Consider the following 71,681-nt stretch of genomic DNA (forward strand, 5'->3'; position numbering starts at 1 on the left):
TATTTTATTTTATAAAACTTGATCTTTTTTTTCAATATAGAATTTTTAAAAAGAGGCTTGCATTGGTAGACTAATAATAAGAACATGGGGAAAGTTGGAAGGTAATTGTACTTATACAAGATCATATAAACCAATCATATTCTATCAACAACCTCAATTGAAAAAAAAAAAAATTGATCACCATAACCATATTCATTCCAAAAGAAAACAAATAGATAAGCTCTTCCAAGTTCCAAAGGTTTTCAAAACTTTCTTTATAACCAATGGAATATCCTCCCTAATTGAACCAAGTATGCTCCTTGAAAAAGCCCTAAGCATAGTTTCAAACTTGGTAACAAAGTTTCATAAAGGAAACACCATGGGCATACATTCATAAAGTGTAAAGGAATTCGGTTTGGTTCAATTTCCGAACCTTCAAAACTGAAACCAAACCAATAAGTTGGGTTCCGTTTTTCCTTTTTCGGTTTTCGACTTTTCGGTATTTGGTCCGCTTTTTTCAGTTTTTTGAGCCCACCCCTGACAATAAGTATAAGCTGCTGCAAAACTTGGACTTTGAAGCTTTACGGGTTGGCACTGGCAATCACAGCTCGGCCAAGACGTGAGTGCATTTTTGCTCACCACCATTTAGTGTGGTGAGCATACACTACACTAAATGGTGGTGAGCAAAAATGCTCTCTCAAGACGCGTTATTGGTACTTATGCGTGCATTCCAACAAAGTTTTGTGTCTTCCACTTCGTATTATATAATTGATTAATTAAATTCTTTAATAATTTCGAATTGAAAGTTTTTTTTTTTTTTTTTTTTTTTTTTTTTTGTAGTACATTGATATTTTTATAGTGAGGATAGGGAGAGTTCGGTAAAGCTATACAATAATTTGGTATCGAATTCGTCATTCACAAAATTCAAACCTAAGACATCTCACTTCCAAGTACTAAGTGACTAGATATATCATATAATTCAAACAAAAGAATTTAAGCGTGTGGTTAGATATATCATATTTCTATATTTGTATGGATCGCAAAGGCATCTCTAACTAATTAATCATTAGCTTCCTATTTAATAAACTATATGTATTAAAAGGAGTAGGATTCTCTCCCTTCTTTTTTTCACTCACATTCCCTTCCCTCCTATTTGAATGGTCACAGTTAAGTCACTTCAACATCTTATTTTAATTTTTTATAGAAAGAGAAAAATAAAATAGAGAATGTGAGAAGAGATGATGGAAAATGATGAAAAGAGGAAGAGAGAGAATCATAATCCCTATTAAAAGGCATTTCTGACTTTTTATGTGTAAGAATATGTTGAATCAAACTTAATAATAATAAAAAAGGGTAGCTTAATTTAACTAATTAATTAATTAATTTTTGCCGAAAGGTCCCCCCCGTAAAGTTGTGGACTTCCCTTCTTCTCTCGTTTTGCAGCTACCAACTTAATTTTACATGCCTATTATTTTTTTATTTTTTTTCTGGCTATTTCAGTGTTTATCTAGGTGGACCTTTATAATTGGTTAGTTACAACTTACAAGGGTGTATTTAACTTATTGATTGTATTGAAATTGACTTCCGAATTCCAATGGAAAAAACCTTAATTCACATTTTAATTCTCAAACTTTTCTATTTTATATATAGCACAACTAGTATGAAATACTTTTGTGAGTCTTCTTAATCTTCGAAATGACTGGATGACCGTGACTTGCCATCAGTTGTTTTTTTTTTTTGAAGAAGAAAAGGAGGATATAGCACCACTAGTATTTAATTAATTATCGCCAAGTCACGTAATTCCTCTCCACTTCAACTTACAAGAAAATTTGGTACGCATCTTGCGTCGACGGGCTCTAACACACAAAGCAATGAAGTATATTAAAATAAATCTCCAACCTGTACAAAGAAGAAAATAATTTTAAAAAGTTTCACACCCATTTTTGAAAGAGTGTGCCGGCTGTATAAAAAAATTTGTAATATCGTTTGTCTTAATACGTAAAGATTAGTGAGAGTTTATAGACAAAAGGACATCACTAGCTATCCAAGCTAGCTCTGAATAAATTTTTTATACCAGTAATATAATATATTTTCGACGTGATACTTGTAGGGTTCGGAAACTTAATTTCATCAAGTAATTGACGTAGTATTTTCAAAACAAAACACATAGGATTAGTAAGGATTTGTTGTCTTTTGAATTTAAGATATGAGAAAAGTATATGTATGAAACGAGAAATGAAGAAAGGTGATGGGATATATGAGAATAAATAAAGAAGAATGAAATAAAACAAAATCCTTCAACAGAAAACAACTTAAAGTACATTTAATTTTTAAATTTGTAGTTTTCATTCTATGTGTCTTTCCTTGTACATTTCTCGCACCATCATCCTTCATTCACTCTTATTCATGTTCATTTTTTCATGCAATTCCACTATACCACTAGCTAACACAAAAAAAAACAAAATGGGTATCAAACGCGACTTAAAATTATTGTATTGTAACATTGTTGGTGATATTATAAAAGAAAAATACATTTTAGTACACACAAGCTATTGTAAATCTCATATTGAAGATTTGAAAAAACAAATTACGATTTATATACAAATGGTTCCATTCTTTATTATATTGAGGCACTTTAAGATAAAATCTCACACCTCTTGCACTACATGTGGTTAAGTTAGGGACAATATCGGTGTTGGACCATTTAACCCCTCTCTTTGAAACTTTGACATGGTACTAGAGCGGGTTTGTTTGGGCCTGAATACTGGGTCTGTACTCTTTTTGGACCCCACTACTGGGTCTGTTCCAAAGTGCGTAATATTCACGTGTGGATCACTAAAGATATGGTCCCACGTAAGGGGGCGTGTTAGAAATCTATCTAGTAGATTTGACAAAACAAATTACAATTTATATACAAATGGTTCTATTCATATAATTACACCGATGTCTTTTAGGATAAAATCCCACACCTCTTGGGTTACAGGTGGTTAAGCTATGGACAACATCGGTGTTAGACCATTCAACCTTCTTTCTAAAACTTTAATTTAGGCCTTGCTTAACAGAGAGAATTGGCTTGAGTAGGACTACTCAAGATATTGAAGGCATTTTTAAAGAAGAAATTGATGACAATTTTCTTATTTTGTCCAAGTTGAAAATTACTTATGGACAAAATAAATCGCAATTAATCCCCACAAAAAATGATAGTATTAAAATTGACAACTATTCTTTATGAGTAACCATCAACTTAAACAAAATAAACTTATCATTCATTTATTCTTTTTAAATACGTTTAATATAGTAAATAGTTTTATCTAAGCCATTCTCTCTACCAAACGAGAGGCCAGAAGGAATTGGAGGCGGCCACTATGTTTCTGTTCCTTACCAATTGTAAATCTCACTCCTTTTTTTAACGGTCTTCAAAAGTACTCCTGTGAAGGACCCATGAGCATTGAAATTGATGGGTCATTGTGTTGAGTTTTTGGCTTAAAATTAGGATCATGCAATAAATTAGGTTTGTGTTACATATTTGGTTTTGGTGTTCTATTTGGGTTTGGTTTTGACTTCTTAGTTAGTTTCCTTGGTGGAGAGATTTTGTTAATTACCTATTTGATTAGGATTTGGATTTATTTCCTATTAGGATTCCTATTGTAACCTAAGTCCTATGCACTATAAATAGGACCTTAGGGTTTGTGTATTTTGTGTGGCTCATTCGTGTGGCAATTTGGTGAGAGTCAATTTGTGAGTTAGAGAGCAATTTGGGAGAATCTTCTCCATTTGTTTGAGTTCTCTACTCGTTTGGTTTAGGGTTTGTAATTTGTGGGATTTGGGTTGTGAGAGTTTAAACACTCTTTTGTAATCTCCATTTGTTTAGTGAAATTTCTCGCCGTGCTTCGTCCATGGAGTAGGCTTTACGCCGAACCACGTAAATATCTTGTGTCAGTTTGAGATTGTTTGTTTTAGCTTTCACCTACGACGTTAATATTTGATACTTTGTTATAATTCGCTTCCGTTTGCGCATAAAAGTACAACACATTGTTGTGACATAAAAATACGAACCACACACCGTTGTTTCTCTTTTGCACAAGTAATTTGAAATTAATCACATTGTTCACAAATTGTGATAAAAGGAACAATCTCATTTTTTTCCCAAATGTCACAAAGTTGTTAGTTAATTAACTAGGACATAGTTCTTATCCAAATAAGGATAGTGTCATCTACACATTTATTTTTACCTCTTACACACTTATCTCAATTTCCAGTCTTCGAATCGAATAAATAAAAAATCAATGGACAAAAAGTGTGAGATAAAAAAAAATGTGAATAGCACTACCTTAAATAATGCCTCAGATACTACCTAATTTGTGTGGGACATGAAAATAATGTATGTACTCTATATTTCGTTATAACGTTGACATTATTTTGGACATAGACGAATACCATATGTGCTACATATGTACCACATTATCGCATTTTTCATATGGCTTGAATATTCTACTTTTTTCACATAAATATTGGATTTCGATCCATATTCATATTTAATCAGTATAATGGGTAGTTTTTTTTTTTTTTTTTGCAAACGATAAATTTTGTTAGATTAGATGTTAGGTTAGCCATCGATGAGGTACATATGTACCACATTATCACATTTCTCATATGGCTTGAATATTCTACTTTCACACATAAATACTGGATTTTGATACGTATTCATATTTAATCAGTATAATGGATAGTTTTTTTTTTTCAAACAATAGATTTTATTAGATTAGATGTTAGGTTAGCCTCCGACGGGGTTTGAACCCACACCGTCATGCAAGAACTCAACTCCTTTCCACCAGTGTGGTAAAGGGCCACTTGCAGTATAATGGGTAGTTAACAAGTAGGGGTGTGATATCCACACACCCTTCTAATTTTCGGCATTCGGATCGGATGAATTGAAGAAGATAAAAATTAACAAAGGGTGTGTGGATAGCACACCCCAACAAGTATATTACTCTAAGTTACATTTTGAAAAATGTGAGGGTTCGAATCTGAGACGCAATGAGTTAAAAAATCATACCATATTAATCAAGGCAATCTACCACTTAAATTGAATAAAAATTACTTATGAAAAGATCAATCCATGAGAAATAAACATTACAATTATATATATATATATATATATATATTTAGAATGAACAAAGAAGAATTACAGAACTGACGAACTTTCCCACCAGCCCAGATGTGAAATATTGGGTTAATTATCCTCAACCGTGCAATCAAATCACACTCAAATTTTTTCCCTCAGTAGATGATCTATTGACAATGTACGACTTTCTATACCGTGCAGATGACCACACAGAATCACCCCCACCACTCTCTCATTATTTTCCTCAATAACCTACTCGCACCATGCACATACATACAAGGCATTACTAAATATTTCCCTCAGCAGGCATAGAACTCGACTAACTCATTCAAGGACTCGGGCTGTGGATCGGCATTGTCGAGCATCCACAACAAGTGCTCGAACAGCACGACCTCGCATGCGACGTTGATCGTGTCGTCATCTGACCTGTCGGCCAGCTCCTTGAAAAGCGGGTGGTCTACGATGTTCGAGGCCACAAGGTAACGTCTTCGGGACTTACCCACGTAGACAGGGCGTAGGTCTCCTGAGATTACGTCCGTGGAGTAATCGTCATCGGCGGCGGAGACAACAGAATTGAGGCTGCGGCGGCTGTTCTGCTTGCTGAAGGAGTTCCACTTCTTCAGTACTGACTTGAGCTTTGTTAGCTTCCCACCTTTGGCCATTTGATATGAATAATGGTTTTTTTCACAGAGAGAGAGAGAGAGAGAGAGAGAGAGAGAGAGAGTTGAGTAGCGCTGTGTTGCTTTGGGGGGATTTGGAAAGGGGAAGGAAGGTTCATATTTAAAGGGAACTTAGGTAAGGAAAAGGGGTGTAGTTGTAATATCCTTATATTATTGGGCCTAATTGCATGAGGAAATTTAAAGGGATTATTATGTGTTCTGTGACATATTTTCTTTTTAGAAATTATAAAAGAAATAGATGGGCACTTGCGGCGCAAACAATCAACTTCGCAATGTATATGTAATCGGTTGTATAATTCAAGTGATTAAGAATATTTTCTTTTACGTATTTTGATTTTAATTTGATTCAGAGTTTAGTATCGTAGATGTAATAATGTGCTTTCATTTTTCTCAATTACGCACATTTATTCTAATTTTATTCAAAATTTGGTAACATAGATGTGAGACCGTACTTCCATTTTTCTTAGTTAATATAAAAACAATATGACGGAAAATGTTTATTTTTATTTATCAATCTAATACATATGAGAGTTTTCTTCATCATTTAGCTACACTTTTTTAGAATACATATATATATATAGAGAAATTAGGTTCACATCCTTCTTTTGCTACTCCATTGATTAAAATCCTATTCATTTTCAATTTTTTATCAAGGTCCTTGGGTATTAATAACATCATTAATTATTTGAATAATAAAATATTTTTATTTTTAAATATATTCCTTTAGTGTTAAAAATGTTAAAATTAGTATATTTATATTTATGGCTAAATTTTTTATCATATATTTTTATTTTTAGTTTGTACCTATGTCACATCCCGGCCCGGGTCCACCACATCCCGGGCCCGTTCCACCACCGTAGCACAATATTGTCTGCTTTGGGCTTACCATTCCCTCACGGTTTTGTTTTTGGGAACTCACGAGCAACTTCCCAGTTGGTCACCCATCCTGGGAGTGCTCTGGCCTCATTCTCGCTTAACTTCGGAGTTCATACGGAACCTAAAGCCAGTGAGCTCCCAAAAGGCCTCGTGCTAGGTAGGGATGAGAATATACATTTAAGGATCACTTCCCTGGGCGATATGGGATGTCACAATCCACCCCCCTTAGTGGCCCGACATTCTCGTCGGCACACTTCTTTTTGGGAACTCACGAGCAACTTCCCAGTGGGTCACCCATCCTGGGAGTGCTCTGGCCTCCTTCTCGCTTAACTTCGGAGTTCCGACGGAACCCGAAGCCACTGAACTCCCAAAAGGCCTCATACTAGGTAGGGATGAGAATATACATTTAAGGATCACTCCCCTGGGCGATGTGGGATATCACAACCTATTTTTAATTTGTACCAATTTTCTTTTCATTTTTATTTGTACCCATATATTAGTTTCTTTTTGTGCCCATATTTTTTAAAGTTTTATTTGTGTTTGTATCCATGTGTATACCGTCACATGACATTATATATTTAATCCATGATAGAAAAATTGCATATGGTATATTTATGTTTTATGCCTAAACTTTGTATCATATATTTATATTTTGAGTTTGTACCCACTTTTAATTTGCAACATTCTTTTAAATTTGTAGTATTTTCTTTTTAGTTTTATTTTGTACCCATGTATTAATTTCTTTTAGCACCTATATTTTTTAAAAATTCATTTGTACTCATAATTTTTTAATCTTTTATATGTACCCTAATTTATTTATAATGTACCCATTCTTCTTTATTAATGTACCACCTTGTTATATGTGAAATGTACCAATTTTTTGTAAAATGTACCAATTTTTTTAACACTATGGATACATTCTTTTGCCATTTCTTATTTCTTATTTTTACATAGTTTTTATCCATTTATTCAATCAAAATGTTTGAATTTTTTGTATTATAACCGTTTCTAATAGTATTATAATGAGGGATTTTAAATTTATAGGATTATAAATCTCATAAAATATCAAACAATTAATGTCAAAACTATAAAAATATAAATATTAATTGTAATATAATGAGGTGTACAAAGTCAAGGGACTTTGATCAAACTTTGAATATCATTAAGGTTTTAGTCAAATAATGTTAAGGATTAGGTACCGCATCCAAAGTATCCATATATATATATATATATATATATATATATATATATATATATATTATGAACGATATATTTGTGAATATATCATCGGTAAACTTAACTACACTTTTAAAAAAATTGTGCAGTTAACCATGCACACTGAAGAGCTGGCCCGACCTAGGCCCAGTGCGGGCAGGGCGACCGTTCGGGGCCCAAAAAAATTAGGGGAATCAAAATTATTGGGGTGGTATATTTATATATGTTTTTATAAAAGTATAAATTTATAAAATTTGGTTTAGTGACAAAAAAATTTAACTAGAACTAGTGGTTTTGTTGTTTAATATTAATGAGGATGAGATCTTAGGTTGAAAACACCATGTGTGTTTATTTACATTCCAATTTTTACAAATTTCTTTTTGTAACAGTATATAATTATAAAATTTGGCTAAATGATCAAGAAGTTTAATTAGAAGCAATAGTTTTTGTTGTTTAAAATTAACGAGAGGTCCTACGTTCGAAATGCTATGTGCATGTTTATTTTTTTCAATTTTTACAAATTTTTGTTTGGTTGTTAATTTATTTACTAGCTAGTAGCTATGTGGGTTGCTATTTACTAGCTAGGCTAAATTTTTAGACCAAATTTGCAAATAATATTACGTGTCATCAAAATGTTTAATTTAATATTCATTCATTACTTATACATATCCTTAAAAGACTCGAAAACATTATGATTTTTTTGGTCTTATGTTGACGAGGTTAGTAAATAAGAAAAAATACCTCACGATTTATACCAAAACACTTTAAAAGTTCAGATGGAAAACAAAACTCATAATATATCTACTTGTAAGCCCGAAATTTTTTTGTTTCTTTCTCTCGATACAAAATAAATTAGTTATTCCGTGTTTCTAAATTATTGAATTTGAAGTATTTTTCTAAATATAATTTTATCGGTGTCTTACGTGTGAAAACAAATAATTTTTTTTTTTATATGAAATGAGAGTACATTTTTTGGCATAGTCCCGAGCCTCAAAAATCTCTGGACCGGCCCTGCTGAAGAGTAATTACACTTATTTAAAATAATCAATTAAATTCAGTCTTATGACATAAACATATAAAGTTGTTTAGTAAGCAAACATTACTTATGTTGGCTTTTGGCACATAGTGCCTTCAAAATTTGGTTGTTGCATGACGCTGACTAGAAGGTTGTTGGTCTCCATGTTGGGAATGCATGTATATTGATTCCTTTTATAAAAACAAAACTGATTTAATTCTAATATTTTCCATTTCAATTTTAAATTACAAAAGTATTGTCAGTGAAAGAGACAGACATGTGCAGATGGTGTTACCAAGAACGTCTTCGTCAAATCGATCATCCATAATTTATTTGTTTGTATGAACTTGTTTATTGTTTTATTTCTTCTGGTAAACGGTTTGAGAAGGTGAATTTTAAAATTATTGAGAATTAAGAAGATAATCGTTGCCTCCATCTTCCAGAATATGGGCGCCAACAGCTGGTAAGTGGTAACAACTAACAACCTTCATTTTCAATATTATCAAAAAAAGACAAGTGAATTAATTAATACACTGTATACAGGTTGAAATTGTCATATGTATTCAACTATTATATATATATATTCAAATGAAAAAAGATTAGACGAGATTAGTCATTCGGCTATGATCGCATGCGAGGCATCTTTTCTCCCTCAAAGGGTTGAGAACCATTACCCTTAAAACCCACCCGCCTGTCCATTATCCGCCATTTTTTTATAATAAATGATAGTAAACAAAAAAGATACATGCAGAGGAACTATGCCAAGACTCGCAATGACAAAAACGATTAACAAAAATGGTAAAAAAATGTCACGAGCATGAGCAGAGGCTACAAAATCTGAAATTGTGGACCACCAGTATAAGCATAACTATTTGTCCTAAAAGAAGCTAAAACATCTACAACCTAATTTCCTTCTCTATAAATATGTGTACACATAAATCACTTTTGACGAAGTCTCCGAAGACAATTCTTCCAATCCACCATAAGTAACCACAAGACTCCATTAGGTGCCCTAAAAAGATTGTAAATACACATATGAAGTTTGTTTTAATCCATAAATGAAGGCAAAATATGATGCTTTTAACTCCTTGCACTTTCTTTTAGAATAGTCATTAAAGAAGGAAATTCGAACTTGAGAATTTAGTGAATCAAGGTCATTTAACACTCAAACAAAGTTGTATTTTTATGATGAGGTTAATTACAACTAGGTATCAAACTATTACAAGTAAATATTTTTGTCAGGTTCACGCGAGTAGAGTTCAAACCTCCTTCAACAAAGTAACGACAACAACAGCTAATTAGTACGTTAGAGCATCCCAGTGAGGGGTTCTATATGAGGTTGGAAAAGTGATGGATATAACCCATTTTAGAGCTCTGAGGAATCTTTGGAGTTTTATAAAATAAAATAAAAAATCTCCCAGTGAGGGGCTATTTCTTTCAGGCTCTACGTGGGGTTGTATATATTTATTTATGTAATAATTTGATTATGCGATTTTTTTTTCTGTGTTAACTTTTCTTAAGTTGATTTTTAGACGTGTTATCTTAAATTTTTTTTTAATAAACCTTTCAACTTAAAAAAGTTCAAATTGTGACAAAATTAGATTTCATCACTTATAATATCTCAATCTTAGCCGTTGAATGATACAAACCCCCAACTTTGCCCTATGAAATAATTTGATTTTCATGTACAACACAACAATTTACCTAGCACCAATTGGTAAGTTAGTATCATACAATTTTTGAAAAAAAATTATTTGAAAATTTCACCCACCAATGCCCATGAACGTTAAATCAATTTGAAATTTTAATTCTTATGGAATTTAAAACAATCATTAATTAGCAAAATTCCAATAAATTACAAACAAACACAACCAAATGTTTCATCACAAAATAAGGGGCATTTTAGCACTATAAAATTTGTAATCTGAGTTGTAAAGCAAATTTAATGAATTTTTTTTGTTAAAACCCAGTAAACGAGAAGTCAGGAAAAAATATATAGGATGTGTTAAAGTTTTAAGAGAGAAATCTAAATTTTTAGATTAATAAAAGTGAGCCTTTTTAGTAGAATAGTTTATCTCATTTTATGTCTTGAGCATTAAACATACAAACAAAATGTAGGAAGATCCTTGGAACAAAAATATATAAGAAAAAAAAATTAAAAAAGGAATAAAAGGAGAGTATAAGTGTATTCACAAGTGGAGGGAGAGTGATAGAATTTGACTCACATAAGTTGCTACTTTTCTCGTGAAACCCACTGTTTTTTGGGGTTTGATGTAGCCCAATTTTATGTTATCCAATAAACGAAGTTGCTAGCCAAAGTGGTGGATCTAGCCCAATTTGTCGGCTCATTGGAAATGAAATTTCTCAATAAGACTTCAAATTTAGTAACTCATGAAGGATAAAGCCCCCATTAAGGATGTCCTTATGTTCATTTTTTTTTTTTTTTTAAAACGAGCCTAAAAAGTTTCGGGTTGAAATTAAATAAAGGAAAATGATATAAGTTTGGGCACCATCGACATTAAAATTAGTGGTCACTTAACCATGATATAATTTGGCATTTTATGACAAAGAGATATTATATTCACACACCTCAAATTACTTCTCCCACACCTTTTTAATTTTTTAATATTTTCTACACAACACTAACACTTGATAGAAAAATATTAAAAAATTAAAAAGGTGTGAGAGAAGTAATTTAGGATGTGTAAATATAATCTCCCTATGACAAATCTTGATAAAGATACATGACGGCCGCTGGTGAGCAAAATCATGTGAACAACACATGGACTTGGCTTGTCCTAGAATATTTTAGTCATGTCTACATACTAGTAACATATGTCAGGCCATACCTCCCCCACGTGGATTTGTGCAACTAAGTATAACTAGAGTGTTAATGGACTCATAATCTTGTCAAATTATTTCGAATATTGTGTCCAATAATGGTTAATCCTAACCTGATATTTAACTAATTGCATTTTGATGGATTATCTATAAAATATTACTGTACTAGATAATCCTAGATGTTTTAATCATGTCATGTTCTCCATAAATCAGTTTAAACAAATTCGTCGTTTATGTCTTTTCTTACAAGAAAATTAAACTTAAAAACCTCTTCTAACATTAAGAAAATAAGGAGCATGCATTACACTAATAACTAGTTGACACTCGTATTATGTATGAGTTTCTATCAAAACTCTATCTTACAAACTTTGTATTAAAGGAAAACTAATGAAAAGAGTTTGAAAAGTTTGAGTTTTAACGATAAGAACAAAATAAAGGGTAAAGTGAATAGTACCAGGATTGACTTTTTAGTGAAAAAAATATGGTTTTTCGTTAATGTGAACAATATTGAGAGCTTTTCGTTAAAGTGAAAAATACTGAGAGCTTTTCGTTAAAGTTCCTTGTATTAATTGGTTATGTTAGTATCTTAATCATGAATTCAGATCTTCTTTGAATCTCATAGTCTGAAGCCAACGGACCAAAAAATCTAAACCACTTATTTTAAATTATACTCCATTAGCTCATTTCACCGACCCACCTCACACAAACTAATGGTCTAAACATCTCTCTCCCTCTCTTGAACGGTCCAGATTACTCCATTCGTCGACTCTGGATTGTGAGATCCGGGAAGGACCTGATTTCCAATTGTAAACAATACCACAAAGGCACAAAGTAAATAAGATACTCAAAATCGAAAAAAGAAAGTAAATGATTTAGGAATTTAGATCATTTCCAAATCTTATGGTCTGAAGCTGACGGATCAAAAAATCCTGGCTACTCATTTTAAATCCTTCAACAAATTAAAGAAACATATTAGTGGAACCACAGTTGATTTGAGAAGCTAGTAAGCTACGAATTGAAGAGAACATTTGTAATGATTGAAGCACATACAAGCAACGAGAAACATGGACGCCGAACATAGTCATGTCATGTTGTATCCAATGATTTAGTTCGTAATTAATTAGTGATAACATCATGACCGATGCATAGTATATTATCGGACTTGGTAGATCAATTTCTTAATCATTCATTCATTAGCTCTGCAGATAATACATGTCTACTTAAGCACTAATAAGACGAACCTAATCTCCAGAAGGGAACAAAGATTAATGGATTAAACACAGCAAAAACGTGATACGTGGTTGAGAGTAATTGGGAGAGAAGGTGTTCAAGATTCTTTGTGTCCTCCTATATATTCATACGTCAGTTTATATTTAGTTGTTTCTATACAACGTTATATTTACATCAGGTAGGTGGGGTGACATCGGTTAATTAACGACACAATGATTAGTTATAATGATATGATATCAAACTTGTTGTATGATAAAAACAAATCAAACTAGAACATTTCACTTACAAACAACAAATACTACTAATCCGTAATGCTAAATAATAATTTCCTTTTGTTCGTCAATTCGAAAGCAATGTTTCATGATGGGCCAAGTAAGTTTGGTCATAATCAAAGAGCAGAAAATGATGTGATTAGACTGATTAGTAGAGATATGCAATCTGATTCTCTGTTGGAGACACAATCTCATATTCTGCAGGTGGGTATGTATGTGACAAAGAGCATATGAACAAATCTATGCCACATTTCGTGAACAATATAATTATTTGCTCTTTCCTATCAAGCAAAATAAAATAAAAATTATTATATATATATACAAGAAAATTTTCGAAATTGATTCCTACTGATTGGATAAAATAAATTGGGACAAAATATTAAAAGATATTGATTGGATTGAACATAACTAAGTAGATACACGACCTCAAAATGATCTCTCTATTTCTGTAGCAATGGGCAATAATATATATAGGTTCCAAATCATGTGCTTAGGAAAATCTGGTCGACCTCATGTAAACATTTATGCAATTATCTTATCATATATGAATCTGGCTATGTTATTAGTTTTGTCTTGCTGCCTTCTGATGCTCATATTTATCTGTTATCATGGGCGTGAAAAATCAAGGCATAAGATAAAATATTTACTGACATTGTGTTTGATCATGCATCAAGCTCAATACTATAATATGTTGTGCAAATTTTTTTTGTAAAGTAAATGGAAAACACTATAAGATGATGTAGTAGATGTTATTTTCTATGTAAAAGTGGTATTCTAGAGCAAATTCATCTAAACTACGGCGAGAGAGATTTGAACTCAAGTGCATAAGAGAGAGAACATTGTTTTAGTATGATGTAATAGATGTTATTTGATTGAATTGTTACACTTCCTTTCTCCAACTCGGGTTATGTCCCACTTAGATTTCTCGAGGTAAGGTTCTAATGATGTAAAGGATTGTAGAAAATTTAGCTTCTTCCGAACAAATTAGACTTTGCCATAATGTAAAGGAGAAACATTTTTCTTTTTGTAGTTTTAATATGATGATTTTGTATGTGTGTTAAATTGATGTTTGCAGTTAAATGAATAACTTCTTACATGTAAACGGGCAAACAATGTTGGCCTTCCCCCTTGAACTAAAAACCTAAACCTCCCCACCGTGCTGTTGGAATCGAAGGATTTGAAGTTCATGATGAAATTGATTTCTGGAGAATGATGGTGGGCCTGCCTAAAGGGTTTCATTAAGAAAAAGTATCCATGAGTGGACTATGCCAACCCTAACAAGAGGCTTGGACTCTTGGTAGGTCCGTTTGAGACTAAAATGTGGGCTGGCTACAATAATAAGCCCGTTCAAATCGAAGAGTACACTTGGGCCACGTAAGAAAAAATAAAAACCCGTATCATTCAATGCTACGAAAATATATAGAAGAAAAATTACATAACTAATGAGAAAAAGAAAAGAGGGATTCTACTTTGCGGGCATATCACAAATGATCATAACGTTATGTTATTAAATCAAAACGTCACTTTAATCGTGTACCCCGTACACTGAGTCCTCCTAGCACGTGGAGCATCCAGGGCGCACTTTATAGCTGGAAAGCGAGACTTGTACCACAAGGAACGGCCTCCCGCAAATATATGGACCGTCCAAGTTTCTGCATTGGTTGCTCTCGTAAAATTCCTCTTAAAATATTAATTGAAAATATGGACCGTTGAAGCTCCTTTCTTTCGCTCCCGCCTCTTCTTCTTTTCTGACCAATCAGGTCGGATCCCTCCAACCTACTTTCCATCCACCGTCTTCTTCTCCACCGTCCACGTCTCTCTGTGTCTCTCTCTCTCTCTCACTTCTTCCTCACCAGAAAAAAAAAATCAAAGTTTTCGAAAACCCAAAAACGATGAGCAATCTGAGCTCGAATCTCACCCACCAGTCTGCCTTCACTCCCCGTTTCTCGCCCAGGCACGCTTTCCAGATCCACGAGTTCCGCGTCTTCCGCCGCCGCAGACTCAAACCCGTCCCGCGAAGCCAACTCGGAATCGGAATCCCATTCCACGAATTCATTTCCCGATTCCCGTCCCCCAATTCCCTCGAATTCATCGCTCCGGCTCTCGGATTCGTCTCCCGCGCCGCCCTCTTCCTCTCCAACAATCCGAACTCGAACTCGAACCCGAACTCGGTCGGGCGGAAATTCGACTCGGATATCGGGGAGTGGGTTCTGTTCACCAGTCCGACGCCGTTTAACCGGTTCGTTCTGCTACGGTGTCCGACGGTGTCGTTTCAATGCAGCGAATTGCTAGAAGATTTGAACGAGAAGCTGGTGAAGGAGGACAGGCACTTCGTGCGGCTGAGTAGCGGCAGAATCCGATTTGATTTGGGAAGCGAAACGGCAAGTTTAGTGGAAAAGAAATTCGAGTATCAGAGACTGTGTATAAGTACGGACGACGGAGGAGTAATATCTTTGGATTGGCCAGCCAATTTGGATTTGAGAGAAGAGCATGGCTTGGATACCACCTTGGTTCTCGTGCCGGGCACGGCAATGGGAAGCTTGGATTGGAGTGTCAGGTCGTTCGTGTGTGAAGCTCTCCGGCAAGGCTGCTTTCCGATTGTTATGAACCCGAGGGGCTGTGCTGGTTCGCCTCTCACCACTCCGCGGTATGTTCATTCACTCAATCAATTCAGTGAGACTAGGATTATGTGTTTGTGAATTGTAGTTCAAAACTTGAAATAATGGGTTATGTCTGGAAATTTAAAATCTTGGATTGAGTATTGCCTTTATTATATATAGCTAAGAAATGGGTCTGCATTTGTTTTGGATTTTATGTTTTGGAAGGCTAGGATCATGTGTTTGTGAATTAAAGTTCAAAACTTGGAGCAGTCATGGGCGGAGCCACATTGGATAGAATGTGTGTGCTCCCCATATGCACCCAAGTTTGATTCTCCTCATAGTTTAGCTTAGTTTAAAGTAGAATATCGCTTGTATCAAAAAGTTTAAAACTTGAAAATTTATGGTTGGAAATTTGGTATCTTGGATTGAATATTGCCTTTGTTATATATAGTTAATGAAGTGGCCTGCGTTTCTTGTGGATTTTTTTTTTCTTTCTGTTTTTGGATTTTGGGAGAATCATAAAGTGGTGATCGTAGGGCTACTTAAGCTACTTCATGTTATGTAGGTTATTTTCAGCTGCTGACAGCGATGATATCTCCACTGCTATACAGTTCATCACTAAGGCGAGGCCGTGGACCACATTGATGGGTGTTGGCTGGGGTTATGGTGCTAACATGTTGACGAAGTACCTGGCAGAAGCTGGGGAGAGCACACCGCTTACAGCTGCCACCTGCATTGACAATCCTTTTGACTTAGAGGAGGCCACTAGGTCCTCTCCTCATCAGACGGCTATTGATCAGAGTCTCACTGATGGTTTCCTAGATATTCTAAGATCTAACAAGGTGGTTAATCAGCTGGAAACTTCTACAATAGTGCAAATTCATTACCTCTCAGGCTTTCCATCTATTACGAAACAAATTTCTACTTATTTCTTAATGTGGTTGCCATCTAATTATGTTCAACCCTTCACTTTGCGAAAACTATCCCTTACCGCTATTAAATTATGCTATATGCATGCCTGGTTTTGTAGGAACTGTTTCAAGGAAAATCAAAAGGGTTTGATGTGGAACAAGCGCTTTCAGCAAAATCTGTTCGTGATTTCGACAAAGCAATCTCCATGGTATCTTATGGTTATGAGGCCATTGAGGATTTTTATTCCATATCAAGTACAAGAGGTGTGATTGGGAATGTGAAGATCCCCGTCCTATTTATACAGGTGCATACGTAGTTGTCAACTCAATGCTATGTTCTTCAAAATTGACAAAAATACTTGTTTATTATACACTTGTTTATTATACACTGATAGTTAAAATCTGTCAATTTATCAGAAAGATGATGAATCAGCGCCACTCTTCTCAGTTCCACGTAGTTTGATAGCAGAAAATCCATTCACAAACCTACTGTTGTGGTCTTATTTGCCCTCTACTGTTACTGATAGTGGTAGATCTGCTATGTCGTGGTGCCAGCACATAACAATTGAGGTAATCGTTGGTTTTGTTTCTCTTTGAGGTTAATGAAATTTTGTTTATCACTGTATCATTAAACCACTTCATGCTGAAGATTTTGACAGAATCTAAGTTTGCATTCTGATATTCTGATAAGAATGCATGTGGTATGTGCAGTGGCTCACAGCAGTAGAGCTGGGACTTTTGAAGGGCCGTCACCCTCTTCTTGAAGATGTAGACCTACCCATAGACCCTTCAGAAGGTTAGCTCTTGTGGAAGGCAGACTGTCCAACAATAGTGGTTCCAAGTTGTTGGATCTTGCCCATTCAGATTCTTTAAATGGATATTCTGCAGGTCCCGCAGACAATATGCCTGAAGAAAATGATACTGCTGCTAGCTTCAGGATACGATCCAGAAAGGACTCTGAGAGAAAGTCAGAGGTCCAAAACACAGGGTTACAGGATGTGGAAAATGGTTCCCTGGATCAGACTAACTCTGATGATCGAGAATTGGTCAATAAGGAGGAAGTCAATCCTGTAGATGAAAAAGGTCAAGTACTACAGACAGCAGAAGTTGTTATGAACATGCTAGATGTAACCATGCCTGATACTCTTACAGAAGAAAAGAAGAAGAAGGTGGTGTTCGAAATAGCAGTTTCATGCTATTGTTTTACTTTTGTGGTTGTTTTAATGTTAATTTCATATGTTAATTAGGGTCTCTGATCTTCTCTATGTATGGTTCTGGTCTATCCAAATCAAATAATGTACCCGATTTAAATTTTATCTCACATTTATCTGGTATATGGGCCCAGGTCTTAACAGCAGTTGATCAAGGAGACACGCTGATGAAAGCTTTGCAAGATGCAGTGCCGGAAGATGTTCGTGGAAAGCTAACATCTGCTGTTTCTGGAGCTCTGCATACTCAAGGAACAAAGCTAAAGTTTGATCAACTCTTGGGTATTGCTCAGATTCCTGACATGTCTTCAGGTCTAAAGTCAAAGATCGAAGACAAGGTCATTGAAACATCAAGTTCAGAAGGTGTACAGAAAGAAAATCGTTCGTCAGATCTGTTGAAAAAGGATGGTGATCTGGTGGATAGCTCAATTAACAAACTACCGGATGCAAACAAGCCTCCAGGGGGACTAGAATCAGAGGATCCTCCCGCAGACGGATCAGAAAAGATTTCAAATCTAGACCAGTCACAATCATTGAGCAGTCAGGAAAGTGATACTTCTGGTTCTGTCAGAAAGGACTTTAGCAAATCAGGAAATGATTCTTCCAAAGAAAAGGCTTCCGAAGATCTTTCCAACAGTGAAAAGAGTTCAAACCTAGATCAGTCTCAATCACTGAGCAGTCAGGAAAGTGATATTACTGGTTCTGTTGGAAGGACACTAGGGAATCAGGAAATGACAAGTCTTCCAAGGAAAAGGCTCCTGAAGATCTTTCCAATAGTGAAAAGGGTTCAGAACTAGAAAAAAATCCTAACAATTCCAGTCAGGTTGAAATTGTCGGTGGCACTGAGGAAGCAGTTGTAGAGGAGCAGAGAGACCAAGATGGTAGAAACGCTCCGTCAGACACAAAGAAAGAAGAAAACAATATCCAGAAGAAGGATAATACAAATGTGCAGCCCGTGGCGGACCAAAGTAAGAACTTCAGCGTTTCTGAGGCATTGGATGCATTGACAGGGATGGATGATAACACCCAAATGGCAGTCAACAATATTTTTGGTGTTATAGAAAATATGATAACTCAAACGGGGGAGAGTTCAGAACGGGAAAGTGAAGTAAAAGAAGTTGATTCTGTGGCACAGTCTGAATTTGCAGAGGACCATGTCAGTGATGACAATAGTCAAGAAGATTCAGAAGCCAGTAAGACTGAGCAAAATGTGCAAATGGATATTTTAAGCAATGTCCGTGTCTCTGATCACCCTGGGAATGGTATGGATTTGCAACCTGATGCACCAAATGGATGGGTAGAGAAGTCTAATCATACCCCCCAGTCAGCTTATAGGAATGCTTTGAACAGTTCTCAGGGAAGTGATGCAGTTAACAATGTAGATGATGATAAAAATGAAAAGAAAGATGAATTGGTTGGTCCAAATCTTCTTGCTGGAAGTGTAGACAAACTTAATCATGTAAAGAAGGCTCCAGTTTCCATAACTTCAATTCCAAATGGGGTGAATACTCTTCTTTCAAAGGTACCTGACGAATCACTTGATTTAGATTCAACCACCGCTCTGCTGTTGGACTATTTTCCAGAAGAAGGTCAGTGGAAGCTCCTAGAAAAACCAAGACATGTTTCCGATGGTACCGTTGCAACTCATAGGGGTGTTGACAGTAAGATTCACACCCATTCACCTGCAAAGGTAAATGGTAAAGTTATCGAACCATCATATGCAATATTAGATACAGAAAGGCATCAGGAACCAGTGAAAGAGTATGAAACGTTGGAAAATATTGAGGGGAGAGTCAAAATTGGTGAAGACAAAGTAGGGGAGTTTATGCGACTTGTGAAAAATATTATATTGAATACTTTGAAGATTGAAGTGGGTCGCAGACTAAGTGCGGATGACATGAAAAATATGGAACCCTATCTTTCCAAAGATATGGAACAAGTGGCTAATGCAGTTTCATTTGATGTTGGATATGACACGTATGCTCCATGTTTGGAAGTTGAATACCATAGTATTATTGACTGCACTACAGAAAAAGTTGGTACTCTCCATGGTGAGCATATAATAAGAGCCATATCATCTTCTGTTCAGGGCACTAGTTACTTGAGAAGAGTGCTGCCAATTGGTGTCATAGTAGGCTCGAGCCTAGCGGCACTGAGAAAATATTTTGATGTGGTTACGATCCATAACTATGGTCAAATAGAAGCTCTGACGCTTAGTCGAGCAAAAGTATCTGGAAAAAAAGATCTGGGCAAGGCTAGTGGCACAGAGATTCACCACATGCCTGTTGATAAATATGATCAAAGTGCTAGCTTGGACAGTTTAGTTAACAGGGAAGGGAAAAAGAACTGGTTGAAGAATATAAACAACAGTGTTATGGTTGGTGCTGTTACAGCTGCCCTAGGGGCATCTGCATCTGCGTTATTCGTGGAGCACCAGGTAATATGTTCATTTCTTCAGACATTTTTAGTTTTATAAAATGGTAGCTATACAAGTAGATGCCCATGCAAAATTGGTTTTAGGGCTTTTATTTCTTGAACTACTGCCCAACTTGGTAGTTACTAGACAACCTAGTGTCTTCTTTGACATAACTTGCGGAAATCTTCCCATTTGTATTGAGAGAGCTTTACTATGATTATTTCCACTGTTTATTATGAACTGGTTCAAAATCAGTTATTTTGCATTTACCTTCTTTTGGTGTTGTTCTGTTATTCTTATCAGTATGAGCGCTGCCTAAGATGATGTCCATATCACTATGTCAGATCCCATTGCCTTATCCTCTATTTTTGTGTTTATTTGAATTTGTTCTTTGTGAAGACAAAGTCAGCTGACTTTATCTATTTTTATATGTTGCTACTTATTATGCTTATATACAAACACACAGGATTCGTACAAAGGTGATGAAACTTCTGGCAAGAGTTTATCCAAGTCGTTGGTGAAAGGTAAAGGTCAGAAGGAGCCTGACATGTTTGAGGAGGCTGAGAAAAACCAAAGTAACATTGTCACAAGTATTGCTGAGAAAGCCATGTCAGTTGCTGCTCCCGTGCTACCCACCAAGGAAGATGGTGAAGTAGATCAAGAAAGGTATTAACACAAGATATATGTATTTCCAATATATACAGACGTACCACTACTTTCTTTTACTAATTTTGTAACCCCTTTGCAAATAGATTAGTCACAATGTTGACAGATTTGGGACAAAAGGGTGGCATGTTGAGGTTAGTTGGAAAAGCTGCTTTGCTTTGGGGTGGTCTACGTGGTGCGATGAGTTTGACTGACAAGCTTATCCAATTTCTTGATATACCTGAGCGTCCCTTAATCCAGAGGTATTGTGTAAGTTGTCTTGAGAGTAACTAGATAGGTTAATTCTAATTACTGCTTTAGAAAGGCAAAAGGGAAGTCTTTATCTCAAAATTATTCGGGGTTCAAATTTCTATGTTCAGGAGGTTAATCTTCCATGCCAGTCCATATAGACTATCAAGAGAGTTTCATATTGTAATTTTTATCTGTATGTTGCATCATGCATTCGTGAAATCAGAGATCTAATTTCATATAGTTTGTTGGGTTCCTTTGGTTTGCATGGTGATCTTTTTCCATTTATGCACAGATTCTGTTCTTGATTATTTTATTTCCTGATATGCTCTTTTATCCTGATTTGCTTCTGTAGGATTTTTGGGTTTGTCGGTATGGTTCTTGTTTTGTGGTCACCAATTGTTGTTCCACTACTTCCATCATTTTTGCAAAGCTGGACAACCAATACATCCTCTAGAATTGCTGAACTTGCTTGCATTGTTGGCCTCTACACGGCTTTTATGATACTTGTTGTGATATGGGGCAAAAGAATACGTGGATATGAAAGTCCTCTTCACAGATATGGGCTAGATTTAACGTCATTGCCAAAGGTATGTGTTAGCTGAAATTGTGGACATGTACTCTAAGATCATGCAAAATAAGTTAGTGTTCTTTACTTGCAGTTGTATGATTTTTCATCTCCTTGCTTGCAGTTAGGTGATTTTTTGAAGGGCTTGGTTGGTGGAGTTGCCCTTGTTTTGTCAATACACTCAGTAAGCGCACTACTTGACTCTGCGAATCTCTCTTGGCCCTCCACTCCCTCTTCTTTGGATGCTGTCTCACAGCTCAAAGTGTGTACGCAAGGGCTTGTGATGGTTGGTCAAGGAGTTATAGTAGCTACTGGTATTGCTCTTGTGGAAGAATTGTTTTTCAGGGCATGGCTGCCCCAAGAAATTGCTGCAGATCTTGGATATCATCGAGGAATAATTATATCAGGACTTGTGTTCGCTTTATCCCAGAGGTTTCTTTCTATTCATTTTACTTTACTCATCGCCTGCTAAAATCAGTGCTTTCTTTTTGTCTTCTGTACAGTTACTGGAATCGATATTTGCTATAATCCTTTAACCTTTAAGGTGGCCTCAGTTTCTGCTATTGTTGTGATTTACACGAGCAGCGCAATGCAATACTGGACTTTTCTACATAATGATTTCTTCTGACCACGTGCAAAACAAATCTAACAGCCCTTTTATTTCTATGGAATTTCAGGTCTCCGCTATCAACACCAGGTCTATGGCTTCTATCTTTGAGTTTAGCAGGTGCTCGGCAAAGAAACGAAGGCAGCCTTTTCATACCAATTGGGTTGCGTTCAGGAATTATCGCTTCAAGTTTCATCATACAGAAGGGTGGCTTCCTGACCTACCGGGGTAACTTTCCTCCTTGGCTTATGGGGACACAGCCATTCCAACCGTTTAGTGGGCTAATTGGTTTTGCATTCACCTTAGTTTTAGCACTAGTTCTGTACCCTACACAGCCTCTTCGTGAAGAGAATGCAGAAGGGACAACTGAAGAATCTATAAAACAGCATGCCGGTGAATAGTGAGGCGGTCTTCTTGTTGCTTACTGACTGTGTTTGCCTGGATACTTCCACCTTGTAACGGGAACAGCCTCGGGCCATGGAGTTCAAAGTTTCAGAAGAGATGTTTCTTAAAAGTTCAAAGTGCTTCATGGGAGCTTTTCGTCGCTAATGCTACAACTCGCCAAGGCGACGGCCATGGTGTATATATATAAGACGCTGCAGGCAAATTTTGTAACTAGGAAATAACTGCACCAACGTGCTTGTAGTTTAGCTCATTTTGCTTGCTTGCTGTTATATATCATGTATAGTGTATAGAACGAACCACCACCAGTCTGGAACCCTACATTTGTTATATATCATGTAAATTCGTTCTTATTCCGATTCCATAGACGCAAACAAGACATAAAAACGATGTCCGACAACTTGCCATGTTTTTCGTTTCGTGATTTCGTATGTTTACAGAATGGTTCTACCTTCTTTGTAATTACAGAAATTCACTCAAAGTTCTTATGAGCCACAAGAGTGTGGAATCCCACTGGTCTGAATCCAGTCACCTTCCGGGAAGGTCCTTCCCCATGCAAAAAACAACCCAACTGTAAACTGCCTCACAATCTCCCCACTTTGACCACCCCTGGGGGTGTATCATATCCCCCAAATAACTCCTCATCACAACTGTCCGTGAACAGTTCCTCCATCGCATTCCCAAAAATGTCACGAAATTTTGCCTCTCGGTCTTGTTAAATTCCGGTGCAGGGACAATGGTGCACTTGTGTAGTGAAATGCCGGTGTTCTGATTCTGGTCCGTTCTGCCTTGTGCAGTGATTGTTACTTTCTGTCCGGGGATTGGTTTTCGCACAACCACCCCGCAGTTTTGGAAGACTGCAGCTGCATTTCCGAAATGAAATCAATCGTGCCTTGGATGATGCAGTCGCGGTAGCACTGGCGAAGCGAATGGACGTGGAGGCTGTCTTGGTATGAACTGAAGTTGCAGTGGTAGAAGGCAGAGTTTGAGGTCACTCTTGCAGCAACCGCCTGGAACTTTTTTGAGCCTGCCGTGTTGGCTATGCTCAGGTCCCTAGCTAAGAACTTATCCCCGATTACAGCTGCAATGATCGAAACAGGAATAAGTGTCACTTTCAGTCATCAAATGCCCATAACGCATACGATTTTCAGTACTTTTCGAAACCACGAATACGCGACATTCTTAAACACCAGCGAAGAACTATTCACCAGTAACAGCTGCAAACATCAGAACAAGGAAAGGGTTTAACTTTCTTTCATCAAATCTCAGATACATATAAGAAGAATGCCGCCAAAATTCAGAAACACTAAAAAAAAAAAAAAAAAAAAGGGGCAAGAACACCATTAGAACCAAAATCAAAATCAAAATTTTCGGAACCGAAAAAATGTGACATACTTAAAGTGGCTGTAGCAAAGGTGGAAAATCCATCTGCAAAGCTCTTAGACCCTGTGATTATTGTTGATTTCATTCCATCTCCAACAAGCATGATATTGTATTTTTATCTGCCGACCTCTACAGTCTCATTGTAAACCCGAGATATGAGTAAGCGGAAGACTAAATTTGTAAACAAAATTTACAAACTAAATGATGAGTCACAAAAAAAATAGAGAGCATTGCTTGAGGAAAGATGCTGAAGTTTCTAATTTATCAGCTTCACCTACACCTGATATGATCACTTTATGTATTTCACTGTCATTCATACTATACCATCTCAATCCGGCTTGGTCTCTGTTTGTTTCTATTTCAAACAATGTGCGTCTTCTTTTTTCTTTGTTTGATGCGGAAGCAGTTGCCCTAGCACACAGACGCATGCATACCCCATGCAGACTTCGACATCGAGAAGAAATGCGTTGCTGTATTTGGATGGTGGCGATTTTCGACATGACACGATTGGTAAACAAGTGCATTTCATGCCAACTCGTTTAAAGGAGTAGTTTTTTGTTTCGTGATTTCGTATATTTACAGAATGGTTCTATGTAATTACAGAAATTCACTCAAATTGTTCGTGGAATCCTTTTCGTGTTAGATATTAAGAACAATTGAAGCAAAGTTGACTTGAATTGATTGATGGGGTAAAAACCCAGGTTCAAACATTTCCAATGGGAATCGAAAATAAAAAGTACAAAAAGAAGTTAAAGATCCTTTGTAAATCATAATATATCCAAAATCCGCATTCGACGGAGGAAAAAACTTCACCCAGAGCCAACCAATTCCTCCGCCTCTTTATTTACTTGGGAAAACGTTCTCTTTCACTCCTCCACAGCAAGAGGAACAGATGCCGCCAGCTTGCTGTACTTGAGGGCGTAAAACATCTCCAGATAGCGGCGGCTCTCCAGGCGATCAAGGTTTGAAACATGCTTCCAGAAGCCATAAACTCCGGTGAGGGTCAGGAGCCTCTGAGAGTAGATTTGCCATGTGTACCTAAACAAAAACAGAGAGCAATTATGTTAGGTAACTTGCAAGGCAAGCAACATAATTTACTGTGAAAGGGGGGATTTGATTTTGCTTACTTCTCATAAATGCGCTGCAAGCCGCCTTGAGAAATCTTGTCCCAGTGGCTAGGATCTGCCTTGCTCTTCTCAAAGAAATCAACAAGGATCTCAGCGGCTTGATCACCGTGATATGGATCAATGTGGTAGCCAGATTTGCCATGCACTATAATTTCAGCCGGGCCACCCTTGCAAGTGGCAAATGTGGGCAGTCCACAAGTCATGGCCTCAACGACAGTCAAGCCGAAAGCTTCATACACAGCAGGCTGCACAAAGGCTCCCTTGGTGTCACAAATGTAGCGGTAAAGTTCACCATTCCTGACACGGTTCATCTGGGAAGAAATCCATCTGAACTGCCCGTTCAGCTTGTAGGTGTCAATAAGCTCATACATCTTCTTCATCTCAGCCTTCTCCTCATTGTCCTTGGACTCCTTGCGGCGATCACCAGCAACTACAACCAGGTTAACCAACTCTCTGAGCTTGGCATTCTTACCATACCACTCGACAAGCCCAGTGATGTTCTTCACGCGGTCCAGCCTTGCCATTGTGAAGATGATTGGCTTGTTTCTGTCCTTCAACACACATCTGTTCGAATAACAAATATAAACCCATTAGTACACATTTGAACGGAAGATGAAATGAGCAAAACATAACATTACCAAAAAAATGATGCGGAAACTTACAAGTGTTCCTTATTTTCGACTTGGCTGTAAAGGAGCTCTTCGATTTCAGGGTGGAAGTTAGTCAGCCTCTTTTCTTTCTCAGAGTAAGGGAAGTAGACGCTCATGTCAGCTCCTGGTGAAACAATGTTGAACTTGGGATCGAAGACATCAATACCATGAACAACACGGTAGAGCCCAGGAAGAGTAAAAGCAGTGTGGCTCTCATACTGACCAACAGTTTCTTTGCTGCAAACATTCATAGAACACAATTTAGGATCCAAAAGATGTGACGGTTGAATGTACGAAAAAATCTAACGCCAGGTGATATTATTACCTTCCAGCAATCTCTTGATAGGTACTGGTGATGATGAAATCAGTGTGGTTCATGGCGATAAGATCAGCTGTAAATTGGCATGAGAAGTGATAACTGTCATCCAATTTCTTCCAGTAAAGGTCAGAATCAGGGTATTTTGACTTCTCGAGAGCATGAGCAATGGTGCACTGCAGGACCAACAAAAACCGAACAACGAATTTAGCGACTAAGATGCAAAAGTTATCAAAAGGGTTTAAATAATTAGATCTAATCGGAATCACAATTCACAAACCTGTGTAACACCCAATTTGAGTGCCATCAGTGAGGCCACAATGTTGCCATCACTGTAGTTTCCGATGATGAGATCAGGCTTGCCATGCATTTCCTTGGAAAGTTCCTTGATCGCATCCTAATAACACAAAAATCGGCATGCATTAAAACCAAATACAAGCAAAAATTGGAATATGTCAGTGAAGGAAAAAAAATAGGGAAACTGATATACATATTAACAGAGAAATTCACCTCGGCGTATGTCTCTAGGTAGGGCCAGACTTCGAATCTTGAAATCCATCTGCGGACAATGGCTCCTTTTTCATCTCTGAATGGAACACGAAGAATATCTGAATGCTCAGTCCCATATACTTTCTCAAGTCGATCACCACATGTGGTTCCAACGGCATCAGGAAGAAGCCTTGTGAGCTGTGTTTAAAACATAATCAAAGCATCAGAATGGAGAGCATAAAATAAAATAAAGGGAACTTTAACGAAAATCTTCCGGTACTGTTCATTTTAACGAAAAACCACATTTTTACACTAAAAATTCAATCTTGATACTATTCACTTTACCCTTTATTTTGTCCTTATCGTTAAAACTTAAAGTTTTCAAGTCCTTTTCATTAGTTTTCCTTAAAATGAAATCACCAAATAACATAAATTTCAGATAAAACTCACAATGATAATGCGGGGTATGATATCCAGTCCCTGTTGCTTAACACGCTTGAGCATCTCAGCCTCCAATGCGCGAACTTGATCCAAGATATAGACAACCTGGCCACCGGTGTCAGGGTACCCCAAGACATTGTCTTGGGCGAAATAGCCGTGGGGGGAGAGGATCACAACATTAAAGACCATGGGGATTTGGTCAAGGAATTTCTCAAGAGTGCAAGGATCGGGTGCCTCAAGAAGGTCCAACAGAAGTTCGATCATTTCGAGCACACGCCCAGCAGTGTCACCCCAACCCCTTTCCAAGCCAATGGCTTGCAACTTGGGCTCGAAGTCCTTGTACGGAGTTTCAGGGGCAATTGCAGATAGGAAATCCTCTGCCTTCCTCAGAACATGTTGCAGCTCATTCACATCCTTAATTTTGTTATTCAGCATCAGGTTCTGCACGAAAATGCCGATCAGATTAAATACAGAGATCAGCAAAGCTGCACAAGAGTACTAATATCATTCACAATCAAAGATGGTAAAGTTGAAAATAGAGGAAATCATACCCTGCCCTCGTAGCAGTGAACACGGAGAAACTTGAGCAGCGGGTGCAGGCTCTCCTTGTCATGGAAGAGTTTTGCAGAAAGGTGGCGGTTGAGGAACTCAACGCCGTTTCCAATGGACTTGGAAAGAGTCGGGCGGGGGAAGGAGGCGTTGAATGGCTCAAAGTCCAACTCGAGCACAAAGTTGCCATTGGCACTGCAATTGAAACCAACACAAATTATTAACATCACAGACGGAGTTACAAACGGGTTTTATTCTACAATGCGATATTCTAAACTACTCTAATGAGTCTAATCTACGAACTCAAACACAATTAAGAACCAAATCGAAACTTTGGAAATCAAAACATAAAAAGACCCAAAATCCTACCTTCCATCAACAAGTTCCTCCTTGAATTGCAAGTACTCAGCCACACGTAACTCCTCGACAACGAGAGCATGGACATTCACACGAATGTACTCCCAAACACCAGGCCTTGGGCGGACAGCAAGCGCCACCCATGGGGGCAGAACAATTACCTCCTACATTATACAAAACCTCCACAAAACGTTCAGAAACTCCTAAATAAAACACAGAAACAAATGATGTATGATCGAAAATGTTTACCTGGGTGTTCTTCAAAACTTCACCAAAAGCCCCATCCAACAGCTTCTGCCTGTTCGCTTCAGGAATCTCTTCGAACTCGGCAAGAAGCTGATGGGGTTGCAGAAACCCTTTCCCCTTGCTCTCAATCCTAAAACCCCAAAAACCCTTTTAGTGATAAAACCAAACAACCTCAACAAATACAAAAGACAACAACTTGTCGCATGTTATGAAACATTATACAAAAACCCATTCGTGATCACAACATAGTGGTACCTTGAAAGAAGGGCCAGAATCTCATTGCGGTGAGCAGAAAGGGTTTCGTCCAGCCTCTCCCGGAGACTCTGGACGCGGGTCAGCACACGTTCCGCCATCGACAGCAGCTTGGAAAATCAGACAACCTTAAAAGCTGCAAGAAATAACAAAACTGTAAGCATAACAAGTCATCCAGAAAAAGTCAACAAATCAAACCTTAAATAAGACTAAAATCATGTAAATAATAATATTACTATTAATATTCTGGAAGACAGAGATTTTGTTTTTCAAAACCAAACCACCAACATCCAACAACGACCGTACAAAAGGTTCATCTAAGATTGGCAACCATAAATAGTGCTAAAGAATAATGGAAAAAGGATTTGCAGAGTATTCTGTAGAAGCAAAAGCACTGATATTTTTAATAAATTAATAATCCAGGCTTATCGTAATTAAGGGCTCTTAACAAGGATATTTACGGGGCATTAGGCAAAATTGATAGGACCCAACACATATTTTCTTTTGCTTGTTGGACTAGAAAACCCAACACATCAAAAAGATAAGAACAGATTTTTGTATCTTAAACAAAAACAAAAACAGCAAAAACCCATAAAACAAAATCTAAACCCAAAATTAAGAAGCCATTGATCCATGTGAAAATGTAACAAAAATCCAAGAAAATACACATCATTTGGCCTAAGAGAAACCACCCTAGAACAAGAAAAATAGCAAAAGTAAAAAATTGGCGAAAAGAAAAGGAGTACCTAGAGAAAGATCGGTGGGAGAAGGAAGATGATTTGATGAACATAGATGGAGGGGAGCTTTATAGTGAGGGGAGCGCGAAAAAATATGGTAAGAAACAGGCTTGGACAAAAGTCCATTTCACTTTTGACCCTTTGTCTTAATTTCTTACGAAAAGTAAATAAAAATAGAGCTAAGTTTGTAAAAATATCCACATTGGAATCGGATATGATGAGATGTTTCACTGCAAAGTATTGTAAATGTGGTAGGAAATGAGGGGCAAAAAGCATTTGTGCTATCATTATTCATTAATAGTAGAATGCTAGAATTTAATTTCATGCATGGACTTGCTCCTCAAGAATTTGCCTTTCCCATCGGCCTTGCTCTCCAAGAAAAAAATCCGGTTGGATTTGTTTTTATTTACTTTTATGGCACGAGAACTTGGAAAATTGCAGGAAAAGAGAGGCCCATGTTAGAGAATATTTTCTATGTGCTGCGAATACGGTTCTGTATATGATGTATTAAAAAAAATTTCAAGTTTTCACCGATTTATCATTACACTTATGTATTAGGCCGTATTTATAGGACTAAAAAATCTATCATAATGTTAGGCATGGAATGGGGTCTAATTGTAATAGGAGATGGTGCTTTGGTGATGATTCCAAAGTTGGACTTTTTTAATACTTCTAGAACTGTGTAGTTGTTCCCTATAAAATTTGATGATGATAAACCCTGAAATTTTGTTGCCCATCTCTTGGATTTGTGGGTTTGATGTAATCCACTCTTTAGAATTGGACAAATTTATATGCATAATATTAATATATTTCTTTGTAATCTGCACCATTGTCTGGTGTGGAAAAAAGTTTAGGAAATAGATTCTTTCCAGATCTTTTTTTCTAAAGCTTAGATATCAAGTAATCTAGACTTTTAAAATTTGATCTAACGGTTAAAAAAAAAGTTAATTAAAATAAGATGTTTGAAGAATATTCCCAATCATCGGAGTGAAAACAAAGAGACGGAAAATTATCTTAAAATGTGACCAGTAAAACTTTCTAGCATTACCTTAAAATGGGATGGAAAATTACCACCAACGAATGCCCTTAACCAAAAGAGTAACGAATCGACGAACAAATTGAATGAACGAAGAACTTCAATATACAGAACACAGAGAATGATAGAAATGAAGAGAGGATGAATAATAATGGGATGGAGAAGAAGGAAAGCTAGAACAGCCTTTTATATACATGGAGGATTGAGCAAAGGAAAGAGAAGGATGACATGTCATGTGACTCATCGTCCTCCTTGGTGGCGATTGGTGGGTAATGCTGCTAATTGAATTGATTATTAACTGGAAATTATTTTTCTCACCATTCTTAAGTGATAGTTATGTTCGTTACTATATTGTCATTATTAAATTAGTCTAAATTTCGATAATTGTGTAATGGATAGATACAAATTTCAAGATTTAAAATCGTCCAACAATAACAAATAGAGTGATAAATATTAATAAACTTGATGTACCAGACTGTGTTTCTACCGTACTAATGATAAGAAAAAATAAAGCCACTGGTTACACATTTCCTGTGGTTTCATTGTTGTTTTCACGAAACCGCTTTACTTTTTTCTGGTCCATGACCTTAATATTTTATTTTTTACTCAATTTCCTCATCCACTTTCTTCTTCAACTCTCCCTTTTTCTATTCATTTTGTATAGTTTGCAGGCCCTTTTACCATCATATATTATTGTCTCAGTTCTTTCCGTAACCTATAATTTTAATCAATAAAATACAACTTTTTCTAATGTAAATTAAAGTTAACATGTGCATGCATGCTCTTATCCATTAGCTAGCCTGGTTTTTTTATGAATCCTGTTTTCTTTGACTCGACGCAAAACGGTGGTATTGAGTATTGACCTAACAAAATGAAGCTAAACGGATGTAGCTGGTATTGGCTACTACGAGTTTGTCTTTGGTAGTTCAGCGTTGGATTATTTAGAGCCAACCTTCACTTGTGCATTTGTTGAACTACTTAATCTTGGGCTGTTGAAAACAAAATGAGCTACAACATGCAGTTTTCACGAAGTTTCATTTTTGTTTTTGTATTTTTAATTGTGTCGTATTTAGTTTTTGTCGTTAATTTGGGTTGGTTATTTATGATAATGTAAATGTACATTTCATGTGTTGCGTGGTTAATATTTTGTAAACTTAAAGATGCTTATGAACTAGAGTCGTTTGCCAAATTTATAGACCAAATGTCATGCAATTGAAAAAACATCGAGGAAGAGTTTAACGGAAGAGGATTCTCTTCGGATTCACTTTGTAGGGATCATATGAATCTTTACATTATAATTGTTCATCGTACATCATGCGGTCAATTTTCGTCAGATACTATTTATGTTTAATTTTAAATAAAAAAAATTAAATGATTTCTGACCATACGATACACGATAAATGATTCAAATGTAAAAATTCTTAAAATCCTCATAAAATGAATCCGGATGAGATCTAATTCCAAGTGGAACCTTATCAAAATGCGGGGCAAATGGTAGGTAAAAAGGGCTGTCATTTTCATTAAGCTACTTTAATCAATTACTTGTCAAATTATAAAATGGAGAGAAAACATGGAATGGCTGAGCTGAGCATTCTGGGCGAAAAGTCACGGGGCACCAGTTGCGATACGGGGCGGAGACACATCACCGCCTTGAAATCTTCTTCTTTTTTTATCGTGACGTGGCAATTCCTGATGGGACAAAAGAACGATCGCAAACTGTAGAGGCCAACAGAGAATCTCACTTCCTCAATGAGGGGCCAGAATTAGTGGGCGTCAGCGAGGTAGGGAGTTCGAATCTGTTGCATCTGGGCGGCCAGGATTGTGGATACTCTGTGGTCCATGAGCGAGTCACCGCAAACGGATCAATAACTTTCTATTATTTATATAATAACACGTGATGTACTGTTTTATGTTTTAGAAATATAAAATTTAAAAGTCTCTCAAATTTTTTACGTCTGAAGAGGCAAATACTACCGACTTTATTATACAAATAGAGGAACATTAAAAAAAAAATTTACATTCAATTGTATAATAATATACGTCGAACATGAAAAATCTCTTTACATTTAACGTCTGATGTGGCAAATACCACCGACGTCGTCGGTTTTTAACGTAAACCTGTGTTGCGTCGTTGGTGAGTAATTATTACGTTGGAATGAAACTGATAATCTAACACGAGGAAGAGCACATTGGTTCGAAACCCATTGGCCGTTTTAGTGGTTTTTAGGACGCTGTTTTTCAGTGAGTACACTGTAAAACTCGCGTTCCATGCGTTAAAGTTGAATATTAGGGGGTTTTCAATTTCCGAGGTTTCAATTTGTTTGGCATGGTAAGAAGTTAGCCTTTGACCAATGAGTTTTCATAGCATCTGCTCAAAAATGTAACGGTAGCGCAATTTCAATTGTTAGAGTATTTGTTAAAATTACGTTACGCAATATGCTAATTTGTTTCAAATAAAAATTATAACACAATATTATACTTATATAGTATCACATTTTATTCGTTGATCATGAGAGTTTTGTTGTTTTCATTTTCGACAACTAATGGTTATGAAGATTAAACATAACTAGTTTCTCATGATCTTGAAAAGAAACAAATTATGTACACTACAATATAACACACATGCATCCGTGAGATTGTATCCTATATCATAGTGAAGAATTTCTCCATATTTTGGGACTGTACGTTTCAATATAGTTCGGTACCATTCCAATTTTGCCAACAAGTTGTTTTTTTGTTGCCACTACAGAATTGTCATCAAGGACGTTTTCCTACTCGATGGCAACTTTTTTATTTGTTGCTACACTTAGGCTGCCACAAAATGTAAGTTTCTCTATTTGAAGTATGTGGTTCTATCAAAATCCTAGTTGGAATATAGTCGTGCATGGCTAACAAGCTCAAAAAGTGCATTGCATGTGTACGTGAGTATATATGCAGAAACATTTTTGTTCGTCACTCTAAGGTTATGGTCATACTCGTCATCCTATTGATTATCGTTGGATGTAATGTATTGCATGGGAGAAATTTTCAATGTGCCGGGAATATGATCCGGTACACTAAGTGTTATAATCTAATTGATTAAAATTTTTATTTTCAAGTTTCCAACCGATTATATTATGACACTTGTGTACCGGGCCATATTCATGACACTGAAAAATCTCTTCCACTTTAAGGCTATGAGCAAATATACACTCATGTATAAGCCATGGCATCATATGTTTCCTTACGGCTCACGTCAATTTTAATTTGCAATTTTTGTTCTCTTTTACTCATCAAGTAATTATTCACATCAAAGATTGCAAGGAAATTGGAAATCGATTTGCAAAGCATCACATTAAAAGCAAAATGGAATATTGGGCTATCACAAAATGGAATTAGGCACTTCAAGGTAACTATGTTTGTGGTCCGTTGTGAAGTTTCTTAATTAAGACTAATGAAAAAGATCAACAAGTTTTCTACTACCATTGGAAAGAAGCTAGTAGAGGTAGCTTGAAAATTAAAGGCAATTAGAATTCCCAGTTTGAAAAATTATGTCCTAAACACGCCATCTCATTTGTGGTCGGATTGAATAAAACATATAACTGAATTTTACGTATGATGACACAGAATAGTTAACCGTTAGTTTTGATGTATGAATTGTTTGCTTTTGTCACCGTATGTTAAAGCTAGAGCATATCAAACTCGTAGTCAAAAGACCTGATCCAAAATAACAAAGTTAGAGCATCCAACTCAAATCGAACGTCATTTACAAGTTAAGATCGAGTATCATTTCAGAAGAAAAAGTTTACACGTTGAGAGTACTACACCTAAAAATTGGTGAAGGGTTCATGCCTCTGTTGTGGTGGCCACAGAAAAAGGCTAGAGATCACTTTTTTGGTGAAGCAGATCAAAGGCGACATTTTGTTCTGTTTAAATAGGTAAATGCATTGATGTTGCATTATAACTCACTACACGCTAGCTTAGAATTGAAGGAAAGATTTACAACTTGAGAAGGAAATTTGACCTATCAATTATCAACTAAGATATATAATTATGTCACCAACATGCAATCCCCGTCCAACCCTTTTATTAACACAAAATAATTGAGTTTCCTTTGATACATGTGTTCTGTGAGTAGGGATAGGCAATGGTTATGCGGGTAGGTAACCGTGGTTAATTTACCCATAACCGTTTATGCTCATACCCGCATAACCGTTTACCCATTGGGTAGTTGTCTAAACGGTTATACCCATATCCATAACCGTTTATAAACGGTTAACCATACCCATAACCGCATACTCATTTAACCGTAACCGTTTAATACCCGTTTACCCATTTATCCCTTTTAACCCGTTTATCTTTTTTTTTTTTTTTACCATTACTCTTTTTTTACCTGTCTACATGTTTTTTAACAACTTTAAAATTTAAAAAAAAAATTGTCATAATTTTTTTTTGACAATTAAACACCGTTATAGGTACATTCATCATACATTTCCATATTTTTATTTTTTAAGTCCTTATATCATTCCAATAATTGAAATAATAGTTTACAGACGATATTTTTAACTGTTACCAATGAAGGTAAATATAATATTTGCTAAGTATTATTGGGTTACAAAAATTGTTTAGAAGACATTTCTGTCAAAGCATTTCTGTCAATTTCACGGTTACCCGCAAGGAATTTAAATTAATTTGGCCAATTCCTTGATGATGAGAATCATCATTCCTGTAGTAGTGTTATTGAGAGAATGACCAATGAATTCCTTGCTAATTTATTGGGTGTTAAGTATTATTGGATCGAGAACATGGTTTGTGTTAGTTTTACATATATAAAATAAATGGGTAAACGGTTATTCGTTTATAACCGTGGTTAATACTTATAACCGCCCATTTAAATTTCGCGGGTAAACGGTTATGCTCATAACCGTTTATTTATCTAAACGGTTACCCATAACCATAACCGTTTAATTTAAATGGACGGGTAACCGCGGTTACCCATAACCAATGGGTATTTACCCATCCCTATCTGTGAGTAATTGCACTTGAAAATTCACTCAACCCGTGCTTTGTTCTTAACAAGTGAGTGTGTCATGAGAATTCTGATCCCTCATTACTGAAAACAAACCCCTTCAACCTATTGCAGTATATACACACACACACATATATGTGATCAAATTACTAAATGAATCGTGAAACACCAATCTTAAGTTACTTTTTTCTATTACTTAAAGGCGACGTTAATGATAAGATAGAACATGTTTTTCCTTTTTGTTTGGTGGATATAGTCGAACTGAACACACTTATTAGACTATTTACCTAACTGAATCATTTTTCACTCCTAACTTTTGAAGTAGTGGGGCGTAGAAAATTGGAAAACGATCGTCCAAGCGAATTAGGTTTTTGCATGCAGTCCTTGTCAAATAGGGTTAGCGAGATCGATGCAGCATGTGAGTGTTTGTTGATTGGCAATCACATATTTCAGAAAAAAACTCCACATTCAGCAAGCCTACTCATTTTATCTGTCTAGTCAAATTGGTCACTGAGAATGTGGCTTGTAAACCTCTACTCCGTCTCGGTGAAATTTTGACACAGTATCAGAGCAGACTGCTTGTCTGTGAAATATGAAAGCACTCGACACTTGAAAAAGGTTTTGAAACAGAAACTTCTGTGCTTCATAAACAAGAAGAGTCAATATAATTACCTGTACACCAAAAGAGAAAAACGAAGAATCTTTAAAGGGCGATCCCAAACCAATAAGGATTTTGGTTTTGCAGGGGGACGAGGGACGTCTATTGTACGCAGTCTTACTCTTGTTTTTAAAAGAGATTGTTTTCATGATATTTGACTAGTGTCACAATCCTTTAAATCTTATCTGAGTTTGTAGAGAATTGGCGTTTTGCTTGCACATTGGTTGGCTTGGATCTAAAGTTTAATGGAAATATTAATTACATACTGATTTTTTTGTTTTGAAGCACAAAGATATTGGGATTGGAGTTTGTACTCTTTGAATTTTCCTTGCACATTGGTTGGCTTGGATTTAAAGTTTACCTTCAGATTTGACATTTGTGAGTTGTGACTTCTAAACATTTGCTAAGCCTTTTTCTTTTGTTCGCTTGGTTTATAGCGACTCGATAATTATTCAAAGCATTCTCCCGTCCAAAACTGTTTACATTTTCCAATTTTTTTATATAATGAATTGTCGATAATTAAATATCAAACTCGTCATATGTAAGAGTTAAAATTCAAATCTTTCACTTATAAATAAAGGAGACTATAATTAGACAAATGCTAACGTATATTGATCACATGCCTTTTAATTTTATGTGTTAATTGACTCACCCAACTTACCAGTCATTGAAATGCAGATTACACCACCCAACAAATCAATTATCTTAGATCGTAAACAATGACGACATTGGATATTCGGTAGTGCGGAAAATTGTGATGATTTACAGCACATGTAGTGCTTACTATGAAAACTATGTGTAGAGGAAAGCTACCAAAATGTTGAGAATTATACATTTTTTACCTAAAAATCGAATTGAAACCTTTTGAAACCGTACCAAACCAAACCGAACAGTGCCATCTCCAGTTCAGAGGCTGAGAGAAAATAAGTTAGCAATTTACCAAAGCTTTGACTCTTCTTTATTCGCGGGCCTATTTTTATTTTGGGCTTCGTTGTTGGGTCGGGCTCGGTTGCTAATATTCGAGCTCTGCCCCGTGTTTTCGAGCTCCACGTCCTGACATTAATCACCCCGTTTCCGTTGGAAAACTCAGAACGTGACTACTGCACGGGTGACACGTGTCCGTAACTGACGTGGGTCCCAACCCCCGTCCTCCCTGCCTGCCAACACCCGGGCGCCAGAAATTCAAAAATTAGAAACAAATCTTTTATGTTCTGCCTTCAGGTGCGCCTAAGCGGACGGAAAAGTTAACCGAAATTAAATAACGCAAGCACTCACGCCTGAAATAGCCGTTACTACTTCCATCTCCGTCTCTCTCTCTCTCTCTCTCTCTACAGCATTGCAGTTCTTCACTGGCACTCTCAAACCTCCAAGAACTCCAGTTTTACAGTAAGCATTTCTCTCTCTCTATTTCTCTGTTTCCCATGATTGCAACGCTTTTGGATTCATGAAGTTTTAGTGCATAAATCGGCGATTTCTTTAAATATTTCTGTATTTTTTTTTTCCAATAAAGTAGTTTTAATTTTTCAGGTTAAATTTGTTGAGAGCCAAAAATATCAAGAATTCGAAACGAGTGATAGTTTTTTTTTTTTTTTTTTTTTTGGTGGATTTAGGTTTTTAAGATTTGAACTTGATTTCTTTATACTAATAGTTTAATTTGTTCGTGAAGCTAGGGTTTCGTTTGCTCCAATTTGTTTCTGTTAAATTTTGCAATCCAAGAAAAGCAGTCTCTTTGCCACTATTAGGAAATCTCTGGATTGTTGGAGAACGAAAATGTGATTTGATTTACTATCAGTATTGAATTTGTTATGATCGGTGATGATTCCGATTGATTTTGCTTCTGTGGTTTATAGAGTGGAGGTTAGCAAGTGAAGATGATGCCGGGGACACCAGCAACACCGTCGTCTAAGGTGCGAAGGACTCCGTGCTCCACTCCGGGCGGTTCTAAAGTCAGTGAGGAGAAAATTTTAGTTACAGTTCGTTTGAGGCCACTAAACCGCAGAGAGCAGGCGTTGTATGATCTTATAGCTTGGGACTGCTTGGATGAGCACACTATAGTATTCAAGAATCCGAATCATGAGCGGCCCTCAAACCCCTACACCTTTGGTATGCATTATATGAAAACTTTCGTGTTCTTCCTGTGCTTTCGCTAGTCTTGTTGTGTTCACTGCTGCAATTTGTCAACCGCGCAGGGGTTTGGATGTACGAAAATATTTTGATCTACAATATTGTAGTTTTAGGAAAGTGCGTTCCCTTTTGTTTTCTTCAGAGGGCAGTTTCTGGGCAGAGTTGTTTTTACTCAAGTAAATTATTGTTGTGATTTAAATACGACAGATAAGGTTTTTGGCCCGATGTGCTCAACTCAGAAGGTTTATGAAGAAGGAGCCAAGGATGTTGCTTTATCTGCACTTACAGGAATGAACGGTAATTGAACATTAAGCTGGTAACCTGTACTTTTATATACATTTTATGTTGTGCCAAATGGAAGTTTTCCGATTGTAAGTTTCCACCTTTTCTTTTGACAGCAACAATTTTTGCGTATGGACAAACTAGTAGTGGTAAGACATTTACCATGAGAGGAATCACTGAAAATGCAGTGAGGGACATCTTTGAACACATCAAGAATGTAAGTCATAGTTCATACTATGACCTTTTATATAGCTTTTGGAATCCTCTTGTGATTGCAGTAACCATTTTGTACTTATGCCTTTGTTGCTTTCTTTTTAATCTCGTAGATGCCAGAAAGGGAGTTTGTTTTGAAATTTTCTGCTTTGGAGATCTATAATGAAACTGTTGTTGACCTCCTGAAACGCAAATCAGGCTCGCTTCGGCTTTTGGATGACTCCGAGGTATACACAAGAAACTTTCATGATGGAGATCAAATGGATTCATTTTCATGTTAACATTTCATGCCCTTTCTGAATGTAGAAAGGGACCATCGTGGACAAGCCACAGGAAGAAATTGTTCAGAATGGCGAACATTTGAGGCACTTAATTGGAATTTGTGAAGGTAATCTGTTAATTTAAGTTCATTGCAAATTGTAAGCTGTTGGGCCAAAACTTGAGGTGATTTTGTTGAATTGGTGCTTTACAATTGTTGTTCCAATGAACAAATGTGTTGTTAACCATCCGATTGTAGTCGTCTTTCCTAAGCTACTGGCATTACCTTCTTATCATCTGGTGCAAACATTTTCCCATTTGAAAATTGGTGGCCAAATGTAAAAACCTTTCTGCATGGAGTAAGATGATCCTTGCACCATATTTTCTATTTTGTATGAATGATCTAACTGTAAAGTTGTCTTTGCAGCTCAGAGGCAAGTGGGAGAAACTTCTCTAAATGATAAAAGCTCAAGATCGCATCAGATAATCAGGCTGGTATACTGTAATAATGCATTTTTTCGGATTTAGAGTTGATTTTATGTTTTTTTGGAACATGCTTGAGGATAGAATTACCAATTTGTCTATTTTTTTCAGACCATAGAGAGCAGCCTCCGGGAGAGTTCAGGGTCCATGAAAGCTTTTGGAGCCAGTTTGGTATGTTTATCCTCAATCAGGTGTTTTGTAGCAAACAACAACGAAATTTTTTTATCAATAGAATTTTACTAGAATTCTGGAAATCTGCAGAACCTTGTGGACCTTGCTGGAAGTGAACGCGCCTCCCAAACAAATGCAGATGGTACAAGGTTGAAGGAAGGTAGTCACATTAACCGTAGCTTGTTGACACTCACAACCGTTATCAGGAAGCTTAGGTAAAGCTATTGCCAAAAGGTTGACTCCTTTAGTTTTGTGCTAGATGTTCAAGTTCAACTTATCCTAATCCTGCCATTTGGTTTGGTGGTGACAAAACCTTGAAACTTACTGGTATTTTAACAAGGAAAGCTCCAATTTAAGCTAACAGACACAGAGTCATGAAATGATTTTGTTCTTATCTGTGAGCATGGAAGTCCATGCTCAGCAGTGGTATCTAAAAAAGAAAAGTACGTTTTTGGGATAAATGTGGAGAATTCGTGTGTTGTAAGTGCATGCAAGCTATCTAACAAGTTTTTCTTTCACAGCGGTGGAAAAAAAAGTGGTCACATACCATACAGGGATTCAAAACTTACACGATTACTGCAGTCTTCACTTGGGGGAAATGCTCGGACAGCTATTATATGTACCATAAGCCCAGCGTTAAGTCATGTAGAGCAAACAAGGAACACACTCTCATTCGCAACTAGTGCCAAGGAAGTCACAAATAGTGCGAAAATAAACATGGTACAAGAATTAACTGCAATTCAGTCTCTGGATTGTGTAATTGTAATATTTATTTCTTGCAAATTAGTTAAAGTTTTAAAAATAAAACTAGTCTAATTTCGTGTACATAATTTGCAGAAGGAAGTAGCCAGACTTGAAGCAGAGTTACGAAGTCCAAAGCCTTCTTATTTGAGGTCTATACTAGAAGAAAAGGACTTGAAAATCCAACAGGTACGGTGCTTGGAAATACAATATTTTTTTTTCTGTTAGTCAAATACTAAATACTTTTGTCATACTTGCTCATTGGCGTAAATTTAAAATAATGTCCTTCTACCTATGTGCTTGCTCTTAACTGTGAAGAAACTTCATTTGACAGATGGAAAGGGAAATGGAAGAGATAAAGCGAGAAAGAGACCTTGCACAATCACTACTTGAATCAGAACGCAAAGCAAAGAAAGTGCAGAAGGTACTTTTGTTGTTTGTATATGTTAATGATTTCTATGTATCTGGATTAATGTAATTTTTTGACATATAAAAGTTCCAGGGGTCGGAACAATGTGGACCTTCTGGTCAAGTCGCTAGGTGTCTTTCTTTTCCTGGAGAGAATGAAATAGTTCCTTCTCATAGTAGAGATAATCCAGTAACTCCACGGTCTCGAACCAGAGGTGCAAACCGAAGAAAAGCTATGGTAAGGAGATCAGTTACTTCTACAGACCCATCCATGCTTGTGAATGAAATTAGAAAGCTTGAGCAAAGACAGAAGCAGCTTGGTGATGAGGCAAATCGAGCACTTGAAGTGCTGCATAAGGAAGTAGCCTCGCATCAGCTCGGAAATAAAGAAACTGCTGAAACTATAGCGAAGCTTCTGTCTGAAATAAAGGAAATACAAGCTGTTAGATCCATTTCAGAAGAGTCTGTGACCGGAGATGGGGCCAACCTGAAAGATGAGATCAGTCGTTGGCAAACCCAGGCAGAAGATATTAAATCTTTAGAAAGGAAGCTTGAGAACGTTCAGAAATCGATAGACCAGCTGGTTATTTCATTTTCAAATAGTGTGGAAATTCCAGAATGCAAGGCCCCGTCAAAAAAGAAGAAGATTCTTCCTTTCAACTTGAGCAATAGTCCAAACATGCAGCACCTAATTCGCTCCCCTTGCTCACCTCTGAACCCTTCTCGTAGAGTGATGGAATATGAGACTGAAAACAAGGTTCCTGAGAACAACAATGCTATGCCTAGTGATGAAACAGCGGCTGGGAGATATAAAGTTACTCCACCAAAGAGTGACGAAAATGGTGCCCGTAAGTCATCCAAAGAGGGAAGTCCTGGCGTGCAGCATTCAAACACAGTTAATGTAAAGAAAATGGAGAGGATGTTTAAGAATGCTGCCGAGGAGAATATACGGAGCATTAAATCTTATGTGACTGAGTTAAAAGAACGGGTGACGAAGCTTTCATACCAAAAGCACCTTCTGTTGTGCCAGGTAAGATACATTTCCCTTGTTCTTCAATTTCAAGAGTGCTAGTGATGCTTTGTTCGAAATTATATATTACATTATATATGGCTTCAGGTTATTGCATTGGAGAAAGATCAAGATGCTGTAATCGATGAGATGGATAATATAGATGAATCTCTTCCTGGGACATGGGAGTTGACTTTTGAGGAGGACAGGAAGGAAATCATAATGCTGTGGCATCTGTGCCATGTCTCGATCATACACCGCACCCAGTTCTATCTGTTATTCAAGGGAGAACCTTCTGACCAGATCTACATGGAAGTCGAACTCAGAAGATTGCAATGGTTGGAGCAACACTTCTCGGATCTTGGAAATGCAAGCCCCGCTCTTTTAGGCGATGAACCTGCAGGCTCCGTTGCAGCAAGGTAAATCCATCAAAGTGTTCTTAGTATTCTAATTAGACTGATCAAGTATTTCAAGTAATCTGCTGAAATATTTGATATTTAATGACTTGCAGCATCAAGGCTCTCAAGCAAGAGAGGGAGTATTTAGCTAAGAGGGTGAGTTCTAAACTGACAGCGGAAGAGAGAGAAATGTTGTATGCGAAATGGGAGATTCCGCCCGGAGGGAAACAGAGGAGGCTGCAGCTGGTGAACAAGTTGTGGACAGACCCCCATAACATGCAAAACGTGCAGGAAAGCGCTGAAATTGTTGCGAAGCTGGTGGGCTTCTGCGAATCGGGTGAGCACATTAGCAAGGAGATGTTTGAACTCAACTTTGCGCACCCGTCTGATAAGAAGACGTGGATGGGGTGGAACTTGATATCAAATCTTTTGAATCTGTAAACTAGTAGTGAGTGGTTTCTGTTCACTGTTGCAATGAAGGTTGTGCTGTACAAAATTTTGTCACCGCATGGAATTGCGATGTATGTATTTCTTTGATGCGATGAATACAACCACCACCGCCAAGTCTTATCCGACTAAGTGGGGTCTGTTGTATGAATCCTAGAATGCCACTGCACTTGGTTTTGTGCAAAGTCTTCTATTTGCTTCAAGTATTACATATCTTTTCGTATAGCCTCTTTCTAAGTCTTCGTATACCCATTTTGTCTTGAGTATTTGTCTTGTAGTCGCATCATCTAACCGAGCATCTGTAAGTATTCGGCAAACCATCTAAACCAAGCATCTGTAAGTATTCGGCAAACCATCTAAACCGAGCATCTGTAGGTATTCGGCAAATCATCTAAACCGATTTTCTCTTATCTTATCTTCAATTGTGGGCACTTCTATTTTACCTCGGATATCCTTGTTCTTGATCCTATTCTTTCTTGTGTGCCATACACTTTCAACGAAGCATTCTCATATTTATTATACTTTTTTTTGTTTCAAGTGTTGCTTTTTGACCACCTAACATTCCATACCATAAAGCATTGCTGACTTTATTGTTATCCTATAAAATTTTCTCTTTAGCACTCTCCAGCTTGTATTCTATGATTGAGAGCTCCATCTAATTCTTTGTCATTTTGCAATATAGATCCAAGATAATGAAAACGTTCACTCTTTAGTACTTCTTGATCCTCAATCCTCACTCATTTCTCATTCGGTCCCCCATTCCACTAAACTTGCACTCCATATACTACGTCTTTGACATACTTAGGTGAAGACCCTTAATTTTCAACACTTCCCACCAAAGGTCATGCTTCGCATTTACTCTCTCATGCGTTTCATCTATCAGTACTATGTCATCTGCGAAAAGCATACACTTCTTGCCAAAGGTTAAACTTTGCATTTACTTTGATGCAATGAATGTAAAGGTTTATTTCAGTAGAATTTTACATGTCACCTGAACTCATGGGCTTGAACACATGACCTGAGGCGTAAATATAAGGGTGGTACTATCTACACACTCATTTTTACCTCTCACACTCGTACTGTCGGATCAAATGATTGATGAAGATCAATGAACAAAAATTAACAAGGGTATTTAAAAAGTAAAATTAGGTATGTGAATAACACTACCCAAATATGAATGTGTTTCAACAATCTTGCGCTATTTTGGGAGGTAAAAGAGAAATAATCTTATAACCCGTCTTGTTTAAATAGTTTTGTAATTCCATTTTGAACATTCCAATCTGCTGTAGCACATACATTGGATTGACTATTAATCAACCCTTTTTTTTTTAATTTATATTTTTATTATAGATTTTAAATGTCAGTTTCTTTAATAATACTTTTTTTTTATCTTTCAAATATCCATTTGGAAACAACCAATTCCTCAAAATTACATTGTTTTAGGCTTGATTGTAGTAATGGTCCTTAAATTTTATCCCTAGTTTTAATCTTTAGGCTGGTTGACACCCGAAGGTGATGTAACCAAAAAGGAAAGTGATAATAAAGAGAGTGCGCAGTAGTGGAAAGAACCCATAAAATACAATTGTTCAGAGCATAGATGACAATACGACATAAGTAGTGCAGTTGAAACTAGTTAAAGTACTTATTACACAGCCGGAAATAAGCTCCTACATTTATTTAGGGATATGTCAGAACTGCCAGAGATTCCTCGTACACCACAAAGAATTCATCTAACTAAGTCCTGGAGGGGCAAAAAACAAAAGGTGTGAGTGGGCAAAAACAAAGGTTTATAAAACACAGTTATTTTCTAAACATACTAACCCCTCATCGTAAAACAAGTATAGTTCCCAGAAAATCATACTATGTATAAGTATGAAATCAAATGTAATCCAACAATAATTCCATAAATGCCCAAATCATAATGTCTCAATCGTGGCATAAGAAAATAAGGTGCTCATCAATCTATGCTAACACACGAGCTCATGCAGATAAGTTCTGCCATGAACAAGAATGGGTGTAAACATAATATACGCTATAGTACTACAATCACGTGAATACTAGCTCTAGGCGCATCACATACGAGTCCTAGTTGCCTATTGCAACCTAGGACAGGACTAGCACCTACAATGGATCCAAGGTGAGCGTGTGGTGCAATGTGAACATACACGTGAAGCCTGGCCTGGCCCGGGACGAGTACTACACTGGTGAAAGCATGCATGATAAGCAAGTAAAATGTATATGAACATTCCATAACAATTTATAAATCTCAACAATATAATAGCACTTACATGGAACAAATCATGGCATGCTAGGTATAATACTAATCCAAAAGCATTTGTGGAAACTATAAAACTTTACATACAACATATATAAAAAAAAATGCTCACTCACTTATACGTAGTCGGATCGTAGCCTCTTAGCCTTGCTTGACCTCGTGCCTCCTCGGGATAATTCTCTCCTATATGTGAAACAACTATAGTAATTAATTAATTAGGACATACACTAAAAGGATAGGAAAATCCCCCATAGTTTGCTCAAACAGAGGGTTTAAATATACGAAAACATTCTACACGACGCCATAGACCTATACACGTTGACCACGCACCGCCAGGTTGTGGCCACATGCGCCCCCACTGCAGGCCACGCAATGGCAGATCCCTAGGGAATATTTAGTCAGATTTGACGGAATATTCCGTTAAATCTAACAGCGTCAATTAATACCTTAACGGTGTTAGAATATTATGTTAACCTAACGGAATATTCCCCCTTCCTCTCCGGTAGAGCTCCGCCGCCGTCGTCATCACCATCTGGTTCGCCGGATTCTTTCAAAAGTCCAAAAGTGGACGGAAATGGATTGAAAATAGCTCAAAAGTCTTGGACCTAACTCTAACTTCCCAAGGCTGCGTGCTCTCCAGGGAGTTGTGTAGTTGCTTCCAAACCTTCCAACTCGAACGTAAAGTCGTCAGAGAACTTACATCCGAGTCTGAGCTCCAAGATGCTTCGATTTGGAAGCTCAAAACTCGATCATTTTAGAAATGGTTTGTATGGATGAACGTGTGATGATGAGGGGGTGGTGGTTTGAGATCCAATCCGTGAGGTTTGATAATGGTGTTCGTGTTGCAAAGAGAAGAGAGAGGCTTGTTGCGAAGGAGAGAAGAAGAAAAGAAAGAGAGAAAGAAGGTGATAGTTTCTGATTGGCTGAAAAAGTGAGGGAAGTGAAGTGAAGTGATTGATGGGTGAGTATGGTCATGGGACAAATTTTTAAGGGAGAAGGTGATAAGATTTGGTACGATATAAAAATACATAATCCAGCTCACCTTATAAAAAACAGTGTTAACTTACCCTTGAATTTGACATAATAGCGGATGGAATCTAACGTCAAGGGGTTAATTGACTTATTTCAAATAGTTAGGGGGTTAATTTATAAAAAAAAAATAGTTCGGGGAATCAATTTCAGCTTGAGTAATAATTCAGAGGGTCAAACAACAATTCACCAAATATATATGGAGTCTCCCAAACCAAAAAGGCCGTAAGGGGTATATAAGTAATTTGGCACGACTCCAATCGCTAACGCGAAAGGACCCTAAACCCTCAAACCCTCAAATCCTCCTCCTCTGCCTCCTTTCGTTTTCTCTACTTTTACAGAGCTATTGAAGGATAACGACGATACAAAATTCACAGAAAACATATTATTTCGAATAATCAAAACCAAAATAATTAAATAAACAAATCGGCGAATAATGGGAAGAGAGGTTCTGCAGCAACAGCAGCAGCAGCAGGTGGCGTCCGCGGTGGAGGAGCTGCTCGCCGTGAATCCGTACAACCCCGACATCCTTCCCGATCTCGAAAACTACGTCAACGAGCAGGTCTGTATATCTCTCTCTGTGTCTTTTGATTGATGGAAACCGATACTTGGGTTTGATTAGTTTCGATTGAATGACTGGGTGATTTGGTTGTTTTAGGTTTCTTCACAAACCTACAGTCTAGATGCCAATCTCTGCCTTCTTCGCCTCTATCAGGTAATTTTTGATTGGGTATTTGTTTTTTATTGGTTTTTTGTTTTAGGTTTTGTAATTTACTGCAAAGCTGAGTTTTTTTTTTAATTAGATTTTGATTTAGAATTTAATGCATAAGTGAATTCTTTCTATGGGTTTTGAAAATTACTGCAAAAGTGAATTGGGCTTTGTTTTGTTGCAATCCATAGTTTCCTGCAAGGATGAATGGTTAATTAGTCTTGAATATTTTTTTAGTTGGTTTTTGTTTTAGAATCCATAATTCACTGCAAAGCTGATTTTTTTTTTAGTTGATTTTCGGTTTTGAGTCTATGATTTACTGGAAATTTGAACTCTGTTAAATTGGTTTGTGTTTTTGGATTCCGTAATTTACTGCAAAGCTGAATTATTTTTAGTCGGTTGGTTTTAGGTTCTATATTTACTGCAAAACTGAACTTTGTTGTTTTTTCCGCGTGGAGTGCAGTTTGAGCCAAATCGTATGAGCACCCAAATTGTGTCCCGCATCTTGGTCAAGGTCTGTATTGAATCTTACTGCTTTGAAATGTTTCGTTTAGCTGTAAATATGAAGTGTGTTTAATGTTTATGAGTGTTATATTGATGTGCAGGCACTGATGGCAATGCCGTCTCCTGATTTCAGCCTTTGTCTCTTCTTAATTCCAGAAAGAGTGGTATAGTTCTCTCATTCACTTCCTTCTTTCAGTTTATTACATACTCAGTTACAATTTCTTTATTTTCATTCACATGGGTGACCGAGGTTTCAAATAGGTCGTGCACTCTGTGTGCGAGTTAGAATTGCAAATGGTTTTCAAGTTCCATGTTTATTCATCTCTCATTAGTTTCTGGTTCTCTCTTTTATCATCTTGACAAATTTCATAATAAAAATTTGAGATATTTTTGGATGGTGAATGTTGTTCAACGTTTGGCCAACGAAGGTTATTCAGCTAATTCCCTCTTTGTTTGCGCTAATTCTTTATTAGCAAATGGAGGAGCAGTTCAAGACACTAATTGTTCTATCTCACTACTTGGAGGTATGTTTGTCTCTGTAGTCTTTGATTCGGTACTCAATACTCATGCATAGCTTATAAACCTACTTCTTCCTTTTGCAGACTGGACGATTCAGTCAATTCTGGGATGAAGCATCCAAGAATCGTCACATAGTTGAAGCTGTTCCAGGTACTTTATAGATTTGTTTTGTGCTTTCGTGAGATCCATGGTTTCGATTTCTGGAACTGTTATGGATTCTGTCCTGTTGTGTGTTTATGTTATGCACGGACTTACAGAAGAATTGGTTGCAGGTTTTGAGCAAGCAATCCAAGCCTATGCAATTCATGTTCTTTCCTTGACTTATCAAAGGGTACCCAAATCTGTGCTTGCTGAGGTATATTTTTAAATTTGTACATACTCCGCATAGTTTTTAGGACGGTTTAAGCCTACCACTATACTAAGTTGAGGGAGGTCATTGAATTGTGCTATGTCACAGGCTATCAACATCGAAGGTTTAGCCCTGGACAAGTTCCTTGAGCACCATGTAGCTAATAGCGGTTGGATTCTTGAGAAAGTTCAAGGCAGGGGTCAACTCATTGTCCTACCTCGAAGTGAATTTAACCATCCTGAGCTGAAGAAAAACACTGACGATGGCATTCCATTAGATCACGTGGCTCGCATCTTCCCCATTCTTGGTTGATCATCATATTTGCCGATCTCCGTTCTTATGGCTCAGTTGGTTCATTCCGTCTTCTGTAGCTTTGTTTTATTCTGTTTGAGACTTCTTGAGTTTTATGTCGAAAACTAGACGGCTGCTTACTCCGGCGGCTTTCCTTGACCGTAATTTTATTTAAGCTATCAACAGAACTCTCCATCTCTATTCTGTCCTTTTCTTTTTGCTGTTTTCAATCCCAGTTTCTTTGCAGTTTCGACCGGCTCTGCTTCGTCGGCCTTGATCTTATGAGCATGAATATGGAATCGTGACAAAACAAAAAAATAAACCCATATTGTTAGCTCCTTATTGTACATACAACGTAATAGAGCAAGAATCGAACTTGAAACATCCGAGCGCGAAATAAACGCTCTCAACGGAAACTAGGATTAATTAAATGGTGAAATTTTTATTGGGCCAAATTGGACAACTTATTGAATGAATATTTGTACAGTGAATCTTTATGCCAAACGCCTGGTCTTGAAAGGCTAGGCCTAAAATTAGCGCTTAGAGGCAAGAAGAATCGCTGCATCATCAGTTGTACTACTACAACAGTAGGGTCTGATATTCCGCAACAGTTACCCGGCAAAGTCAGTTTTTTTGCCGGTCCACGAATTAACACGACGGAAAATAAAAGAATCGACGGCCAGCAATTCTAAAGTGGAGCTCCAACGAGCAAAATATTTACAAGATTGAAATCTATTATCCATGAACTGACGGAGAAAGAGCTCCTAAAGAATCTCTTAAACTGTTGACTATTTACTCTTCTGTACTTTTGGTATAACTTCCGACTGACTTTTTTCTTCTTTTCATGAACAAATCACTGCTGTATCGTACCCGAGGGCCGGGACAATCTGCCTCTAGGAATAGTATCCTCTCACGAACGCCAGTGGAACGCCGGTTCCACTGCCTTTGTTTCTCCATTGTTCCCGATATCACTAACACGCACTCTAATAGTTTCTAATCCGTGGATCAGCATCTTTTGGAAAATGCTCGAGCCAAATGAAGGCAGGAACGAATTATTGAGGAAAATTGATTGAGAAATTCAGTGGCATAGCGTCTCTCCGAAGTTGACCCAGTTCACAAAGCTATCGGGGTACTCCTCGAGAACATTGGAACTCTCCCCGTTATTAAAGGACAACCCCGTTCCTGTCTGCTCCTTCCCCTAGAGAACATAAGGCCACAACAAAGAAAAATATCAACGAATGAAAACGGTGTCATATGTTGAAGTGAAGAAAAATATAAGGAACAAAATTCTACAGAACCGCAGAATTTAATCTACTGGTTTCATAAACGGCTACTGTTAAGTGACAATATTCATTGCAGATGGTTACTTACCTTCAAGCTTGGTCCATATTCACTTGTAGACGGAGTAGGATCCCCCATTATTCCATTAACAATATTCTCCGATGATTGCCCCTCAATTGGAGAGTTTGTAAGTACTGACGACCTGCAATTATTGCATCTCAAGTCTCAGCCAACATACATGTTAAATACAACACCCCGAAAAAGAAAAGGAAGAAAACAGGCTTTCAGGATTTCCATCCTCTTAAAATTTTGTTAACCTTTTTTCCATGATCAACAAGAATAGTATCTCTTCAGAGCTCGATTAAAAAAGTACCTCTCAAATGGCTCCTCCTCACAAGAATTTGCAGATGAAGATAGCCAGTCTAGGTCAACAAAGTTTGAGAAGTTGTACGAATCTCCGTGTTCAGAATAGTAAATATGATCACTTTCACACCGGAATCTTTGAAACTCTCCAAACAGTTGCCTGCGAGGCATTGAAGGAGTGTACCTACAGAGATACCCAAACCATTGAAGCATCGTGACATGTATAGCAAAAACCGTATTATCCAGTCTTCATAAATCACAATATTACTTTTATAATATACCCATTTTGGTTATATGCCTTTATGTTCCGATTTTTCCATTCTACACGAGAAAGAATTTATGGCATATCATGTGCTAGTGAAGAAAACAGGATTCATTCTAAAATCAACTATTTCATACTCTATAAATCAACTACGTTTTTCCGACTTCCTAGTTTCTCATGTGCTCTTTGACAAGGTTCTTCTCCTGATTGGTTTCCAATTTAAGATAAGTTACCTAACAATAGAGACATTACTTTATCATGTTTCAACAATGCTAGCACCAAACAAACAGCAGTTTGCTTGCTGCATCTACCAAGGAAAGTACTGAACCAATAAAGACAGCGTTGTAAGAAAACCTTGAAAATGCAATATCACTCTCAGAAGTTGATATATCAGGTGATGACTCCGAAAGAATCTTGCTTTCTTGTTGTGATCGATCAGGCATACAAGGGTTTGTAAATTTCTGCTTAACATGTGTGGATGAAATAGGTGAGCTGCTTTCTCGAAGAATGTTGCCATCTGAATAACATCTTTTGAAAATGGACCTACAGATATAAAAGCTATCAGGTGAGCAAATGGTCCAGCAATCAAATTGTAGGAGACATGCATAAGTAGAAAGCAGCTGAAAATTACACAATAAATACAAGATCAAACACATGTTATGGCCCATATATCATTACTATTTGGTACACATGTTAAGGAAAAGATATCCATCAAGGATCACGCCAGTGAAAATTCATTGCAAAATATTCATAGGGTTAAAGTATGCACACAAATAAGCGCAAATATTTCATTGTAAGGTTCAAATTCACAACCATTTTGGACCGAAGGCTCCTCTGATGCGGCTAAAAACATACAATGGGACAAAACGATGATTGAATTTAAATTTACTCTATGAAATACCAAGTTACCAACAGGGTTTTATCCCAGTGCCTCCATGGATAGAAAATGTCAGGACAATCGCATACGAGTTAAGGGAAATCCCAGCATGACTTGTGTGATGCACAGAGTTGGAGACTCAAATTGATGTATTCTGACATAAATAATGAATTCTTGAGGCTTTAATTAGGACATACCTTCCATCTAGATCCTTATCTTTTGTTTCATCCCTCCCAGAGTAATAATGTTGGTCAGAATCCAATTCCCACAGTGCAGGTTTACCTTCTTGTGGTTGAAAATGCCCAAGAAATCTGCTCAAAATATTAAAGGAATAAAGTCAATTCTAGCACTATATGCATGCAGTAATAAAAACCAACATACATCAACGCAAGGATCGGCAAACAGGAACTTATAAAACACAACAGTTTCAAAGACAGGCGACAATACAATAAGTTATAACATTTATTGGCAGGCAGAAAAGCTCAGGGGAAAGAACTATCCTTTTTACAGCGCTAAAGTTGAAAAACAGTTCAACAGGAAAATACGAGACTGAGGCTTGGTGCAGAACTTACACATTAATTGCATCTTGCTTCTCTGCATCCATATAAGCATTGCTGTAATACCGTTGAAGAGTTCTGAAGAACTCCTGAGACTGAGTTGCTGCTCTCCACTGACCCCTTCTCTCAGAAAATATCTGTGCAGAATTACAAGTACAAAAGTTTTAAAGATAAAATATAAAATATAAAATCAAGGTCACTGTTTAACCAATGATTTTTATTTTTTGAGTTGGAAAACAAAAATTACTTTACAAGTACTAGCGCCAATATCTAATCAACCATCAGATCCAAAGCATATTAATTCATCAACATGCGAAATCAAACTTCTTACCTTGTTATGAGCAGCGGAACCACCGTACTGATGTGCAAGTGTGTCACCCATTCTTTCGTAAAATCCCATCAAGTCATCAGCCAAAGGAGCATCAAGGTCTATCCTTGGATTGTCTATAGCTCCCAAAGCATGAAGCTGGTGTCCCAATGCAGCCAACCCATATGCATACTGAGCAACATTTGTGCGATCCAGACAGTCTATGCAGTTGGTTCTAAGCACCCCACTCTGGAACATGGATGGCTTGACAGAATGATCACCATTTGCAATATTTCTGCCTCCACTTGGTTTACACTCTATGTTATCAGCATCCTCTTTACCATTAGCTTCCTCATCACCATTAGCATTATGTATTTCAACAGACTGATCACCATTTGCAATATTTCTGCCTCCACTTGGTTTACACTCTATGTTATCGGCATCCTCTTTACCATTAGCTTCCTCATCACCATTAGCATTATGTATTTCAACAGACAAGTTACCACTGTCAAAATGCCTGTTCCACATTTACACTGTCAATGTTCTTTCACCGCATTTTGCTAAAGAGCAATATACAGCAGTAAACCTCTTATGAGATCATATTATCTTATCATTTGATGTAAATCTTTACGAAGGCAGTGAACAAAAAAGTGCAACCACTTTCTCAAAGAGAGTGCCCAACAGGATATGGAAAATTGTTCCCCAGTATAAAAGCAAGCAGAAAACTGGTTGAAATATCTTTCAATTCAGAGAGAGAAGAAAAGTTTCTCGAGGGTTTAGTGAGGGACACCAAAAATAAAAAATGCACAATAATTGCCGTTATATCTGCATTTTTTTTTCTAATGACTAAAAAGAACAAATGGTGGAAATTATAACAGACAAGCAATAGAACAAGTTTATAGTACAAGACAAACAGCAATTGGAGCATGAAAACCATCAAAACGAGATGACAACTTACCCAGAGGAAGGCCACTTAATGACACTGTCAGGTCGCAGTGTTGGGTTAACTTGACAATAGAAGAACCCAGTTAGTGTCAAGGCATATGTAGCCACCTTGCCCAAGAGTAGTAAAGCATTTATAGCTTTGCTGGATGGAGGAGAAACAATGGTAACATTTTTCAGTCAATTTAATTTAGAGTACCACATGATTAAAATAAATATTACAAACCAACCAGAAGCTATACCTCCGGGAATGCTTGTGGAGATCCCAGTGAAGGAATCTCAGACGGTTCTCATCAGATAGGTCTTTATTAATGAAATCAATTGCATTAGCAAACTCTGTACGCAGTATGGACTCTCGAGGCCTCTTCTCTTGTGTCTGTTGATTGCCCAAAAATAGATAAGCAAACAAATAATTAGAGCAGAAACATAAACCAAGTAGCCAAGAAGACAACCAAAAGGAACATGTCAATTTCAGTTCAGCATATGTACTACAATTAGGCTCAGAAGGCAAGACTCTAGGTGAAAATTAGTTTCTCCGATGACATGCAGTTCAAGAAAGCAAGAAAAAGAAGATGATGAATATTAATATGATACACAGCATCAACAAAGAATCTGTCGCTGACAAAATTTACCTTGATCAGATTCAAAATAATTACGGGGTTCCCATATCTCTTGACAAGATTTTCAAAGTGAAGCCTAGTGGCTTCATAGTTTTGGTCCTTCTTTGACACTGGGAGGAGACACAAGTTAGTAACAAGAATTCATGGAATAAATCTTCACAGATGCAGTTTATGCAAAGGACATACATATTATATCTGGTTTGATATTTAAACGTGAGGTTTCCTGTGACCAAAATAGAGGGATTGAGCCCCGGTTCTGCACAACAGAACTTATTTGCATAGGAAACCCCTCAGGAACATCCTCACAGACAATCTGTTCTGTCTCAACATCATTAGCTACTCTTCCCTTCTCATTAACACCTCGTTTTAGATACCTACATGAGTAAAAGCAACAAGTGAGGCATGCACAATATAAACATGTCAATAAGCATGTGAACCTATAAATAAAAAAATACATATGTTAACATCACATACAAGTAGGCAGTCATACATAATGAAAAAAGTAAAAGATCTTCATCGTGTTACACAGCTTCGAGAAATCTAAAGTTATAGTATACTAAGAAGAAAATATCACATCACAACTTTGACAATCATGGTAAAGATAGTCATCTTCTTTAAAGTACCGACCACATAATCAGCAGAAAATATCCCAGATGTACCGCAATAGAGGGTTCCGGATTACATCTTACAGGATTATTCAAACCTAGTAACCAATAGTTTGAACATAGTCACCAGAAAGCCAATCCAGTTCTCTCAAACTATGTCTACGCATCCATTCATATTAAGCATGGAATTCGATAAGGGAACCAAAGTATGAATGCCTCCTCACCTGGTGCCTGCATAATGACGTGAACGTCTTGCAATAAGGGTCAGCTTGAAGTCACGTCCAGATATAGAGAAAGTGGCCTACATTTAAATATCATTAATCCATCAGTATAAATAAAGATCAAAAAGAGGACAGAAAGACTGCACTCAAGTTTTGCCATAAATTTTGAAACACGAAGAGCAGGTAAAGATCTTAAGAAGGTAAAAATCACAAAAGCACATTTACTTGAACAGATATTTTTCTACAGGACTTCATTCACTCCACAAATGAAATCACCAAAGATGTGAGAACCTTTGTATCAAAAGGCAGTAAAAGGTACCAAATTTGCAGTTAAAACAAGTTAAATACCCCATTAACGGGTATATTTGAAACCTGTACTAAAGCGCTACGTATTAAACTAACCAGATAAAGCATTACTAGTTTCTTTCCAAATTGTCTAGAAACCATTCAAACCTCACCTGTTTAAAGAAGCCATAAACCAATGCAACTGTCCAAACGGTATTTTGGAGGTGATTCCGAATTCCCCGGGTTAAGAACTCATTCCAGACAAACATGGTTTCATAAAGGACATGACCTGTCTCATTCTTACACATGTTCTTTTGCAGACTACGCATAACATGGTATGAGTAGCTGAAAAAGAAGTCCTTTGTAAGGTCCACTGTGCTTAAGAGCTTCTTATATCTGAAGCCATCAAAGAAGTAGAGAAATCATTATAAGTTGAAACCACACAAAAAATTTAGAATAAAACATTTGGTAAGAAAAATAGCAAAATGGGTGAACTGTAATATGAAAAGATTTTACAACATAAACCTTGGTAACACAATGCTTCTCCATAAATAGGATTGAAAATGTACTCACTAAATTTTAACATGTCTGTCCTAATATTTGCAGAATTTCAGTAAATATATACCTCCATGCCAGCATATCATGACATTCTTATAGAGCGAGGGGAAGAATGTCACATCATAAAAAATTAATTCCCTTCAAATAGAAGAATAAAATACAGTATTTTTCTGAGCAATATTCATTGTTTCCTTCAATGTCCACTAAATAAATACATGTACAAGCAAAATGGACTAAAGACCTGTTTTCATTTTTAGAATTAGTGGTACTGGATTGGACAGAAGAATTTGGAAGTGGTATCATTTCACTCTTGGAAATTGCATAGACCGTATGCCCACATATGGCACCTATTTGTCTTCTTTTCGTGATAAGCAGCATGTAATAGGGCCCCAGAAATTTTACAAATCCTGAAAGCAGAAAACCAAAATGAGTAGTGAAATTATTTTGATTTTTCATTAATTGAAGGTGATGTCAAAGTCCTATACCAACAATTCCGTAACAAGTGGTAACAAACTTCAATCCACCGGTGGCCTTGTTCCCTTCATGTATCCGCCTCAACAGGTCAGAACATTCTCTTTCGGTGTACGTAGTAGAATCTTCACGAATGTTAAGCTCACAAGGGTCCAACCGGTCAATCTTTAGCACTCTCCAATATGTTCTACTCTTATCTCTCCCAATCATGTAAAAGTTCTGAGGCATGAAAATGTATAAGTTAGTACGCATTGAAACCCACTTTCCACAAAGCACAATTAACATTTAAACTGATGAAAATGCAGCAATAACTAAACATATCATAAATTTACAAATTTGAGATTTCATATGGAGGCAATACAAAAAAACAAACACATTTTTGACAAACTTCACAGTTAAACAATGTAAACATTTTCGGTCCACCAAATGACAACAGATTGAACAAAAACGGATCGAATGCAGCTGAAACATTACCGATCGAGTCCCGTATAGCCGGAATTTCTGCATATCTACGTGTTGAGGAGGAGGCCGAGTTTCGCCGCCACACAATTGGGACAGAGGCTCATTCTCTGAGGACGCCATCAATTCAAGCTTCGAAATTTTCAGATCCCCGAGCCTCAGGCTCAGGGTTTCTATCAGAATGGCATGCACAGAACAACCAAAATCCAAGCCACACAAAATCTTGTACGACCGAAAAACTACTCGAACTTCATTCACCTAAAGAACCCCATGTATGAATTGTGGGGTTTGGCTGCTTCAAATACAACATTTACAATAAAAATCCCAGCTTTTACAAAAAAAACAAAAAAAATCAAAACCTTCAGCTGCAGACTTTGACCTTGCCAATTCCAGCTCCTCCTCTTCCCATTCGCAAATCCAAATCTGGGTTCGTTTCAGGAAAGCAAGATTGAGCTTCTCCTGGTTCAAATTTCTGATCTTTTCAATCAATCAAATCGAATAAAGGGGTCGGAGAATCAATTTTTTCCGGGATCGAATAACCCAATTGCCAAAATTAAGCAGGCTATCGGAATATATGCGTATAATTATAGATACATACAGAGAAAACGCAGAGACGAAAGATAAGAGGAGAGAGAAAATGGAGAGAAAATGGAGGTTTGAAAATGGAAGCTTTATATGGAAGGGAAAAGCAGCAACTCGGAGAATATCAAGCAGAAAATTTTGGGGACGAAAAGGATGATAAATACAAACGCAAAATGAAAGAAAATAAATTGCGGAAAAATAGAAAGAGTTGGGAGGTTCGAGAAGAAAGAGGCGTTGAGAGCTGAAAACCTGAAACACCACAGCGTTGTAGAAATTTAGAAGAAAACGAACAGAGACCTAATTATTGCTAGTCATGTTTTATATATTATTTTATTTTATTTTTTGTATGATTTGGTATTTTTCTGTGAGAAGAAACGTGAGAAAAGGGAAGGAGATCTCACACGGACCAGAAGGAGGCCACAACCTTGGGTGACCAGCTCAAAGACAGTCCACACATTTATTTAACCTTTTGAAAAAAATCGCAACTCGAAACTGCGGTCAAGTTTGTATTTTTTTTCACTTATAAATGAGTAATTCAATTTTCGTTAAAAGATAAATTTGAATCACATTATTATAGTTTTTGTTAAAAAAAAATACCATTTTTATTGTTAATTTATTATGATAAATTTCATGTAATTAGTTGCTAATTTTTGCTAATCTTTCATTATAATTTGTTGCCAATTTCAGCTGACCTTAGTTTCTACTTAATTCCTTTTATCAGCCGACAACATAAGTAACAATGATTGAAGTTAATTAACCTTGTTAACCATAATTAACGTGTGTCATTAGCTTAATTGCCAATTATTATCATGTCACCATTGTGTTAACAGCGTTTTTTTTTTCCTTAAAAAAAGATCAGCTGGTAGTTTCATCATGACAATCAACCCTTTTGGAATATTTTGTTAACCAAGAGGTCAGATAGGAATAGCAGAATATGAATATCTAATTCTAATTGTTAACGGGACAACTCACACTCACTGGCCAGTGCCCATTATCGTGTGATTCACTAGCGCTAGGAATCGAACTCAGGATGTGTCATGTGAAATAGGGTCTGTAATTCGTCTCCAATCACTGGATCACCTTGATATATTATTTTTTATGTGATTTGATAAGCAATACCGTGTAAGGAAAAAATCAAACTCAGGACATCAAAAGCAAGATAAAAAACTCAAAACCAAATGACCTACAAATCTCTTGCTCAAAATTATTACTTGATTTGATCTCCTTTGGTTATTACTTGGATCTTGTCATCTTTCTAAACAACCGGTGAACCCTAACCCTAACCCTAACCCTAACCCTAACCCGCGTAATGCAGTCAAGGGAAAGCACTGTAAACAAGTAACAAGTTCACAGCTCATACGTTATGAAAGCAATGTGTCACTCACGGACTGCAGAAAGAGAAAGCTCCATTGGCTTTGACGGATGAGGATCCCATCAGGATCTAAATGGTGGGGATCCTAGGGATCCTCATATCATAACCGTTCATTGTATATCGTGCGATTATAAATCATTTGAATTTTATTATTTAAAATTAAACATAAATTATACATGACGAAAACTAACCGTACGATATATGATGAACGACTAAGATGTGAGAATTCCTAAGATTCATACTATTTAGATCCGGATGGGTTCCTCATCCGGCTTTGACTTCAATGGCTGTTCCAGAAATCAAAGATTGTGAAATATATCAATTTTTATTTGTGTTCACATACTATATACACATTGCTTTTTTCTTGGTCGGAAAAATATATATTTTGCTGATGGCTTGAGATCGATCGGGCGATCGACAGGTTGATGTGAAGTGCAGTCATCAAATTAAACCACTTGGATTTCGTCTTGGACGCAGTTGCACCCACGATTTCTTGTCACTTTATTTAACACCTGTCACTCATCTATAAATAATTGAAATTGATTAGCATCACTGTTCACATTAGTATATGCTACCGATAATTTCTTAAAAGTAAAATTTTTTATAATTTTTTTGTCAATTCATAATATTTAATAATATTAATATAAAAATTGATGTTCAATTGTAAAATAATAAGAAATTCATAAAGAATCATACTTTAAGAGTTTTCGTATTATTTTTCCATTAGCGTATTGCCCTTACATGAGTTGAGTTCACATTCTACATAGTACATATACAAACATCACCGTCAGGAGTTGGGAAGTCCTTTCAAAACAAACTGACAAATACGAGTCAATTTTATTTAAAAACGAGAGAGTAATATGAACAAAATAAAAATGTGCTTCATAATTCAATGCTCTGTTCAATTATTGATGTCTTGGTGGGATTTCCACGTGTTCAAAGTCTCCGTATTTGCAAGGTAGTTTGATTGGAGCAATTTTTGGACATGAATATCGCACAATTGTTATTGTCATATTATAAAGTAAAAATTTTAAATTGTTGGAGTGCTATCAATTTACGTCGGTACATAATATAAGAGGACAACATGATTTTAGCAAGTTGACTATATAACATTGTGCTTCACCCTATACGCATTCAAGTTATGTCCTTATAATTTAGACTAATTTAGTGTAATTATTTTATAATTTGAAAACAAAAATATACATGGTATAACATAAAAAATAAAATAAAAAATAAAAAAAAACTTATAACGATGAGACACTGAAAAAGTTTTATCCTAATATACACTCTCGTTGTGTTAACATCTATACCACGACCATGAGGTGTTAAATCTCCCCTTATCAGGAAAATCTTCGTCACGCAAGATTTTGGCGCCAAATCTCCATCAGCCTGCATTTTTCCTCCGCCTTCGTGCGACGAATATTTGTTGTCGTCAAGCAAAGGCCTCTTGTGCGACAAATTTGTGGCTTTGTTTTGTGCGACATATCCTTTATTTCGTCGCGCAAATAATTTTCTTACTATTGATTGCCATCACAAATTGCCATCACAAGCAAAAACTTGATAATGCCAAAACAATTTTGGTGGGCGGTGGGCAGTGGTAGTGAAGTTGTGAGGCAGCATATGCCGTACGGCTGAGGCAGGCTTGAGTATATACCATATGCTCTGTTATTAACCAAACCATATGCTTTTTTTCTTCTACGAACGACCTACCAACTTTAATAATACACAAATAGCATTTAGACCATCTCCAACCCTTGAGCTAAAAGCCAAATTTTTTAGCCTGAAAAATTTAGCTTTTAGCCCAGAAACATTTTTTATGCTCCAATCCTTCTGCTCTAAAATTTTAGCCCGGAATTATTAAAGAATGAACTTAGGCTAATTTTTTTCTTAAATCAATTTTTTTTAAATAAATATGTAGATTATTGTAAATTAATTTTATGAACATTTTAATCTAAAAAAATTTAAATTCCGATAAACATTTCACATTTAGCCCCGGAGGAAAGCTAGGGGGTATTTGGCCCAGAAATATCATTTGGCATTTAGCCTAAAATTTTAACATGGGTTGGAGAGTGTTTGGGGGGGGGTAATTTGGCTTTTAACCCAGGGTTGAAGATGGTCTTAGGAGGTTTTTTTTTTATTGTTTTTCTTTTCTTTTGGTAATTGGCACGTGTGAAAGCCAAAAGTAGAAGGAAAGCCACCGAGGGCTGACAAAAACAAACAATGAGAAAGCAAGGAGGATATAAGAATTACGAGACGCAGCCAAACACATGCATTCATGTCAATCCAACGCTTGCTAATTTGTTACAAATAAATAATCTGCCACAACCATATCATTCAACTCATTTGATAATTCAATTCCTACCTAAAATAATCAATCCTAATGTCAACCAGAAAAATGTGTTTCACGAGCTTTCGCGTAAATACCATCCAAACAAAAAAGCTTGCCAATTTTTTATTTAGATTCTACTTCAAGCATGAATGTAACTCTATGAAAATCTTCGTAAAAAAAAATCCTTTAAAACTCATCATGTGTTGCGCATGTAAGTCCGTACTTTGTCATGCGTATTTTCTCTACTCTAAAAATTTTAGACTAGGGATGGAAGAATAATATAGGCTTAGTTTTGATTAACTAATTACGGCAATTAACTATAATAGGCAGTTTTAGGGAAACCCTAACTTCTATAGAGTGTATCTCTCTACTAACTATTTAGTGTATCTTTATTTTTTTTTTCTTCAATGTATTATGTGACAACCCGTCGCTTATTTTACGTTTTTATTAATTTTAAAAGCGTGAATTTACGAAAATACCTTAGAGACAAGGACTTTGACTTCCGTTGACCATCGGTTTAAGAGATGTATGACTTATTCTTTTAGCGTATCCTCGTAGTACTCGTTGGTACGAACGCATAGACGAAAGCCGTTTGCGAGTCTGGATTATAACAATATAGTTATGGACGTTTGAAAATGGTTATTTAAAGCTTAGTTATAAATTATTTGAATTCCCACATTGTGGGAAAGTGGCCCAATCAGACTTGTGTTAGTAAAGGACCAATTAGATAAAGGAGTGAGTGACCAATCAGAAGGGGAGGAAGGAGGGCAGCAATCAATCAGAGAAAGGGAGAGAAACTCCTAACTTCTCTTTCCCGTGCACAACCCATAACCACATTCATGACCTTCCATTTTCTAAGGCCCATTCCGACCAACTCCGATGGAGTTTTTCGACGCCACCATCACCATCTTGAAACTCTTATTCCTCTCTACAAAACCCAACCAAGAACCACCTTTATAAACCACCACATGTGGCGGGGCGAAGCCACGAAATCCGATGTGTCAAAACCATGTCCGGCCACTCTTTTCAATTTTTCGGCGAATCGGAAAAGCAATGGCCGATGCCACCACTTGGGCTTTGTAGCCCATCGTCCCAGGAGAAAATCCCAACCAACCTTGACCCCGTTGGACCACTGTAGACAATGAATTGATGTCGGGAAGCTTTAGGCATCCGCCAGCTTTGTGGGCAAAATTGACCATCTTCCGTCCACTTTTGGACTTCGTAGTAGGTATGAAAGTTGTTCCTCTCTTTGAGATCTTCATTTATGTGAAATTTGGTAATTTTTGGAAATAGTTGAATTTTCCAACGAATCGGGACGGCCGACCACCACTTATGGCAGCACGTGGCCAGGGGGCATCGATGTCATCATTTTTAGGCTAAATTAGATTCCTTCAGTTTAGTCTTGGTAATTGTATGACATAGGTTGATGGTTGGAAACTAAATTCTCTATGATATGTTAATAGGTCATTATATGAATCGACGATCCGACCGTTGGATTGTCGCCAAAATTTAATACATTATAGTACATAATATTTGAGAACTATATAAACTGACGGATCAGGAATCCGACCTACGGATCAGGAATCCGACCTACGGATCTTCCCGAATTGGATTTGTAAGTTCATAAAATAGAACGTTGACCGACACTTGAATTGACAATTGGTGGAGATCCAACCGTTGGATCGGAATGAAACTTTAGTATTATGTTGTAGAAGTATAATGTGTATCCTTGGAAGTAACGGATTGGAAATCCGTAGTGCAGATCTTCCGGATCGAATCGTAGGGGTGTGTTTTATGTAAATGATGTATTCTATCAGTAAGAACTCTGAGACGTGATTTGATAATTGGTCACAGGCGACGATAGTTCGTGACATCTCGATATTCATGATTGGGAGTTGTAGTGCGGACCTAAGGTGAGTGAGTATTTTCCTTTTTATCATATGTATATAATTGATAGTTCCACAAACGCTTCTAAATTGATTTATGCATTGTTTATACCATATTTAGGGCCTCGTATTTATACCTCGTATAAATACTCGAGGGACTTAAATGTAATTATGTAATAAAGAAAGGGGCAAATATGTAATAAGTAAGGAGTCCTTATTCTATAAAAGGACCCCTCACCCTCACAATTATGGGAGGCCAATTCCTAAGGCTCCTCACCCTCTCAATGCTCTCACTCTCAAAGCTCTCTTTCCCTCAGATAAATACATAATCAGTGTGGACGTAGCCCAAACCTTGAGGCGAACCACGATACATCTTGTGTTATTTACATTACTTGCAGATTCACGGTCGGATTTACATTGTACCAAGACTTTCGGTTTTGTGCATCAACATTTGGCGCCATCTGTGGGAATCGATACGAAAAGTTGTGTTGTTTCTCTTTCATTTCTGCAAAATCTGCAAAATTCGCAAAATCTACAAAACCCAAGAGACAACCAAAACTCTCTCGACCTCTCTCTTGCTTCTGATCTCTTTCACTTCTTCAAACAAAATAGCACCGTAACCAAACCACTCTCTCTCTTTCCCAACTCTCTCTCTGCATCTCATAGTCTGTGTATGTATTTAATGCAAAGCGGCTCATACTTCTTCAGACATAGTAAATAATCCTAACCAATCTCACCACATTTTCCAAAACCAATCACTACCCATTATTTAGACCCTGAAAGTATTACTACCCATCAATTGTTTCCCTTTTGATTTCTGGTCACATCGCTCGATTTCAAAGGTTCCCAAAATCTATGTGTGTTTTTGTCTATGTGATGAACAGAGCTTTACCGGAGATGTTGAACTGTATGAACGCGCCGAGGACCTTCATCGCCGGAAACTGAAGGCAGAGGGATCGGATGAAGTGGTAGCAGAGTGACTTTCATGATCAACAACAGCCGCAGATTCAGTATAATTTTGGCGAGAGCGAGCTTAGTGGGGTGTTCTCCCTTCCAATTCATGCTCAGGGGTTTCACGGTTTTCTGGGTGGTAACCCGACAAGTGAAACCCGACACGAGTTCGAAAAATCGGTGGGCAGAATTGGGTTTCGGGTCTTGTGGTTTGGTCATGAATAATAATGGAACTGCAGGGTTGGAAGAGATGGGTAATGTTCTCAATAACAACATTTCCAGGACTTTTAGTTGCTCGCCCACTGTAGCCGCTGGGAAGAAGTTAAGCGACACCGTTTTGTCTCAAAAGCTTAGCTTGCCGGCCGGGAAGGAAAGCTTTAAAAAGAGGAAGGTTGATAAGGTGCAGAGCAATAAGGTGTGCCTCTCACTAAACTCGGTAAGTTTCCACCAGATGGAGAGACAGAAAGAGGCGCAGGAACAGGCCGAAAGCAAAAGCAGAAAAGCAGAAAGAAAAGCACTTTGATGGGTTTTTTTTTTTTTTTTTTTTTTTTTTACAGCTGGTTTTCAGACAGCGGAAAAAGGAAAAGAGATAAGAGAAAAGAAGATGTCTGCCACCTGCTGAAAAAAAAAAATTAAAGCCAAAGAAGATGCCCACACTTTCATCATGCATGTTCCTATTTTTTCTGAGAAAGCTACGAAAAGACTAGGAGAAAGATAAGGGTTCCTTACTTTAAAGTGATGTAATTTATTTTTCTTATCTTTCGGAGACATCTGTGTAAACCCCATCAGAGGGTAAAAAAAAAAAAAAAAACGACAAAGCCCAAAATAAATGGGCTGGAATGTTGTGTGGAGAGCGAATGCCCATAAGCCTAAAATAGCACCAACCAGGTCATCAAAAGTACACCCAGTACTCCAAAATTATTCGGCAACCTGCCGTTATTACCACCAACCAGATGATGAAGTGTACAACCCGTACTCCAATATCATTTGGCAACTAGCCATTCATGCCATCAACCAGGTGATGAAATGTACAACCCGTACTCTAATATCATTTGGCAACTAGCAATTCATGCCACCAATCAGGTGATGAAATGTACAACCTATACTCTCCTTCATGCCACCAACCAGGTGATCAAAAGTACGTACAGTACTCCAAATTATACATGAGCATTACTCATGTCATTCATACATAAACATTCATGAGCATCACTCATGACCAAGGAAAAAAATATCGGTAATATCGAAAATATCGGTAGTCCGAAAACACGGAAATATCGATGGAAATATTGGGATAATATCGATATCGATAAAAATTACATGGAAACCACGGAAATTGTAAGAAAAACTTGGAAATTTTTATTGAAACTTTGTAGGATGTTTATTTAGTCAATTATCTATTAGTTTATCATAAAAAATTGGAAGGAAATGCATTGCATGATGGATTTAACATTATCAAGTTGATTATATAGCGAGCTGACAAACATTGTGAGTGTAGAAAACATGTAGTAATTAATGAAAGAAGTCTAAACACACCATAATCATTTATATATAATGAATTAATACAATATTTTACACTTTATACATTGCATGATAAGATACATGAGTGACTTAGTACCACATAGAGTTCCTATGAGGTTCAAAATTTTCACTATCTTCATCATCTTTATGTGTAGAGTAGGTGTATTTTAGCATATTTTCACAAAAACATAAGTGATATAGTGGTCAAGGTGTTGAAGGAGTAAAAGGGGAAGGGTTCGAATCCCCTTGGTGTTTTAAAGACAAAATTATATTAGTTTCCCAAAAAAAAAAACACAATTATATTAGTATTTTATTACTTCTCAAAGACTTATGCCGACATCCACACTCATCTTTCTCTCTTCCCTAAACGCACCCACACCACACAAATTTCTATCATCTACCCGTGTGTGTGTGTCTCTCTCTTTTGCCCATATCACTCTCTTTCTCAGCCAAACAAAATCATATGTTCCTTTTTATCTTCCCTCCCGTGTTGGTGAGGGTTTCTTTGTACCCATTTTCTCCGGCGCCGACTCTGGCTTCGGCTGGAGTCGGTCGCCCTTTCCCCCTTCCTCCTCCTGTTTTTCTCTTGTTTTTCCCTTCTCGGTCTGTTCCTCTGTCTTTTCTTCTTTCTCTTCTTCTTCTGTTTTTCTTTTTGCTTTCTCCTGTGTTTTTTCTTTTCCCCCTGCGTCTTTTCCCGATCTGGCCATGTCCTCCTACCCACCCCCAGCGGCGATCATCCTCCTTCATCTTTCAGATTCGGCATGCAGCTGCTTTCAAACCGTGATTTGCTGCGGTATTTCGAGAGGGTGCGTTGAGATCCGGTGTTCTCACCGACTCGGGTGCTCCGCACCACCACCCTTTCAATGTCTCTCGTCGTCGTCGGTTTCGGGATTCAGAGTTCTGGGTATGTTTCTTAATGGGTGGAGATCCCGAGTCGCCGCCGATCCGCAGTTCCCCTTCAAGGTTCTAATGAATGAGGTCTTTTACAATCGGTCGGAGCTGTAGAAGCTCCGACGTTCTTCTCTGAGTAGCACAGTTCCAAAATATCGTGATAGTTTCGGAAATATCGCGATATTATCGATAATATCGTGATATTTTGACGAAAACCCGTTGGATACCTATTAAAATATCGGTACGGTGAAAAACTGATAATATCGGTGATATTTTGCCGATATTATCGGCATTTTGTTCCTTGCTCATGACAATCATACATAAACATTCATAACCATCATTAATGTCAACATTCATGAGCATCACTCATGTTAACATTCATGAGCATCACTCATGTCAATCAGCTTCAAAAGCTTCATTTACAGAGCTCTAGCTTCAAAAGCGTCATTTACAGAGCCCTAGCTTCAAAGCTTCACTTGCAAAGCTTCACCTACAAAGCTTCAGTGCAGGGTATACAAATACCGCCTCCGAACAACTGCCACTTCGGCCCATACATGGATTCAATTTGAAGTCTCCAGCCAACAGACTCTATTGACCGAAGACTTGAGGGACTACATTATGTACCATATATTAGGCCTCAACTAGGCCTCATGGAAAATACTTGGGGGACTTAGCCCATTATCTATATACTGAGGAGCGAGCTCTTATTTTATAAAAGGGACTCCCTCACTTTCATTAGAAAGCACTCATGAAAATACTTGGGGGACTTAGCCCATTATCAATGTACTGATGAGCGAGCCCTTATTCTATAAAAGGGACTCCCTCACATTCGTCAGAGAGCACTGCCGCCAGCTGAGCAACCGCCTCACCACGAGCATCACTCCTAACCCATTATTCATGTACTGAGGAGCGCGCCCTTATTTTATAAAAGGGACTCCATCACATTCGTTAGAGAGCATCGCCGCCAGCTGAGCAACCGCATCGCCGCGAGCATCATTTTTAGCCCATTATTTATGTATTGAGGAGTGAGCCCTTATTCTATAAAAGGGACTCCCTCACCATCATTAGAGAGCATCAACTATAGCCCATCATCTATGTATTAAGGAGTGAGCCCTTATTCTATAAAAGGGACTCTCTCACCTTCAAACACCACAGGCCGAGCTAACCAAGTCAACATAAGCCACGAGCTGAGCAGCCTTGCAGTGTGTGCTACTTCTAGTTGAGCATCATTTCAGATTGAGCAACGCCTCATATCGAGCATCACTTCAAGATAACATCTAGTTACTTCGGCCCACACATGGACTGAATTTCAAGTCTCTAGCCAAAAAACTCTCTTGACTGAAGACTTAGGGGACTACTGTTTATACCATATTTAGGGCCTCGTATTTAGACCTCGTATAAATACTCAAGGGACTTAAATGTAATTATGTAATAAAGGAAGGGGTAAATATGTAATAAGTGAGGAGTCCTTATTCTATAGAATGACCTCTCACCCTCACAATTAGGGGAGGCCAATTCCTAAGGCTCCTCACCCTCTCAACGCTCTCACTCTCAGAGCTCTCTCTCCCTCAGATAAATACATAATCAGTGTGGACGTAACCCAAACCTTGGGGTGAACCACAATACATCTTGTGTTATTTACATTACTTGCATATTCACGGTCGGATTTACGTTGTACCAAGACCTACGGTTTTGTGCATCAACATGCATGTTACCTACAAATAATTAATGTTAACTACGATTGGCTTGATCTCTGTTTAGGGTACGTAGGCATTCTAACGAGATGTTAGATGCATCCATACAATAAATGAGACTAAATAATTGAAACAATAGCCTTGTTGGGGGAATTGAGCAATGTGAAGGAGATTGGTGGAAAATGTGAGATTTAACCTTATGATTTGGTGGTTAAATGTTATTCATAAATCAATGTGTGAAGAATCAAGAAATTGAAGTAAGGAAATGTAAGTAATGATAGTTAATTAAACTAGTGTCAAATTGGGCTTATCACCGAAAATTATTCCCGAAAATAAATAGTTCGGGAATAAAGCGTTACAGCTTATGCATTTTATGCCATATTATATATATACATATATGTATATAATTGAAAGTGCTATGAGTATATCCATATGTATATTACTTGCACATAATTACTGTGAACGCTTTGAAGTGCAAAGGTGAACGCAGGAGACCCAGGTAAGTTCAGGTGAGTTCATGGTATTAGTTGAAATGATGAAGTTATGGCATGACTATGTTTTAGGCAAATCTGACCTTGTTGTAAAGGTTGCAATGATAGGTAACTTCGACACTGTCGTACAGGTTATCCATGAGTTGTACATGTTATAATAGTTACAGTTAAAGCTCATTGTCCTGCACCCCGGTGTTAGTGCTCCGCCCGTGGCAAGGGTATGGCCTTCATGTGATCGTTCACCTCCTGCACCACACGCTCACCTTGGATACAAGGTAGGTGTCAACCTGTCGTACAAACCACATCAGGTGGTTTTGACTCGCAGGTGACTTGTGATACTTCGCACAACCTCACGTGATCGTAGCACTTAAGCGTATTTATTTACACCCAGCCTGTCATACAAACCACTTTAGGTGGTTCCGACTCGTGTGCAAGGATATGTGATAAGTTATGGGCTCAGCCGTACAAGCTACAAGAGGTGGATCCGGCTTACATATTACAGGGATATGTGATGAGATATGGATAAGTCGTACATGTCACTATAGGTGACTCCGACTTATGTGCTAGCATTGATTGATGAGATATGGATAAGTCGTACAGGTCACTATAGGTGACTCCGACTTAGGTGCTAGCATTGATTGATGAAATATGGATAGGTGACTCCGACTTAGGTGCTAGCATTGATTGATGAGATATGGATAAGTCGTACAGGTTACTATAGGTGACTCCGACTTATGTGTTAACATTGATTGATGAGATATGGATAAGTCGTACATGTCACTATAGGTGACTCCGACTTATGTATTAGCATTGATTGATGAGATATAGATAAGTCGTACATGTCACTATAGGTAATTCTGACTCGTGTGCTAATATGAGTTAGTAAGCACATGATTATTTATATTGCTAATGAGATGCTGGGTAGTGGACTACTTCTGGATTTACCGTTATACATTTGACTTCATGCTTCTACGTAGTATAATTTTCTAGAGACTATATAGGTTTTATAGCGAGGAGTTATTACCCTTGATAATTGAAATGATTTTGAAGATCTTTGTTTGCCCACTCACATTTTCTATTTTGCACCCCTCCAGGTTCTAGTAGCAAAGTTTCGTATCGACGAGGACTTATGGCACTCCCAGTTTAGATGGCTCCTTATGATGGTATAATTATTATCTTACCTCACTGTACTTTACTTATGCTCTGTATCACGTGTGAAGTGAGTTCATTCTCGCTCACCAGCGCACTCTGGTATTTAGGCTCTTAGGTTCAAATTTATTCATATTTTTCCACATCATCACACTTTATGGCTTCGTCACCTTCCCGGTGTCGGCCAACATAGCTTGACTCTAAGTCATTGTGGACATTCCGGGTCGGGGTGTGTCAGTTTGGTATCAGAGCATAAGTTGGGCAGTCTTGTTTTCACCACACGCATGATGTGGGCATTCCTGGTTCTTGTGTCTAATGTTTAAATCTTGCCACCTCGTTTAATAGAGAAAATATGTTAGTTGTACCTAAGTTTTGAACAGATTTGTCGACTTGTCGATCTATAGAAGATCATTTTGGCGAGTGTCTCTAGATTATAGACAAAGAACTTTTCTGCCAAGGAAAGATGTGGAATTGAGACTAGTTGATGGCCCTAAAATGGGGTTAATGTGCTATTATTGGTGGTTTAGGTAACAAACTTTTGAAACTCAGAGTTTTCTCGTGAAGCTTGTTGAAATCATGGTAGTCTTACCAATGAATTCTCATCCACTTCGATAATGGAATCTAATTCTCTAAGTACTGGTAATTAGCTGTATGCCAAAATTTCTTAAACATTAATTTTGTTTGGATTGGTACTTTTCTGAGAATACGTGATCTCCATAGACGATATTCTATTTTCCTTCCAAAAAAGATTGTAAAGGAAGGAAGAGGAAATTCTCACAAAGTATTGTAAATTTCAGGATATCTTTGGTTTTGTTGATTTTATCGACAATTTGTTAATGATCCTTCGGCTATGGTGTTTTTCCATTTATCGACCGAGGAAAGTTGGTTTCGGTTTGGGATGTAGATATGAATAAAAACTTTTGACAACCGAAGTGTTGTCTCACCTCATCTCCGTTTTACGTCTTTCATTGACGTTGATTTTTTGGAAATTTATGATGACACTTCCTTTGGATGTTTCGACCGTGAAGAGGCAACTTGGCGGATTATCATCTATATTACCAATGTGTAGAACCATTTGGAATGAACTATTTTATCCATGATTTAAAGTTAACAATTATCATCTTTGCTCGGAAATCAAATGACATTTCTATGTGGATAACGTGTCCAAAATCTCTATCAACTTTAGAACTTCTTAAATACACTTACTTTTTGGAACAGGCTAAGTTCTGACAGCGGCAATAGAAAAATTTAATCAACAACTACGAGTGTACTATCGTGTATCTTTCCGGTTGTACAAAAATGACATATTTACTCTTGAATACTTTCAGCTTGTCCTATTATATTTCAGTTGGAAAACACGAGTATTGATATGGAGTTACCGTTAACCTATTAAGAAATGATTCGAATGATTATAATCATTTTTTTTATATGAATGGAGTTGGGAAGTATCATTATACACTCTCAGTTCGAGGTATTTTGTATGTGTAGAGAATGTGGAAATCAATAATTGTGATGTTGAACCAATGTTAAGCTCATGTGGTATTCCAATTGGTGGTAGTTTTACTTAAGTAGAAAGTAGTATTCTTCTAGCCTCAAAACTTAAAGTATTGGGGATGGTTTATTTCCTTAAAATGGGCATTGAAATTTCAATAACAAGACACTTGTGAAGACAACTAAGATAGAAGTGGGATGTTGTCAATTTATCCGTGGAACGTGATCTAAAAGTCCTCGTTCGTGATATGATCAAATGTGGAGATAAAACAGAAATTAAAATTTAAGCTTCACTTGAAGTGATTGAAGAGAATTTTCAATCTGGGCGTCTTGCTTTCGGTTAGAGTAGAAGGATGTTGAGGAAATAAAGTCCAAATTTTTTGGATAATCACAGTTTCTTTTCTGTTTACTTTTAGAGGATGATGGCATTATGAGAAAGCTGCTTCTAGATTTTTATACAAGTTCAGACAATCAGAAACCCAACAAGATTATCATCTTGGTGTATTTATATTTCATCGTGTTACATGTTTCACTTCCAAGCCTTTGGAAGTTTTTTTAAAGGTTGTAAGTATTAGATGTTGTTTTGTATCACATTTCCACCCCCTAAACTAACGATTAGATTGAAGTGAATTACTCAAACTTTAGTGGACGTGTTGGGAGGCATGAAAGAGGAATCACTGCACTTTGATCGCAACAAAATGACATTTCCTTTTATGCAACCGCTCTAGCTTGATTTCCTCCTTCCATGTATGTTTACATATATATATTTTTTCCTATCTTCTGGAGTTCATTACGTTTAGCTAATGATGTCAAATTTCAAGGATGAATTTTTTTTTAAGGTGGGTAAATTGTGACAACCCGTCCCTAATTTTATGTTTTAATTAATTTTAAAAGCGTGAATTTACGAAAATGCCTTAGAGGCAAGAACTTTGACTTTCGTTGACCATCTGCGTAAGAGATGCAAGACTTATTCTTTTAGCGTATCCTTGTATTACTCGTTGGTACGAACGCATAGGCGAAAACCGTTTGCGAGTCCGGGTTATAACGGTATAGTTATGGACGTTTGAAAATAGTTATTTAAAGCTTAGTTATAAATTATTTGAATTCCCACCTTGTGCGAAAGTGGCCCAATCAGACTTGTGTTAGTAAAGGACCAATTAGATAAAGGAGTGAGTGACTAATCAGAAGGGGAAGAAGGAGGGCAACAGCCAATCAGAGAAG

The 71,681-nt window shown here is 37.2% G+C and overlaps 5 protein-coding genes and 1 pseudogene across 7 annotated transcripts; 3 read left to right on the forward strand and 3 right to left on the reverse strand.

Annotated features, from left to right (window-relative positions):
* Window positions 1-5,023: 5,023 nt before the first annotated feature.
* Window positions 5,024-5,867, reverse strand: LOC126604541 (auxin-responsive protein SAUR76-like). The gene has a single exon (XM_050271830.1). It carries the CDS (start codon window positions 5,764-5,766, stop codon window positions 5,404-5,406), a length of 363 nt encoding a protein of 120 aa, XP_050127787.1. The 5' UTR covers window positions 5,767-5,867; the 3' UTR covers window positions 5,024-5,403.
* Window positions 5,868-14,930: 9,063 nt separating this feature from the next.
* Window positions 14,931-23,192, forward strand: LOC126605171 (uncharacterized; annotated as a pseudogene).
* A 1,686-nt stretch (window positions 23,193-24,878) lies between these two features.
* On the reverse strand, window positions 24,879-30,590 carry LOC126603861 (sucrose synthase). Of its 3 annotated transcripts, none has more exons than XM_050270857.1 (12): window positions 30,435-30,590; window positions 28,653-28,785; window positions 28,401-28,527; window positions 28,164-28,315; window positions 27,797-27,989; window positions 27,255-27,686; window positions 26,826-27,002; window positions 26,596-26,712; window positions 26,325-26,491; window positions 26,012-26,236; window positions 25,350-25,913; window positions 24,879-25,260 (listed from the first exon to the last, which is right to left on the reverse strand). In XM_050270857.1, exons 2-12 carry the CDS (start codon window positions 28,748-28,750, stop codon window positions 25,089-25,091), a joined length of 2,424 nt encoding a protein of 807 aa, XP_050126814.1. In that variant the 5' UTR covers window positions 28,751-28,785; window positions 30,435-30,590; the 3' UTR covers window positions 24,879-25,088. The 3 variants fall into 3 exon arrangements, with proteins under 3 accessions (XP_050126814.1, XP_050126816.1, XP_050126815.1); XM_050270859.1 differs by lacking the exon at window positions 30,435-30,590 and adding an exon at window positions 29,396-29,556; XM_050270858.1 differs by lacking the exon at window positions 30,435-30,590 and adding an exon at window positions 28,886-29,044.
* Window positions 30,591-37,308: 6,718 nt separating this feature from the next.
* Window positions 37,309-42,847, forward strand: LOC126605975 (kinesin-like protein KIN-7B). The gene is made up of 15 exons (XM_050273435.1): window positions 37,309-37,474; window positions 37,939-38,191; window positions 38,420-38,509; window positions 38,611-38,711; window positions 38,821-38,934; window positions 39,014-39,095; window positions 39,393-39,460; window positions 39,560-39,619; window positions 39,710-39,834; window positions 40,141-40,339; window positions 40,457-40,549; window positions 40,695-40,784; window positions 40,857-41,798; window positions 41,886-42,196; window positions 42,289-42,847. The coding sequence occupies exons 2-15, from the start codon at window positions 37,960-37,962 to the stop codon at window positions 42,614-42,616; spliced, it is 2,835 nt and encodes a 944-aa protein (XP_050129392.1). The 5' UTR covers window positions 37,309-37,474; window positions 37,939-37,959; the 3' UTR covers window positions 42,617-42,847.
* Window positions 42,848-46,184: 3,337 nt separating this feature from the next.
* LOC126602504 (eukaryotic translation initiation factor 3 subunit K-like) lies at window positions 46,185-48,499 on the forward strand. Its single transcript, XM_050269402.1, has 8 exons — window positions 46,185-46,488; window positions 46,585-46,641; window positions 47,099-47,149; window positions 47,241-47,303; window positions 47,613-47,663; window positions 47,742-47,808; window positions 47,931-48,013; window positions 48,116-48,499. The coding sequence occupies exons 1-8, from the start codon at window positions 46,363-46,365 to the stop codon at window positions 48,317-48,319; spliced, it is 702 nt and encodes a 233-aa protein (XP_050125359.1). The 5' UTR covers window positions 46,185-46,362; the 3' UTR covers window positions 48,320-48,499.
* A 221-nt stretch (window positions 48,500-48,720) lies between these two features.
* Window positions 48,721-57,008, reverse strand: LOC126602503 (phosphoinositide phosphatase SAC3-like). Its single transcript, XM_050269401.1, has 17 exons — window positions 56,486-57,008; window positions 56,122-56,398; window positions 55,662-55,866; window positions 55,418-55,583; window positions 54,792-55,014; window positions 54,337-54,413; window positions 53,694-53,881; window positions 53,520-53,617; window positions 53,130-53,263; window positions 52,904-53,032; window positions 51,970-52,462; window positions 51,654-51,775; window positions 51,279-51,392; window positions 50,559-50,747; window positions 49,953-50,126; window positions 49,670-49,781; window positions 48,721-49,496 (listed from the first exon to the last, which is right to left on the reverse strand). Exons 2-17 carry the CDS (start codon window positions 56,227-56,229, stop codon window positions 49,377-49,379), a joined length of 2,652 nt encoding a protein of 883 aa, XP_050125358.1. The 5' UTR covers window positions 56,230-56,398; window positions 56,486-57,008; the 3' UTR covers window positions 48,721-49,376.
* Between the last annotated feature and the right edge of the window lie 14,673 nt (window positions 57,009-71,681).

Source organism: Malus sylvestris, chromosome 15, assembly GCF_916048215.2.
Source record: "Malus sylvestris chromosome 15, drMalSylv7.2, whole genome shotgun sequence".
In the NCBI taxonomy this organism is placed as follows: Eukaryota; Viridiplantae; Streptophyta; class Magnoliopsida; order Rosales; family Rosaceae; genus Malus; species Malus sylvestris.

Coding starts and splice junctions, on each gene's coding strand:
- LOC126604541 (XM_050271830.1), bottom strand. CDS start 5,766: ATGGCCAAAGGTGGGAAGCTAACAAAGCTCAAGTCAGTACTGAAGAAG.
- LOC126603861 (XM_050270857.1), bottom strand. CDS start 28,750: ATGGCGGAACGTGTGCTGACCCGCGTCCAGAGTCTCCGGGAGAGGCTG. Junction 27,687..27,796: donor TTCACTGCTACGAGGGCAGG/GTATGATTTCCT, acceptor ATTTTCGTGCAG/AACCTGATGCTGAATAACAA. Junction 26,713..26,825: donor ACCTAGAGACATACGCCGAG/GTGAATTTCTCT, acceptor TTGTGTTATTAG/GATGCGATCAAGGAACTTTC.
- LOC126605975 (XM_050273435.1), top strand. CDS start 37,960: ATGATGCCGGGGACACCAGCAACACCGTCGTCTAAGGTGCGAAGGACT. Junction 38,935..39,013: donor GGCTTTTGGATGACTCCGAG/GTATACACAAGA, acceptor TTCTGAATGTAG/AAAGGGACCATCGTGGACAA. Junction 39,096..39,392: donor CTTAATTGGAATTTGTGAAG/GTAATCTGTTAA, acceptor TTGTCTTTGCAG/CTCAGAGGCAAGTGGGAGAA.
- LOC126602504 (XM_050269402.1), top strand. CDS start 46,363: ATGGGAAGAGAGGTTCTGCAGCAACAGCAGCAGCAGCAGGTGGCGTCC. Junction 46,489..46,584: donor AAAACTACGTCAACGAGCAG/GTCTGTATATCT, acceptor TGGTTGTTTTAG/GTTTCTTCACAAACCTACAG. Junction 47,809..47,930: donor CATAGTTGAAGCTGTTCCAG/GTACTTTATAGA, acceptor AATTGGTTGCAG/GTTTTGAGCAAGCAATCCAA.
- LOC126602503 (XM_050269401.1), bottom strand. CDS start 56,229: ATGGCGTCCTCAGAGAATGAGCCTCTGTCCCAATTGTGTGGCGGCGAA. Junction 53,882..54,336: donor CGTCATTATGCAGGCACCAG/GTGAGGAGGCAT, acceptor TTACTCATGTAG/GTATCTAAAACGAGGTGTTA. Junction 50,748..51,278: donor GATAAGGATCTAGATGGAAG/GTATGTCCTAAT, acceptor TTATATCTGTAG/GTCCATTTTCAAAAGATGTT.